Here is a 72,089-nt window from a genome sequence, read left to right on the forward strand (position 1 = left end):
AATAACTGATTATGATAATACCTAAATAACTAAGTGATAACACAAAATTATTGGCCAACTTTGTCTAGTATGCTAGATGGCAATTTGATTGAACTTTAATATTTTATGTTTTCTAAGTTTTTAGGATTGTGTTGGCATCCAGTTGACAGTGTTCCCAGTTTAGAGTCAGCCTCTTAAGAGCTCTCCTCTTAAGCTTCATTTGCACATCAGTGGGTATCTGCAATCCAGACAGACTGGCTCAAGAAAGCAGTGGAAAGCCCCTCAGTACCTTACCACAACAAACTTCAACAGAGTGTGTGGGAATAAAACAAAATCCAATCATCTGTACAGCCACTTTAAATGTGGCTTCAGATGTGAATGACTTTGATCCCATATTAGAGTCCAGCAACTCAAGGGCTAGAGTTTTGGGAAGAGAAAAGTCAGCACAATTTTGAGGTGTGAGAAACTGAAGCTAGAGAAATGGCTAACTGGATGACTGATGTCCCTAAACAGGGTGGCTGTTACTCAGCGCCTGACCAGGTCAAGTTGAAACTTGAGGCAAAAGGAAAACTATGCACCCCTATGTATTCTCACTTACCCAAATATCTACTCACATTGCCAATGAAGTAGAAACAGTAACTCAGCTCTAAATTAAAAACATAATTATTGTGGTAGTTTGAATGCAATTGTGCCCCTTAAGCTCATAGGGATTGGCACTACTAGGAGATGTGGTTTTGTTGCAATAGGGATGGCCTTGTTTGAGGATGTGTGTCACTGTGGGGGTGGGCTTTTAGGCCTCATATATATGCTCAAGCCATGCCCAGCATCTCAGTTCACTTCCTGTTACCTGTGAATCAAAAGTGTAGAATTCTCAGCTCCTTCTCCAGCATTGTGTTTGTTTGCATACTTCCATATCCCACTATGATGATAATGGACTGGTCTTCTGAACTTTAAGCCACCCAATTAAATGTTTTCCTTTATAAGAGTTGCCATGGTCATGGTGTCTCTTCACAGCAGTAGAAACCCTAACTAAGACAACTGTGTAGAAAACTCCATCTTCAATCTCTTGGCATCTTCTCCACTTTCCAACCTTTACAAACTCATTGTAGGAAAGCAGTGGCATCTTTGCAACCCACAGAGGCTGGAGACCAGTAGTCTGATGACACAGTAATGCGGGCCTGTGAAATTAACAGCACATCTTTAAACAGCAGGCTGTTTTCATCACGGATTCTTGCTATGGTTTTAACTACAGCATTTATATATTTCCAAAGCCCACTACCAAGCACTTTTGTACCATCTTAGATTATCCACTTTAGGCCAGTACCTCGTTCACCTCCTTGAATGCTGGTCCTGTTGCAATTTATGCAGAAATATTTACTCAGAGGGAATCACATTATATTTTCAAGTATTCTAAGAGAGTCATAATTAACTGAATAAAAAGATAGAAGGGAAAAGGTTTATTAAAGGGAGTGAGAAGGATGGATGAAAATTTTCAAAATAAAGCCAGTGGAGGTTGCATTTGGGAATTCAAAGTTACAACAGAATCCTCCAAAGAGTATTGATAGGGAAGGATTTACATCAGTGATTCTAAAGTGTCTTTTATACACTTCATTTCTGAAACAAAATTATCCTTAGAAAAGTTAGCGCATGTGACATGTGGAATTAGCCATGAGTAAAAGCCTTGGCCATGCCTTGCGACTCTGACCTGGATATGTCAGTCCCACAGTGTGAGCTGTGCAGAACTCACAGGGAGGAGGCAGAACAAGGACGCAGAGGCCATGTTCAACTATGTCTGTGCCCCTTAGGTCACCAACAGGACAACGAGGTAAACAGCAAAAACATGATGACATGCTTTATATAACCAGGAAACCACGGATTATTAAGTCTTAGTTGTAAGAGGCACAATCTGAAGTCTTTTTCTTCCTTTGAGAAATAGATGGTAGCCAGTATCTCACGATGCACTCCAACTGTGGATGTGGATACCTATCGGACAGAGTTATAGCATCCCAATGATTGGCCTATAAACAGACCACCAAGAAGCTGAATTGCATTAGGAAAGCAGCTGACTGGGAGAGAACTTGCCTCCCATGCACACAACTCAGCGTTCCATCCCCAGCACTTCATAAGGAGGACATTTATGGTGGCAGAGGCTGTTAACCCATCACCTATGGAGGAGAAGCCAAGAAAATCAGGAGTTCAAGGTTACCCTTGGCTTCTTAGTGAGTTTGAGACCAGCCTCAGTACATGAACCTCTATGACCTCTAAAAGATGAAGCCTAATGTGAGCACAAATTCAAAAACATACACACATATAAGCACTGCATCTTTTAGTAAGAGTCCAGTTTTCAAATTTTATTTTTATTGTTTTGAGACTTACTTCTTTAGTGGGTCAAATAACTGGCATATTATAAAGCATTCTAAGAAAAATATTTCTCAAAATAGCACATTCAGAATTTTGAAAATGCTCAACATGTCAATGCTTTAGTCTTAGTACTGTTCAAAGAATTAAATTTTTTTTGTGTGCAAGTGTGGTTAGAGAGCTGTTGTTGATCACTCTGAGCTGGCATCCTAATGCTTTCAGACAAGATCAGAAATGTAATTATTGGGGGGAATGAATAAGCATTCCTAGAAACACTCTGCGTGACAATATCTGATGATATTTCACTGTCCTCAGAGAAACCACATTTTATGCTCACTTCATCTGTGACCAGGCTGGAGGATAGGAAGAAAGAAGGTGCCAGAAGGTAGGTAGAATCTGAGAAGACAAAGGGGACCTCAGCGATGCGCATTTCAACCCTTTGAGGTGGGAGGCCTTACAAGGACTTTATTTGTGACCACAACTGTGCTACGCTGGCTGTGCTCTTCCTTTCCCAGTGGGAGTGTTGCATGGGTTTGGGTGTGAGAGTGTGGAGAAAATATTTGTTTTAGCTCATGCATTTCCAGATCAAGCTAAGTCCCTTGAGGGTTGTTGAAGAAGTCACCAAAGCATTTTCTAGACTTCTGAACTGGGTGTAGTGGATGGCCAGCATCTCTTTCAGAGAGGGTGGGGGGTGTCTTATGTGGAGGGAAAACAGGTAACAGAAAAGGAGTTGATGTAGTCACCTCTCTGCAAACAATAACCCCTGCCTAGGGTTCCTAGATTCCTCTGGCATTGGGTGGAGGTGTGGAGAAGTTCCTGAGCAGTAGACTTGGGAAACAGAAGATGATGGTTAAGGTGGTTACCAGTGTGCTGTACCACCTCTTCCATTCCCATGGACACTGGGGACTCCAGGAATGGGAGCCAAGGGATGCTAAGTACACACATTTGTGTGGCTGAAACAGTGTTCTTTGAAAGTTGTTAACAAGGACACACTCCTTTGCTTCCAAGTTTAAAGATAAATGCTTTAGCAAAAGGGAGTCCAGAACGCAGGGGACTAGACAAGAATTGGTCCGTTGATGGGAAGGGCAGACCCCCATCTCAATCTCATATTTTCTCATGCTCAGTGCATATTTTAAAATGAAAGTGGAAATGCATTCACAAAACATGAAAGTATGGAATAAAAAAAGGAAGATGAAAGTATGATGAAACAACCTGCTGTGTTCTGTCTACTTAATATAGCTTTGGACTGTCTCAGAATATAGGGATAAAAGAGAAATGTTTATTTTTGCTCTTTTGGGGGGGACACCACCCAGCTCCCAAATAAATCACACATGGAGGCTTATTCTTGATTATAAGTGCCTGGCCTTAGCTTGGCTTGTTTCTTGCCAGCTTTTCTTAACTTTAAATGATCCCATCTACCTTTTGCCTTTGGGCTTTTACCTTTCTCTATTTCTGTGTCCGTTCCTTTACTTCTTACTCCATAGCTTGCTGTGTAGCTGAGTAGCTGGTTCCTTGAGTCCTCCTCTCCTTGTTCTCTTGCTCTTCCTTCTTTTTCCCAAATTTCTCCTTCTATTTGTTCTCTGCTTGACAGCCCTGCCTATCCTTTCTCCTGCCTTGCTATTGGCCGTTCAGCTCTTTATTAGACCATCAGCTATTTTAGATAGGCAAAGTAACACAGCTTCACAGAGTTAAACAAATGCAACATAAACCAAAGTAACACACCTTAAAATAATATTCTACAACAGAGAAAAACTCATAATTGTGCTTTGTGTCAATGGAAAGGAGTACAAATGTATTCTCTGGTGTTCTACATCTGAATATAAGAGTGATTTTCAAGGGAAGAAAGAAAATAGCCTTGTAACTTACACACCTTACTCAAGATTATTATGTCTCTCAATTCACTACATTGTATGACAGTATGAATATGAAAAAAGTTTCTAACATTTTAAAGTAAAAATAAGCAAGAGGAAATAAACATAAATCTGATATTAAGACACTTTAAGTGTAGGTTGCATAGCAAACTATTGTCTTCTATCGAGAAGAGGGTTGTCTTTATGATCTGTGAAGACAGATCTGGCAAGTGTATAATTTTAGACTCATTTAGAACATGGACATTTACTTTCGTATTGCACATAATAAAGTTTAGTTGTTTAAAACTGAGCATAGTGAAGTGTGAAGATATTTCCTCAGGATTAAGCTAATCCTTTTCTCACACAGGGAAAGGGAGTTGCCAAGAAACTATTTTTAACAGCCACTTGAGAGAGACGGATGAGACTTATAAAAATCTCTTTCAAGAAGTTTTCCAGCGCAATGACAGTTTACGCCCAACACACACAGAAATACATTTCAAAAACTTTGTGTCTGCCAAGTTGCAAAGTCTGACTTGTCAGAATGACATCACATTTTTTAAAGCATGTTTAAAATGGAGCTTGCTGTATGTTAGACGCCAGTCCACCAAAAACTGTCATTTTGTTTCGAAACTTAAGGAGCTGCATTCCCTTTGGGTTTATAGGGAATTATATCAGTTTCAAAATTCCCCACATCCAAGGCTGAGGTGTCAGTGGTGAAGAGTAGCTGACAGTATGAGAGCCAGAGTTTTAATCTCCAGCACCTATGTTTATTCCAGCAGGTACCTAAACCCCAGGGCCAGGTACAGGGGATGGTGAGTGAGACAAGAGAGTCACAGGGACTTGCTGATTTCTAATTCTAAGTTCAGTGAAAAACCCTGTCTCAAATGGAGGATGATAGGTAGGATGCCTGACATCTTCCTCTGGTCTCTGCATGCTCATACTTGGTATACACACACACACACACACACACACACACACACACACACACACACACACTTCTTACACACAATTATGTCATAAACATGTGTCACACTCATGGACATACATTCACATAAAGAATAAGTAAATAAAAATAAGCAAACAGATAAAAATCTATAAATGGAATTAGAAACTATGGTTTTGTTACATTTGGGATAGATTACTTGTACTTATATTTTTGTCTCATGTACAAAGGCACTCTCATAACCTTTACTATGCCAGTTTTGGTATGCAAAGATACAAACTGCTACAGAGAAAACACATGGTAATGGAGCCCCTTCCACACATGCTGTTCATTCTGACTATAAAGGATGAGTTATGGCAAGAGTACCTAAATAAATGGTGAGAATGAATGATGAGAGACTCAACAACAGTGAAAGATCTATCTAAGAAGAATAGGGAGATGTCTTAGGAGGTAAAATGCTCTCTGTGCAAGTGTAAGGACCTGGGTTCAAATCTTCAGAACCCACATAAAGCATGGCATGGTAATGTGTATCTGTAATCCCAGAGATTGTATTGTGAAATGGATAGCAGAAATGAGAGTAACTTTGGGAGCTTATGGGCCAGGAAGACAGGCATTTGTAGCAGCAAATAAGAAAGGATACACCTTGTTTCAAAGCTAAGGTGAAAAGTGAGCAAGGACCAATACTTAAGGTTTTATTCTCAGGCACACACACACACACACACACACACACACACATACACGCACGCACGCACGCACGCACAAGCACCATGGTATGCATGCCCTCAACACACATGTACACATACCATAAACACTCACTTATACACAGACACACAAGATAATACAAATAGAGATCATTCTAGAAACATGTGATTTTGCTTATTTTCCTATTCCAAACCTCTAAGTATGATCTTGGGGTATGCTTCAACATTGCCCTGAGCCCATTTCTTTGTGTTGTTATAATCTCCCAACCATTTCCTTCATGAAAATATCATTATCTGTAATTAACTTCTAGGTGTGACTATTCAATTATCTGTTATCATTTCTATTAGAGTGAAAGCTTAATGAGTGTGGGTGCTGTCTGTGTAGCTCAGCATCTTGCTGACACTGTCTTTCATAATTCTAGCATTTTGTGGGCACTCAGATGAAGACTGTTGAGTGAATGGATGAATGACATTTTTGATACACCATCTTTACTGGAGGGTTTGTGTGACATCAGGATGTTCATGAACCTTTTTAAAGGTTTTTAAATTTGTTGTGAAAAAATATTTGTGTTGTATGTTTCTCAGTGTGTCTGTATGTTGGATGTGTGTCTAAGGAGGGCAGAGGAGGGCATCAGATATCCTTGGATCTGGAGTTAGTTGGTTGTGAGGCAACCTATATGGATGCTGAGCTTGAGTTCTTTGCAAGAATAGCAAGAGCTCTTTAACACAGAACCATCTCTCCACTCACTGTTGTTGGACTTGGGATCTGCCTGCCTCTCCTTCCCATGTCCTGGCATTATAGATATATACCACCATGCCTAGTTTTAAATAGCACTAGGGCAGGAGCCCATGTTTTTGTGTTTGTTAGACAAGGCTTTACCAGTGGGACTATAGTACCAGCTGGCATTAAGATGTTCTTATTGATTATGGTTGAGGGCTGATGAAGTGATCTTTCTCTAATGTGGTCTTTTCTGAAATCAGAGCACATCATTGCCTGACTTAAATCCTCAGCTCCTTTAAAGAGGTGTTAGCTATTGCCTTTTGTCTTAGTTAGAGTTTCAACTGCTGTGAAGAGACACCATGACTAGAGCAATTTTTATAAAGGGAATATTTAATTGGGGGTGGCTTACAGTTTCAGAGGTTTAGTCCATTTATCATGATGAGGCATCGTGTTGAAGGAGCTAAAAGTTGTACATCTTGTTCTTCAGGCAGCAGAAGGAGTCTGTCACACTGGGCATAGCTTGAGCAAATATAAGACCTATAAGCTCAAGGGCTGGAGAGATGGCTCAGAGGTTAAGAGCACTGCTTGCTCTTCCTAAAGGTCCTGAGTTCAATTCCCAGCAACCACATGGTGGCTCACAACCATCTGTAATGAGATCTGGTGTGCTCTTCTGGCCTGCAGGGATACGTGCAGACAGAACACTGTATACATAATAAATAAATCTTAAAAAAAAAGACCTATAAGCTCACCTCCACAGTGACATACTTCCTCCAACAAGGTCACACCTACCCAACAAGGCCAAACCTACCCAACAAGGCCATGCCTTTTCCATCATGGAAGTGGAGAGAGGAGGGTTTTTGTCTCTGTGGATCTCTCAGGTTTATTCCCTAATATTTACACTTGAGTTTTATTTTTTCAGGGTTTTTGTCTCTGTGGATCTCTCAGGTTTATTCCCTAATATTTACACTTGAGTTTTATTTTTTTAATAAAATGGTAAAAGAAATTGCAATATCTGGTGTTCAATGTGTGGTGAAATCACACAGTGGCAAAGCTGCCACTTCCCAGAGTGACTCCGTGCCACCACAGGTGAAGCCACCTGCCAGTGCGATAGCCTCCTGAGTCAGTCACTCATTGCTGGCACCACCCACCAGCTCTGCAGCCTCCTGAGACAGCCACCTGGTGCTCCCCCGCCCTACTCTGTGTCCTAGCCAAGTGGGATTCTCCTGCCTGTTTTCCCCTAGCACCTGCTTCCCAGGCTTCTCCCTCTCCATTCCTGCCTAGCCCGCACAAGCACCTGCGCAAAGCAGGGCAAGCCCACTGCTTCCTTTCCTGGCCAGTCCTGAGTGGCCAGCTAGTGCCAAGGCTAAGCAAAGCTAGTCCAGCTGCCTGGCTAACAACCCACAGTTACTGCCGTGGCCCCCACACAATGCTGCCCACGCTCAGGGATTCTGCCTTTGCTGTTGCCACTGCCAGCCAGGCACAGCCTGTGTCCTCTGCCCAATGATGTAGAGCACAAAGAGCTAGCTGTGCACCTCCCCAACCGAGTGCCACCTACACAGCTGGTTACCCCCATGCACAACTCTGCTTTCGCTGCTGATCAGCAGATCTGGTGAGAATCCTGGGAATTCTTCAAAGGGGAGATAAGGCTTAAAAATAAATGAATAAATATAAATAAATAAATTTTTAAAAGGAAAAATTTTTTCCATGTTAGGAATTGGAAATATCACAATTCAGGAAGTTAGGACCCAGCTTAGCGCTACTGTGGGTGGCTAAAACATGGAAAAGAAATGAGGGGATAAACAACTTAGCTGGGATTGGCATAATGTTGACCATAATTATCATCAGTTTGGTATTTTGTATTTTATCCTTAAAAAAGTGGTTTAATAACTGTGCCAAATATAATAATTTGACTGATAAGATGCAACCTTATAAAGATTTACTATTGATAAGATACAAGCTTTAGAAAGACTTCCTACTGAGAAGATACAATGCCTAGAAAGATTTACTAATGAAAATAAGAAAAAAGTTGATTGATAAGATACACGTCTTAGAAGGACTTACTATTGATAAGATACAAACTTTAAAAAGATTTACTACTGATAAGATACAAGTCTTAGAAAGGTCTACTAATGAAAATAAGAAAAAATACTCAGACATAGACAGAGGAATTTAGAGCAGAACCTACCCACCATTGCATTATGAAACTGAAGAGGAGTAGCTTAAGATTATTAGAAAAACAACCTTAGTTTATCCAATAACCATACAAGAATGACCACCAGATGATAGGTACCCCTAAAGCTATGTAGAAGTTAATTGGAATACTATAGAAATGTTAGATTTCTATGAAAATGGAAAGATTTAAGGGAATAGTCATTTCATATGGTATACATTTACCTTTATGAAGCAGGTGCTAAATTTGTGGACAACTTGGGAAAAGTTTCCACAAGATTGGAAAAATTTAGTTACAGCAATATTGGAAGCTTATCCTCACTTACAGTGGAAAACATGGTGGAGAGAGGAAGCTAGGGTAATAGAACAACAAAGTAAGGCCAGAGATATTGAAATTTCCCAAGACCAGCTCTCAATGAGGGCCAAAACACTGATTTGCAAAGACAGTCTACATTTGATCATCTCACCTTGGCCCTATACCATTCAGCAGCTTTAAATACTTGGGACAGGACTGAAGAATCACAAGAGATAGATAGATGAGTCACTTATTAAAGTTATACAAGGCCTAAAAAAAAGCCTTCACTGATTTTTTTATGAGTATTGACTTAGGCTGTAAATAGAAGGATATCAGACCCAGAAGTTAATTAGACACATATTAAGTGAGTTCTTGGCTTTTGAAAATGCTAATTCAGAAACCAAAAGGGTGATTAGGTCTTTAAAGGCAGGAACAGCACCCGTAGATGAATGGATCCAAAATACAGCTGATATTGGATCTCAGGCTTATAATACTGCTTTGGTAGGAGAAGTAATTTCTAGAAATGTTAAGAAAAATCAAAATATCAGCTGTTTTAATTGTGGTAAACAAGGTCATCTAAAAGGGGATTGCAGGCAACACATTCCTAGAAACAGTGTTTTTTTTTTCTAGAGATAATCCAAACAGACAACCCCAGCCTTCTGGAGTATGCAGAAGGTATGGCAAAAGCCAGCATTGAACTAATGAATGAAAATCAACAAGGAATAGGCAAGGTAACCCTTTGCCACTTGGAAATGCCTTGGAGGAGCCTCTTGCAGTTCCCCATGCCAAATTTGGTTCAATCATTCCTTGTCAACATAGGGGAAACTCTCCCACAGAGCAATTAAAGGACCTAATGCCTGTTGTTAAAAAACCATACTGAGCCGGGCGGTGGTGGCGCACGCCTTTAATCCCAGCACTCGGGAGGCAGAGCCAGGCGGATCTCTGTGAGTTCGAGGCCTGCCTGGGCTACCAAGTGAGTTCCAGGAAAGGTGCAAAGCTACACAGAGAAACCCTGTCTCGAAAAACTGAAAAAAAAAAAAAGAAAACAAAAAAACCAAAAAACCATACTGCTCTAGATGACAGAACACCTCCAATAGATAAAACAAAATTTTCAGGAGAGACCATAAAACAAATATTTTGGCTAAGTTCTATAAGTGATCAGAAACCAAAGCTAAAAATATATGTAAATGGCATTGAAATTGAGGGGTTGATAGACATAGGGACAGATGTAATAATTTCATCAGTTTCTTGGCATCCAAATTGGCCTCTACAGGAGGTAAATGTTCAACTTCTAGGGATTGGAACTTTATTCCAGGTAAAACAAAGTGAAAAATGGGTCAAGTGTATAGGTCCAGAAGGACAGATGGAAAATTGAAACCATATGTGGCTAACATAGCAATGAATTTATGAATTTTGTTGCAGCAATGGAAAACACAGATTAACATTCCTCCAATTTCAAAAACAAACTGCTTTTTGGGACTATGGCAGTCCAGCCCCTTTATGGTCTCCTCTCAGGGTCCGAGAAGAATCTACAACCAGCTGATAATTTAATCTTTGATGATATGAAATGAATCTACATACACGAAACTCCTTAGTCCATACACTTATTATTTTGTGTCAGTTCTCTCTCTTCATAGCTTCTATTCTGCTCTTGTGCCTAGCTCCTTTCTTACCTGATTTCTCTCTACATATATTTGCTATGCTCTCTAAGTTCTATCTTAATTCTCTCATATTAGTTTTGCCCCATCTAGGTTCTCATCCTTCTAGTTATTTCCCATTTTAGCTCTTCTCCCATCTCCTTCTTTATCATCTTGTTCTTCCACATCTGGTTCTCCTTTGTCTTCCATCTCATTCCTCTAGTACTCTCTTCTAGCCCTTCAATTTAGTTCCTCTCCAGTTCTTACCCACCTAGTTCTTCCATTCTCTTTTCTCTTTTCCATCTTGTCCTCAAGTCCTCTCCCTCAAATTCCTACTCTGAATCTCCTTATATCCCTTAGTTCTTCGTTCTCAAGTTCTCTAGAGTATTTAGTTATAAACCCAAGCAATAGCAATCCTCTGGCAGAGTAAGGACATCAGGCTTGAATTCCTATGGAGTTATAAAGGCAGGTAAGAATTTTCCTCAGGAAGTGACCATCAGGATTTCTTTTAAAACCTAAAAATGGAGTGGTAAAAGGAGGAGGGCAATTGAAAGCTAATGATCAGTTAGTATATCAAGAAGGGGATCTATATGCTCAGTCTACATTCCTAGAAGTAGTTAGGTAAGAAGTTAGGAGTCCATAATGTTCATAATAGAAAATGAGGGTCTCAGATTGCACCAGAAATAAAGCTATCTGCCTGACCTAGGAAACAGGTATCATTTCCACAAGGGTGTTACCTTAGTTCAGGAGATTGTTTGGCCTTGGATGCTTGATAGGTATTTTAGGTAAATACACTGTTAGGACTTCTTGTAAGCATGCATAGCATTACAAGAAAATTATTGTAGGAACCAGCTAATATGTATATACAAAAGCTAAAGTATCACCAAGACTTCTTAAGCCATGGCTTGACCTTCAGAAAAGTCCTTGACTTTTCCAAGCAGTAGCTTTTGTGATAGTAGCTGAATTCCATTACATTTTTTCTGTGGCTTTCAGCAAACTGTAAAATAAAAAATGCTTCTGAGAGAAATATTAAAAGGTATTATCAAGAACAGTCATAGACTGCTCAGGCTGTACATAAGCAGGGCATAACAGCTGCTGATCTTTCAAAGGTACCATAGCCCTACCTTTAAAATGGTTAAATGAAAATTACAGGAATTAGAACAGCTGTTATAGGAACAACTAAATGCTCAATATATTGAAAAATCAATCAATCCTTGGAATTCTCCTATATTTGTCATTTAAAAGAAATATGGAAAATGGAGAACGTGAACAGATTAAGAGCCATAAATAAGGTGATTCAGCCAATGGGCTCTTTACAGATTCAAATTCCCTTGCCTTTTCTCTTAAAGGACAGTCTATTATAGTGATTGATTTAAAAGACTACTTTTTTACTATACCTTTACAAGAACAGGATAGAGAAAAATTTGCCTCACAGTACCTACTTATAATTCTCAGCCCATTAAAAGGTATCAGTGGAAAGTTCTTCCAAAAAGGATGTTAACCAGCCCACCTTGTATCAATATTTTGTACAACAGCCATTGGAAATAATTAATAAACAGTTTTCTCAATCTATAATTTATCACTATATGGATGATACCTTACTAGCTGATTCAGATGCAAATAACTTAGAAAAAAATGTTTGAAGGAACAAAGAAAATTTGGCCTTATTGGGTATTACAAATTGCTCCTGAAAAAACACAAAGAGGAGATTCTATTAATTACCTAGGATATAAGATAGGTTTACAAAAGAGTCAACATCAGAAAGTACAAATCAAGAGATATCAACTATGGACTCTTTATGATTTTTGAAAAAAACTGAGATATAATTGTGGCTACAGCCCATATTTGGATTAACAACTCAAGAATTAAGTAATTTATTTCAAACCTTACAAGGTGATAAGAACTTAAATAGCCCAAGAAAATTATCAGCTGCTGATGAAAGAGAATTGGCTTTGGTAGAAAAGAAACTACAGGATGTACATGTGGATTTCTTGGATCCAGAGCTTGATTGTATCTGGTCATATTACCCTCTATGTATTCTCCTTCAGGTGTAGGTGGAAGTTATTCTTTAGCCATGAAAGAAAGTAAATTATGTACAAAATTTTGAACTCATCAAGAGAGGATAAATAATGGAGTATTTTCTATAAATTTGCCAAATACAAATGGACTGCACATTGTGAATGCAATTCTTACTTAATAATTGTTCTTGCTGTATATGGTTTCATTTTGTTAAAGTTAATACCTTTCTTTTCTATTTAGACAATACTTGATAATTGTTCTTTTTTATTTTTTATTATTTTTTAAATTTTATAATTTAATATAAATTTACATATCAGTCATGGATTCCCCTGTTCTTCCTCCTCCTGCCTCCCCCCTCCCCTAATCCTTCCCCCACATTCCCATCTCCTCCAGGGCAAGGACTCCCCTGGGGATTCAGCTTAGCCTGGTAGATTCAGTCAAGGCAGGTCCAGTCCCCTCTTCCCTTCACCCAGGCTGAGCAAAGTGTCCTAGCATAGGCCCCAGGCTCCAAAAAGCCAGCTCATGCACTAAGGACAGGTCCTGGTCCCACTGCCGAGGGGGGGGGGCCTCCCAAACAGTTCAAGCTAATTGACTGTCTCACTTATCCAGAGGGCCTGATCCAGTTGGGGGCTCCTCAGCTTTGGTTCATAGTTCATGTGTTTCCACTAGTTTGGCTATTTGTCCCTGTGCTTTTTCCAATCATGGTCTCAACATCTTTAGCTCATACAATCCCTCCTCTTTCTTGCCGATTGGATTCCCGGTGCTCTACCTGGGGCCTCGCCATGGATCTATGCATCTGCTTCCCTCAGTCATTGGATGAGAGTTCTACCATGACAGTTAGGGTGTTTGGCCATCCAATCACCAGAGTAGGTCAGTTCAGGCTTTCTTTTGACCATTACCAGTAGTCTATTGTGGAGGTATCTTTGTGGATTTCTGGGGACCTCTCTAGCACTTTGCTTCTTCCTATTCCCATGGGGTCTTCCAAGTAGGAAGTAGTCTTGAATGCATTGGCATCAGAGATCACTTCCTAAATATAACACCAGTAGCACAGACACTGAGAGAAACAATTAATCAATGGGACCTCTTGAAACTGAGAAGCTTTTGTAGAGCAAAGGACACGGTCAACAAAACAAAGCGACAGCCTACAGAATCAGAAAAGATCTTCACCAACCCCACATCTGACAGAAGGCTGATATCCAGAATATATAAAGAACTCAAGAAATTAGACATCAAAATGCCCAACAGTCTAATTAAGAAATGGGCTATAGAGCTAAACGAAGAATTCTCAACAGAGGAAGCTCAAATGGCTGAAAGACATTTAAGGAATTGATAATTGTTGTAATTGCATATAGTTTTACTATGTTAGAGTTAAAACCCATCCTTTTATTTAGAGAAAAAGGGGGGAATGTTAGGGGAGATTTGCTTGTGTTGATTGCTCTGAGACCACCAATAGAATCAAACCTCAGTTCAGAGGGCGAAGTCTACATTCAGCTGGCCAGAGTGGACTATAGAGTTCCCTGGCCAACTCACATGGAGATAGAAGGGCACATGGAGGAGGAAGAGGAGAAGCCAAGGTGTAGCATAGCCCTTTTGATTCATCTCTGTGTGGCTTCATGGTTACCTCAGGTTTATTCCCTAATATTTACTCTTGAGTTTTACTTTTTAATAAAATGATAAAAGAAATCGCAATACCAGACCCTAAATAATACTTCCCAATAGTGCCACTCCCTGAGGGCCAAGAATTCAAACACATGAGTCTATAGGAGCAATACCTATTCAAACCACCATAACATTCTTCTTACTCAGGAGCTAGGTAAGATCTTGTCATGGTGTTCATCCTACAGACTCATTAGTATATAATAATACACTGACCATCTAATTTTACTGGCCTGGAATTCATTTTATCTATTCAAGTAGTGTTTTCACATTGGATTCATAAATTCAAAATTTGCTCCTCAAGTTATATTTCCAAATTATTTAACAGATGTAAATAAGTGTTTCAATGCATCACCTTTGTTAAACAATAGTAGTGTATCACTGTCAATGTGGAATATGTATGTGTAAGAGTGAGTGAGTGTGTATAGTTGTGTGTCATGATGTACATGAGGAAGCCAGAGGACAACGTTTATTATAGGCATTTATGAATAAAGACAAACCAGCTAAGCATAATTAAGTGAAGTAAAAATATATTGTATTAGACCAGCACTTTGTGAATGATGAAGATATATGTATGATTTCCAGTCGGTTTGTTTTATAACAAGATGATTTTATATATCATGTCATGCTTCCTATCAGACACATCGGAAGTTTTGAGACCCTATAGTGCATGCTAGGCTAGTATTACCATTGCCATGAGAGTGACAGAAGCATTCCTAGACTAGTGACACAAGAATATCCTGAGAAATTCATTAACTGAGTCTTTCTCTTTCATTCTTACATCTCCTTTCCAATTCCTAATTTTAATTCCACACATGACATTTTTGGATAATGATATGTCATGTACATATGCTTCATTATCTCTAATCCTCCTTACATTGAGAAATATGTCTGAATGGATAACCTATATTGGTTATCTGATCAGTAAAATAAGATTGTTGGCCTTCCCTATTTCTGTTTTATTTCACAGGAGTCTTAAAATAGATGCAACCTAAGGGAACTTTAAATGCTCAAATTGCATAGTGAATACAACCCAAAGTTAACAATGTGGGGTTCAAAAATAGATTACTCTGAAATTGAAAAATATCTCTTTAGTTTTCAAAGAACTGTTAACTTTTTACGTAACTTTCCTGTAGTTGACAAAAAGTTTCCATTAAAAATTAAAACAATATTAAAAGAGTCACCACGTTGAGAGTTTAGATGATTTTGTAAGAAATTACATGAATGGTACAGCTTTGGTTTTATTACATGGAATTTCAGTTTTGTTTGTATGGAAATAACTGCCAAGTTATTAGCACTTTTATAAATAACTGTACACATAATTTTTTTTTTTTTAAATTTTCCAGAGCTGAGGACCAAACCCAGGGCCTTGTACTTGCTAGGCAAGCACTCTACCACTGAGTTAAATCCCCAACCCCTACACATAATTTTTAAAACAAATGAAAACTACTGTGGAAGTAGTTTTGTCAGTAGAATCCTGGTGCCTGTGGTGTTCGTTCACAAGAGTCCTCTGCAATAGCAGCAATTGTTCTTAATCACTGAGCCATCTCTTCAGCTCCACGTGAAAGCATGAGCCCAAAGCCCCATAACCTTTGCAAAAAACTGGGCATGGTGATACATACAAAATCCATCAGAGACAGGTGCATCTCTGGGGCTTTTTATCCAGCCAAGACAGTCTATACAGTAATCTCAAGGCTAGTGAGAAACCCTGTCTCAAAACAAAACTAATAAACAATGCATGAAGCTAAGATGGCACATGAAGATTGAGATCTGCAGTTGTCCTCTCATATACACACACGTGTATGTACACCACCAAAACACAAATGCCACTGTGTGCTTGCATGACAGCATGTGCACGCACACACACACACACACACACACTCACACTCATGCTTACACATTCTTAGGAGCTGATGCTGGGAGAAGAGAGTTGCTTGGATACATATATCACACCTGTTCCTGGTGCCTGTGGTGTTCGTTCACAAGAGTCCTCTGCAATAGCAGCAATTGTTCTTAATCACTGAGCCATCTCTTCAGCCCCATGTGGACTCAACATCTTGTTATTGTAACCAGCAGTTTGTTCTGATGACACTTACATAGCTGAATAGCACTTAGAAAATAGAAGTGAAGACTGTCAGTCCATCTAGTTCAATGTATATGTTGTTTTACTTAGCTTCAACTGTAAATACGACACCTCCTAGAGTCACTTGTGAATGGAGTCACAACTGAGAAGTTGTCCAGATCACGTTAGCCAGTGAGCACATCCTTGGGAGGTTGTCTTGATTGTTAATTGCTATAAGGGTACCCAGCCCACTGGTTGCACCATTCCCTGCGCTGGTGGCCCTGGAATGACTGTGAACAAGTCAGCAAACAATCTTCCTCCATGGCTTCTTCTTCAAGTTCCTGCCTTCACTTCCTTCAGTGTTGGTCGATCACCTGGGAAAGTAAATAAAATAAGTTCTGTCCTCCTCTAATTTTCTTTGGTCAATGGTTTGTGAGATCAACAGAAGGGAACTATCACATAGGCCACAGTTATGATTAGCCACTGCCAAATGACCTTCATATGCCTAAAGAAATGCATCTGTCTTCTCCTTCAATAAAAATGCTATCTGTGCAGTAAGGTTCACATGCAGATCAGACTTCCAGGTCTGTATCATTAGTTGCTGTGCACCATGTAACAATCTGGAAAGGTATTTTATTGTGCATATTTCTAGGGATAATCCATTGCTATTTATTGACCAGTAAACCAATGCTGTACATGACTTTAAGAAGACATTTATCTAGTTTTCATTCTTTCTGTTTTCCCTCTCCTCTCTTTAACTCTTTTCTCTTCTTTCTTGTTGATTTGCAATGGTGGTTTTGATATGTTACTGGGCTGGCCTTGAAGTCACAATCCTGCCTTAGCCCCCTGAGTTCTGGGATTACACGTATGAGCCACCATGCCTAGGTCTAAATGCAGAGGATTCAAAAGACTGCAGATTAGATGAAGGTTTAAGTCATTATTAGCCAAAAGTTAACAAAGATTTTGATGTCATTACATCTCCTTAGATCAGTGGTTCTCAACCTTCCTAAAGCTGCAACCCTATAATACAGTTCTCACGTTGTGGTGACCCCCAACCATAAAATTATTTTTGTTGCTACTTCATAACTGTAATGTTGCTAACTGTTATGAATTGCAATGTAAATATCTGTGTCTTCTGATGGTCCTAGTCGACCCTTGTAAAAGGGTCATTCAACCAACCCTCAAAGGCATCAAGACCCACAAGTTGAGAAAGAAAGTCTACAAAACCTGGATTTTCAAATAATAGAAAGCATTGTTTTATTCCCCATAACTATTGTTTGCTTTTTAAATCTCTGCTAGCTCTGCAGTTCACCGTAATGGTCTTTGGAATACACCTAAAGCAGAAAGGGTACATTTTCCCTGGGGTTAGTGCATGTTTACCATTGTTTGTTTTTTCAGATTTCATCTAGAACACACTGTCAAATACAGGGCAATGTCAAGTTGGAAACGTGAGAGGTTGGGTCATTCCTGCTAATATTTGGGATCCTGGTTCCAGGAAGTCTAGCTTTTGTCTGACAGATTAGCCACTCCAATAAAGACTTGGCCTCATACTTCACCCTTGCTCTGAAAATGCATATAAAAAGAAATCTTCTGAAAGTGGCATTTTTTTTTTTTTGAGAAACATCACTGTTCTTGTCTTTAAGGATTAGTTGATAGGAGGCAAACTTGTGCCCTTTAACCCCATCTTCATACTCTGAGGCTGGACCCATAAATTTTCTCTTTCCATAAAGATGTCTTAGCTGTCCCTTGGGCTAATTCATGATTCTGTCTTTAGGGCTAATTCATGATTCTGTCTTTATTTGACAGTTTACTTTTCTCATTTACCATGGCACACAAACAAAAACAGGTCTTCCAAGAGCCCTTCATGAGGCTTAGTTTGCAACAGTTCTTTTTTTTTTCTTGATTTTTTAAAAAATTTTTTTATTTTGCAATACAATTCAGTTCTACATATCAGCCATGGATTCCCTTGTTCTCCCCCCTCCCGTCCCCCTCACCTTCCCCCCAGCCTGCCCCCCATTCCCATCTCCTCCAGGGCAAAGCCTTCCCCGCAGACTGAGATCAACCTGGTAGACTCAGTCCAGGTAGGTCCAGTCCCCTCCTCCCAGGCCGAGCCAAGTGACCCTGCATAGGCCCCAGGTTTCAAACAGCCGACTCATGCAATGAGCACAGGACCCGGTCCCACTGCCTGGATGTCTCCCAGCAGATCAGGCCAATCAACTGTCTCACCCACTCAGAGGGCCTGATCCAGTTGGTGACCCCTCAGCCATTGGTTCATATTTCATGTGTTTCCGTTCGTTTGGCTATTTGTCCCTGTGCTTTATCCAACCTTGGTCTCAACAATTCTCGCTCATATAAACCCTCCTCATTCTCGCTAATTGGACTCCCAGAGATCCACCCGGGGCCTAGTCATCACCAGGGAGGCTACCTGGAAAACAGGACCCTAAGAAAGACACGGGGATCGCCCAATGACAGAGAAATGGAATGAGATCTACATGAACAGCCTGGACATGAGTGGGGGTAGTGAAGGGCGAGGGTCGAGGGAAAGAGAGCTTGGGGGAGCGGGAGATCCCAGCTGGATCAACAACAGAGAGGGAGAACAAGGAATAGGAGACCATGGTAAATGAAGACCACATGAGAATAGGAAGAAGCAAAGTGCTAGAGAGGCCCACAGAAATCCACAAAGATACCCCCACAACAGACTGCTGGCAATGGTCGAGAGACAGCCCGAACTGACCTACTCTGGTGATGGGATGGCCAAACACCCTAATTGTCGAGCTAGAAACCTCATCCAACTACTGAGGGATCTGGATGCAACAGTTCTTAAAGTGTGCATCACAGAACTGATCGGTTTGGAGCTTTCTTTTTTCTTTGGAAGGTGTTTCCATGGGTGTCTTCCTGCCATCGTCCAAAGCTCAGGCATTGCTCCTTTCTTTTTTTTTATTCAAGTGTTAAATATAAAAGGTGAAAATGTTACAGATCAAAAAAAGTCTTTATTAGATTTGGATTTCTAAAAGTAAATACTAGTGGCTATATATCCTTTAAAGGTCAAGATTATGATACTGTTTTACATAGAATTATTTTGAAATACAGAAAGTTATTGTTTCTAGGGGATGTTATTCAATTTCCATTTTATTTATTCATCATATTCCTGTTTCTATGCTTTAATGCTATAGTATTATTTTTTTTCTTGGTGTGTATAGGAAGCCACATCGAAGCGAAAAAATACCCATCAATGTTTTCTGAATATTAATATTGCTTTTGAATTAGACATAGTTAAAACATCTGAGAAACAAAACAGTGTTTATAATTTCCAATTTTCTGTGGCACAGATAAATATTGATAATTTATTAAGAAGAAAGTAAATAGATACTTTACCATTATAAACTATTTCAAACATGTGAAGAGGTAGCAGCAAGGCTCACCTCAGAGCTATTGTATTCTACTTCGCTACAGAATAATGCTGTCATTACATTATATTTATTCATTTATTTGGTCACACAGACAAAAGCAGGTACTCTACCAACTGAACTAGATCTGAATCTTCCTAGCACTAGATCTTATAAGTTATCTCGGTAGCCTGAGATTAGAGACTGATGGGTTAGTCAGTTTGTATGTGTAGAAAGAGGTGTCTTTAATTCTCTCTTCGGTCTGATTGAAATAGTGAAGGAAACCAGACCTTTAAAGGCCTAAGAATGGTTACAACCACCTAACAGGTCCAGTTGACTGTGGGAATCAAGGACTGAGGAACTAGAACTTGAATTTTCTACTTCCTAGGATACCCTCTTGGCCTCTACTTGATTTGAAAACTTGTGTTGTTAGTGTCAGTGGATGGTCTGCTGATTAACTTCTGACTTCAGGCCAATTGTGATACATCCTTCGGGGTCTCCTAACCAGAACCAGAGGGAAGGAAGGAGATGGGAGGGAAAGAAAAGGAAGCAAAAAGTAAGAGCAAGCAGGCACACAAGAGAAAAATCTGCTCTTTTTCAATAATCAAAGCAAAATTGCTTAAAATTCACTAGGTGAAGCCGGGCGGTAGTGGCACACGCCTTTAATCCCAGCACTCAGGAGGCAGAGCCAGGCAGATCTCTGTGAGTTTGAGGCCAGCCTGGGCTACCAAGTGAGTTCCAGGAAAGGCGCAAAGCTACACAGAGAAACCCTGTCTCGAAAACCCCCCCCCCCAAAAAAAAATTCACTGGGTGAATTGGTCATGGTGGACAGACTCTCAATCTCCAGTGTCCTATTTCTGATGTTTTTGAGTTTATGTGATCATCTTCCTTTGCATTTGGCCAACACTAACTTGCTTTTAATCTATATGGTAAGGTAAGGGCAAGAGTTCCACTAACACTTTCATCAATCACATTAGACAAGGTCTTGGACTGGTGTTGAAAAGCAAGCTTCAAGGAGTCTTGTAAAGACAAGTGAAGGAGTTTTACCAACAACCCCAGGGAAGCCAAAAGGGGGATCCTTTCCTAGTTGTGTCTGGTGATCACCAAACCATGACTGTCACCTTCATCATGGTCTTGTGCAGTCCTCAGCAGAGAACCCAGAGAAGCTGTACCTAGACTGCTAACTCACAAAAATAGGGACTGCAAATGCTAACTCAAAGCTGCATTGGTTTGTGGATAATTAGATGGTGTCCCATCTTTCTCACTAGTGTGTCATGTTGGAAAAAGAATATTTTGCACATAGAACCAAAACAAAGTGATCACAAGGGATCTTTAAAAAAATAATTGTGAGGCAGGCGGTGGTGGCGCACACCTTTAATCCCAGCATTCAGGAGGCAGCTCCAGGTGGACTTCTGTGAGTTCCAGGCCAGCCGGTCTAGAGAGTGAGATCCAGGACAGGCACCAAAAACTACACAGAGAAACCTTATCTAGAAAAAACAAAACAAACAAACAAACAAAAATTGTGAAAGGCTAAAGATACAACTCAAATGGAAATGCTATGTAATGCATTATCACTATTACATTTACCATTTTACATATACAGTGATGTGAATCACTATTACATTTATCATTTTATATTGTTGTTTAAACTTGAATTTAAGTCCACTTTACATTTTTCATACCTAGGTAATTAATTACTAAATAATATGACTTAAAGTCAGTTTCTGTGTTTTTATCCTGTGTCTTACTCACAGTTGTCTAATGATTTATTTGTCTTCTGGAACATTACTGCTTACCTATGAGTCTGCTTGAAGAACCTCACCTTAGTATGAACTAATATATCTATTTGTTGATCATTTTATCTATCCCAGTTCTGTTTCAAAATAAATCCTACTTTGACTTCTTTTTATTTTTATGTTTATTTTTATTTATTTGTGTGTGTGTGTGTGTGTGTGTGTGTGTGTGTGTGTGTGTGTGCATCTGTGTGATCTCCCTGTGCAGGTTTGGATGTGTGTGAACACGTGTGTATAGACCAGAGGTCTACCTTGGTTGTCATTCCTTAAGACAAGCAAGGTGAGGCAGGTTCTCTCACTGGCTTGTAGCTCTGGGGTTAGTCTAGGAAGGAGTCACTGGGCCCCAGGGATCTGCCTGTCTGCACATCCCCACCTCTAGGCTTTCAATCACACACTACCAACTCCAGTTTTTTATGGGGGTTTTGGGGATTGAACTCAGGTCCTTGTACTTACACACTAAACACTGTACTGGCTAAGCACACAGGCGGCCTTGTGAGTCTTTGGTTACAACTGGAGGGCTAGCTGTGTCTTTGCTCTTTAGTTTTTGTTCTTTTTGTTGTTGTTGTTTTTGTTTTTAAATGAATTAAAAAAAATCTTTGACTCTTCCAACAAGTACTGCTGTCAACATAGTTTAAATAACCATTGGAGATTTGAGGTGGTGCTTAAAATGAGCTTCAGCTATGATTTTTATAATATTAACTTTCAGAGGATGGTCCATTCATATTTGCTTTCTAAGATTCTGCTGAGTTAAAGCCATTCAGAAAACAGCCATTGGAAAAAGGAACCAATGGTGTTTTAAAATGCGGTGTAGTGTTTGGAATCAATGTCGAGGCAGGCTGCATGCAGATGGATGAGGTACTGTGCCTGGGTCTAAAGGGCTGAGTCTTCACAGACATTCTTAGGAAAAAAATCAAAAGCTTTCCCTTTTTTTGAGATTATAATGTAAATACAACATTTTTTTCCCTTCCCTTTCCTCCCTAACCTCACCATGTATTCTGTTATGGCCACTCTATTTTCTACCTAAGACAATTTGCTGCTCCACTCTGCTCCCCCCAAATCTTTTAATCACATGGAGCCTAATTTAGTTTGTAGCTGGAGTTTCCCTGGTCCTGTCCAGCTCCCGTAGCCCCACAGCCTCTCAGACCCAAGTAACACACACAGGCTTATATTAATTAAAACTGCTTGGCCAATAGCTCAGGCCTACCACTGATTAGCTCTTACACTTGAACTCAGCCCATTTCTGTTAATCTATATGTTGCTATGTGTTCCGTGGCTTTACCTGTGTGCCATTACATGCTGCTCCCTGGGCGGCTGACTGGCATCTCCTGACTCAGCCTTCCTGTTCCCAGAATTCTTCTGGTCTGCTTATTCTGCCTATACTTCCTGCCTGGCTACTGGCCAATCAGCATTTTATTTATCAACCAATCAGAGCAACACATTCATAGCATATAGAACCACATTCCCCCATCATTAGTTACAGAGTTGTAAAGAATAGTTGCAGAAATGGTGCCCCCATGGAGCATTTTGACAGTCTCTAGATGGACACTTAGCCGGTGTGATCCATAAATATCTAGATTAAATGGGGATAATTTAGATAATCCAAATATTTGGGGTCTGAATTTGAAACTGGGTCATATAATGCTGTTCTTTTTTTTGGTTTTTTTTTTTTTTTTTGGTTTTTCGAGACAGGGTTTCTCTGTGTAGCTTTGCGCCTTTCCTGGGACTCACTTGGTAGCCCAGGCTGTTCTTAACTAGACTAGAACTTACTTTCTCAATGCAGCTAGCCTTGAACTCAGGGTGGTTCTCTTACCACTCAGATCTCAATTTGGGCATAGAGTCACATGTCTGTAGTCCCAGTACATGTGACCCTATGCCCAGCTTGGAGTCTGAATCTGTAAAGCTCTTTTGTGTTTATGAAAGGCCTAAGCATGAAGTCACATAGTACAGAGAGCTAGTCACTTCTGAGTGCTGGGATGTGACCTTTACTCTCAGTGTTCAGAACACAAGCTCAGGGTTTGATTTTTTTTTTTTTTGTTTGTTTGTTTTTCAAGACAGGGTTTCTCTGTGTAGCTTTGCGCCTCTCCTGGAACTCATTTGGTAGCCCAGGCTGGCCTCGAACTCACAGAGATACGCCTGGCTCTGCCTCCTGAGTGCTGGGATTAAAGGCGTGCGCCACCACCGCCCCCTGATGTTTTGACAATAGATAAGCCATTTTTGAAAGTAACAATTTTGAAAATTTTGGTTGTACCCTCTATGTTCATAATGCCATTTAACTGTTTATTAATTTTGGAAATTTCCTAACATAGACTCATAGAGAACCTTGTGGCTTTTTTGCTTTCTCTTCTCAGATCTGTTTCTTAAATTTTTATTTTGAAATGATCATCATAATTGCTATATCCTCATAATTGAGTAAATCATGAAATTAATTTAATTAAACAATTCCAAAATATTCCACCTCCCCCCAACAGGAGGTGATGTAGCAGTGTGAAACAGGAAACCATAATGTCAGCATAAACTGATGAACTCATCCAGATCCCCAAAATGATCATCTTGTACTTAATTTTATGTTTCTTACTCCTTTGACTCACATACATAACACCAGTTCATCTGACTTTTTCTGCTGTCTCTTCTTTCTAGTGACACAAATACTAGAATTTTTTGCAACAAAAACAAGAGTTCAGTTATGTAAATATTGTAATTCTTTAAAGACATATCCAGGTTGAAATTAAGACAGCAAAATTTCCCCCATGATTGAATGGAGAACATCAGTGAATGTCTATGAGCCACGGAGTGAAGCCCATAGAGCCATGGAGTGGAGACCAGAGAGTTTTCTCAGCTTCATTTTTCTCCCCATTGTATTTTCTTTTGTGAAGTTTGTTCTTATAGGCAAATGAGAAAGAGGCAGACCATTGGGAAGCCATCATCAATTATTCACTCATTTGGAGACCGTTTCCTTAATGTTAAACAGATAGATCAACCACATGTTTAATAAACACCAATTGATAATACACACTTGTGAAGGTGCAGTGTACAAGAGAGTTGAAATCCTTGAATCTATGCAGGACCTTCCTGAGAGGCTTCTCTTCTTTACTTGCTCCACTCAAGGAACGTGTCTCAACTGTACAGTGTCAGGCACATCCTTACCACATGCAATCAGTGACATCAATAGATGTTTTCATTTGTAATGACCAATTCCTTGTACTTACCCGATCAATTGCTGGCATTTTAAATCACCATTTTACTGATGTTGAGTTGCAAAGCGAAGTGCTATGAGAAGGTCTGCCCAGGACAGTTCTCAAACTGCCCCTGGAAGCCATTTGTCTGAGACTTTAGTAGTTACTCCCAGAAAAAAAAAGTTCCATGAACAAGTAATCATGAAATTTATCTCTTACTATGAATATTAAATAAAGTAATTTTAACCATCTTTTATAGTTACATTAGAGAAATGTGTTTCAGTGATTTGTTGCATAGAGTGATGATTATGATAAGAATGCTATGTCCAGAAATATTGAGAGTAGATTTCAAGGATTTTTCTACATAAAAGGCCAGTGAGAGGCAATTGATTTGTTCATTTCTTTGGTTTAATCATTTTTCATTATAAACATCTATCAAAATATTATAATGACCCATGAGTATTTACCATTATTGCTTCTCAGTTAAAAATAAAATGAGTTAGCTGGGGATAGTGTTGCATCCCCATTGGGGGCGGGGGCAGAGGCAGGTGGATCTCTGAATTTGTGGCCAGTCTGGTCTACATAGCAAGTTTCAGGCCAGCCAGTGCTACAGAGACTCTGTCTCAATATAAAACTAAAATAAGAAAATGGACTTCATAGAATTTAGTAATAAACACTAACACATAGTTAAAGTAGCTGGAGAGCGCCTGTAGGTTAAATTAGATAAATTAAGGACAGAGAAAGCAGAAAAGATGAGACAGACCCGCCAAAAGAGTAAAGGAGCATAGTGCTGTCTTCTCTTCTCATCTGGATGTTCTTGGTCTGTACCAGCAACCTCATTCTCACAGCTCTGTCCCTAAAGCTCCTCTCTGAGAGGAAGAATGAGCAGCCAGATCTAGGGTCATTCGTTAACAGAACAAATCTGTACTGGGCTCCCGTGCCTGCCAGCCACTGTGGTTGACATTCAGTGTGTGATGATAAGCAAGGGTGTTGGCTCCTGAATGTCCTCTCTGAGAAGGAGTCTGTACAGACAGAAGTGAGAGATGCTGTGAAGTATGAAAAAGGTTCTAATCAGGAAAAGGCAAGGGGATTTTTTGAGATTATAATTACCATATTTCTCCCTTACTGTTCCTCCCTCAAGCCCTCCCATATACTTCTCCTTCAAATGTGTGGCCTCTTTTTTATAAAAAACTAATTATTATTCATGCATATCTGCATATACATGTATATATGTATATATTTCTACATATAACCTATTCACTACATATAATGCTACATGTATTATGTTTGCAGGGCTGACCCCTAGGTACTAGACAACTAATTGGCATCTTCTTCCCTGGGGAGGACCACCTCTCCTATGCCCAGCTTTTCTCAGTAGTCTGTACTTCTTTGCATAGGGAAGAGGAACACATACCTTGGCAGTTAGCAATAGCTCTCTAATTGGTCTTAAGACAGGCTCAGCATAAGGAGACCATCCCGGCACTGGAGACCTAGCCAAATAGTGTTAGTGAAGATAAGGCTTTTGGAGGAGAATCGAGAACACTAATTTTCTAAACCAGCACAATCCTTAACAGCAATTTATAAACATTTGTCCTTATACCCACAGATAAATGTAGTCTTCACCCCTCATCAAAGAAACATCTTGTCTTTTTGCCACAGAAGGAGACCACTATAGAAAACCACAACCAATGAAAATACAGAGTTGTGGAGCCCAGACCCAGTGGATATATCTAAAAAACACTCTGGCACCTAAGGCCCAATGTACATGAAAGGTTTTATGTAAGTAGGTCATGGATGAGTAATGGAAGACTGGGGTTGAGGGGAGCAGCGTGTGGAGGGTGCTTCCTGAAGGAAGTGATACTTGCACCGAATCAGAGGGATTGTTTGCTATTTACTACATGTGAAAATAAGAATCCTTTCAAGAAACACACTACTGGAAGTAGAGAAATTGGTTAAAATGTCTGTAGAGATTGGGGGGGGGTGCACGAGGAATCTTCTTTTCTTTGAAAGATGATTTTCGTCCTTTGGGTTTAATTTGCATATAGGTATTTTTCCTTCTAGACTATTTGTATGCCCATGCATCATTGATGTACTGATTAGTGTCGGAGCTAACACAGCTTCCTGGGCCCTCAGAAGTTCTCAAGGCACACCAGCTGCCCCACTGAGAACCTGCATCCACTGATTACTCTGTATGGTTCCTTCAGATTATTTATTTACTTGTTTATTTGATAATGTTTCTATTTCATCCTATGCTACTATGAAACTTTTATTTGATATATGTTTGTTTGAGCAGTTTGATCCTCACACCCACAAATATCAAAAGCAGAGGTGGAGAAATGTTGGTCGAGCTTTTGCTAGACTGAAGAGTGTGACATGATTCTCCTCCTGGCAGCCAGCTCTTTATAAGAAAATATTATGGCTCAGGCACGAGTTTTTTTTTTCAATTAAACTTTAAATGAATGCAGGAATCTGAGCACTTATTCCTTTTAAATGGTCTAAATTTAACAATACGTTTTGCATTGTGCTATAAAGAAGCAGCTGTAAGCGCAATGAATGTTTGTTTACGATGTCTCTGGTGGTAATTGTGTTTCCCAAAGCATGCAAAGAGCAGTTTTCTTCAAATGACTTATTGGAAATGTGAAAGGAGGGTGAGTCTCCTTTCTAGGCAAGCTTCCTTTCTTCAGCCCCAGTGATGGCATTAAGAATAAATTGCAGAACAGATTTAATACCAAGCATAAAAGACCCTTGTCCTGAATTCATGGGCATAACTTATAATTACTGTACTATGTAAAGTATGCTATTACTATTTGACTTACATTTGTTATAATTACTGAGTATTATTCTTCAAGTAGTTGGGAATAAATGATCATTAACAGATGATGTCCTTTGTGGGTCTGATATATGATAGCCAGGACGATTTTATTCTGGCCTCTGGGAGGTGAGGTGCTTAGCTTATAATAACAATTTAAGGATCTGGAGGAGTAGAAGGTAAGGACCTGCTTCCTGTCAGGTCCCCCAAAGTTCTGCCACTTCTATGAAATGCCCTCAGTGTATTTATTTTGCACCAGTGTGCTTATCTTTGGCTAACCAATATTTTTTTACTGAAACATCAGGATTCACCTGAATGGACTGTGTCCTAGCTGTGGTTCACGTCGTTTTTATTGCTGTAGGAAGACGTTCAAAGATGAGATGTCATTGTCATTAAGGTTGGAGATTTGGCACATGACAACGTAGAGGATGCTCCCCCCCCCCCCCCCCGTGACTGAAGTTTCACCTTCAAATCCCAGAAGGTCACTCAAAGGTAATGTTTTTCTTAAAACATGCCAATTACAGAGACCTAAGCCTTAACACAAACAAAATCTTTTATAATGCAGACACCTGAGAAAAAGAAAAATCTCAGGGTTTCAGTCCTGGCTCCAGCATTTGAATATGAAATGGGGAACAAAGGAAAATGAAATTCCTTTGAAACAAGACTTCTTATTTTAGAGAAGAAGCTGGGTGTTTTCTTTATTCCTCCCCTACAAATGCATTCTTAGCTGAAAATTTCTTTTTCTACTGAGAAAAACCGTGTCCATTGGCCAAAGATAAATAATGCCTCTTCTAACTTATTATGTAATACAGTTTCATGTGAGTACTTTTACTGTTTTGTTGATTAGGTTACTAAAGGAAAAAGAGGGGGAGGCAGGGATGGATGGAGGGAGAGAAATGAAAAGAAAAGAAAAACTCCAACAGCATTTCTTGACCTAGACGTTACTCTGCAGTATGATTGCAGGGATACTGGTCTGGGCCCAGTTCGTAGGTTTACTCTGTTTCTGAGAATGTAGAAATCAGACGACTATCTTTCAGCCCTTTTACTATGTATGTGTCTTGCATTTCCCTGACTCTGCAAGGTTCTCGCAGCCTCCTTTGAGCATGGATGCCAGGGCTGCTTGGCTCTGCAGCTCTTACCTCTGTTCCCCCAAACATGATGGGCATGAGCTATAAAGAGAGTGGCCTGATGTATTGTGCGTTACCTTAGAGACCGAATCTGTGAGTCTATGACCTGGATATGAAGGTGACTGAGCTAGAAGTTGTATTAATGGAGTTTCATCACTTGATATAATTCTGCTCATTGTTTCAAAAAGTGTGAGCTTTCTTTCCAAAGCAGGAACTAAAACTATAAGCATGTCTGGGAGACCCTTCCAACAGAAGAAAATAATCAATTCTTTCCTAATAATACTTGAAAGAAGGACAGCAAAATAAGTGAGAAAAGCTGACTGAATGTCTGCTATTTTATTACAGAGTTGTTTTCTTGTTATTAAAGTAAAACACATTTATTTTAGCAATCATAGAGATAGAAAGAGAAATAAATTTTAACAGAATGCTGCCATTAGAAAATAACCACATTAATTTGGATATAGAATATAGGTGTACTTTACAGTTAGCATACTCTCATATTTATTTTTAAAATTTGGGGTATAAATTAGGCAGAACCACTGAAAATTAATTTGCCCGTGTCTGTCCGCAATTCCCATCACTATTAAAGAAGTGTAAAATTGAGTGTGGGAAAACCATTTACCCTCATAAGTTGAATTTTTATTTTCTGTACACTACTACAAATATTTCCAGTGTTATTATTATACCTGAAACAATGTGCATCTGTGTGTGTGCGTGTGTGCCCATTAATTCTCTGGACATACATTTTATTTGAAGATTCTTTTATTGTTGGACATACCATTTTAAATCACGCTTACTCTTTTTCTTTCCTTTTTGTTTGGTCCCTTGTTATTTCTTTTCATTTTCCTGTCTTTAGGAACACTTGCAGATGTCATGAGGAACTTTCTGCTCATCTTTCTTTGTCTTGTCTCAACACACTGAGGCACATAGGGTGTGGGCTCTTTCGGACAGTTTTGAGTAAATACTTGGGTATTTCCCATGCATCTTTGCTGTTTCACTATGAAACATTGTAATACGAGGGATGGTCAAAGTGGATGAGCTTTGCTGAGGCTCCCCACAGACAGCAGCACTCCTGGATTTCCCTCTGGCATCAACACCCACAGCAAGAGCGGTTTACTTTTTCTGAACCAATTTATTAAGCAGAAGCATATACTTGGTGTATTGTAAACATGATTCCCAGATCCCTTATAAGATACTGACTATCCTTTCATCTTCACATTCCACATGTTAGATAAATACCAACTCTATTTTGCCTTCATAAAAACGAAGATATATTATTACCATTACTAATGAATTTAAGAGTTCAAGAAATAAAGGGTATTTCTAATTTATTATTTGGTTGTAATATTTATTCCTCTTCCTTGTGTTTTAATTTCAGTTCCTGGTTCATCTTTTCTGGAGTTTCATTTCCTTCCTTAACTAGATGGCCATTTATTGAGAACTAGAAACTGTAGGAATTTGGTACATAGTTTTTGGGGGTCCTTTGATATGAATTAAGTACTTGATGGCTCTGTAATTTTGTACAAGTGACTCAACTCTTAGTTGAGTCAACTCAGCCTTCAAATCTGCCCAAACGGCTAATAATGTTTCCTTCTCTTGATTGGTGTAGTGATCCAAAGAGAAAAATGTATCTCAAGTGCTTAGCTCAAAGGCAGGACAAATTAAGTTCCCAGTACATTTGATCATCTTGCAATTGTCTGGAAGATCACAGGTTCTTTCAAGATGGTTGCTTTTTTCTATGAACTAGAAATGTTATCTGTGGAAGGTTTTTACTGTTGTGCCATGGACCAAGCAGGGGGAAGAGGATTATGGGTTCTCTGGGATTTCTGGTTGTTGGGTTGTATGCTGCTGTCACCCAGACTTTGTGTCTTTCCAGGGCCATATTAATAATCTGCAGTATAATATCTGGGAGGTGGACGGGGACTTTGCAGTGGGTTCTCAAAGTATCTCTGGATGCACAACTCAAAACTCAGGATGGGAACAATTATTAAGGGTGAACTGAGAACACCCCTTTTTCATTGCAGGAAAACAGCCATTACAATTGTCTGACAATAGTTTAAGCCATTCTTACAACATCGATACTTATATTTCTAAGACTTGTTTTCCAAAGTCCTAATTAATAAAACAAGGGGACTCAGATTGTGGCTCATTTGCTTTCCATGTCATGGCTTGATTTCTAGAAAATACTTGTTTCAGGCTGTAAGCAAATGTTGAGAAGGATTCAGGGTAAGTGTCTTTTGACTGGTAGGAGACTTTCCAATAAATTCCAAATATGAAAAATAGAATGTTCACAACCAAAAACTTTACAATTGTAACTAAAGATAAAGTTTAAAGTAAAGAATCACGCAAGAGTAAAGATCAGAGGATTCTGTTGATTTTATATTTGATTTTAGAGCAAGAATAAGCAGTTCAAAGAACGGAAGGTAAAGTATCTGTATCCTCTATTGGTTTCTAGTTATTTTTCCAGGGAACAATTTGTGATACTTGTGTCCAGGTTTCAGATGACAAAATCGCTGCAACAATCTTAAGAGGTTTAAGTGAGTGAGGTGTGAGTGTTGGTAGGCATCTCTGAGAAAATCCCAAATCCCACCGAATCTTCCAGATCATTAGGGAGTGCCAGTGCTTGGCTGCACTTGTGCCACCCCACTCCTCTTCTGGGTTCTGTTTCTTTTTTTGAGAAATTGTCTCACAAAGGCAAACAATCCATAGTAATTTATTGGAAATAAAGGGTATATTAATTTGGGAACCATTTTGTCTGAGGGTACAGAGTATAGTATTGTAGAGGAAATGTTAACCTTATGATCTCTCTCTGTCTTTCTCCTTTGGTCTCCATTTCTGTCTGCCCCTCCTCTTCTCCCTCTTCTTCCCTCCTTCCCTCCCTCCTCTCTCTCTTTAATATAAGGGTGTTTTTATTGATAAAAGGCTCTTTTCTTGAGGGAGAAATAGCCTTTATAGAAATACATCATCCCAGGTAAACGAATCCTGAGAATTTTGCGATAAAGAGAACTTCTTGAAGAGACAGGGCTCAGGCCATGTGGGAGAAGACCTGGGCAGGCATGCTTGCCACATTCTTGAGCTGGACTTCCATACTTATGAACCCTCTTTTAAGGGACTTCTTCAAACAGCAGTGACCATAGACACTGTCCCTAACCTTCATTCATGGCATCATTTCAGATAAAATTACACAAAATACACCACATAGTGTTACTGGGAGTCACTTATGTAGAGAGTATGTGCTGTGGGCGGCATAGTGCTGTCTACTGCTTAGCCATTATATGGTGATTTGAATTTGATCTTGAAGCACTTCAGGTATATAACCAGCTGTTTCCCCAGTGAACTCAGCCTACGAGAGGCAAAATACCAACACTAAAAGCCAATACTACTTAGTGAGTCAGAATTTACCTAATTGTCCAGAAACCCATTTTTTTTAACTAGATGGCTCTCATATTTTCTCTGCCATTTATCTATTACATCTTTGACAAATCAGTTAATGATTTAAATATCTTTTCTTTTCTAAAGAAATCAAACTGTGGAAGAACTGCCTTAAAGAACAAATGAAACACTCTTGAGATGTACTTGAAGTACTTATCTTAGTGTCACTTGGGTAACAACACTAACTGTCCCTGATCTCATGTCCTCAGCATATAGAGGCAGGAGACACATTCTTGTTCCATTACTGTCATTATTGTTTTATTAACACTCAACATATTACCTGTTGTAAATATTAAGAAAATCCAACCTTGGCCATCAGAATTGACCACCATTTTCCTCCATTTTGAACATAAGGAGTTGATTCAGACATGAGCTTAAGGTGTTGACTGATGGCATGTTATGGATGTTAGATTAGAGACTGGACAAGTCTTATATGATAACAGCACTGTGACTGCTTTGCCTGGTGAGTCTACCTACGAAAAGGACTCTGTATAGCCACTGTGCGTGATCAGAAGACCTGAGAATCACACTTCACATTCATTGGAGAGTGTGTCAGTGTGCGACTAGTATGCACAGAGCCTTCCCTATGGTAAAATAAGTTTAAAATGATATTGGCTTGAGATAGGAAGAATAGTTTCTCACTCAAGTATCAGACAAAGTGTGAGAACCAGAAAGAGAGGAGCCCTGCAGCACACAAGACCCCAGGCCACTGCCATAGCTCTGCTGAGCTTTGGATCAGTGAAAGTTACTAAGTAGAACCTTGGCTTTTACTTTTTGTAATACACTTCTTAACTTTTTATTTCCACTGTAAAACTTAGTAAAAAGCAGCCTCTTGTTAGTTCCTTGTGTTTTGTAAATACAGAGGGTTTTTCCATACATTTAAAACACTGAGCCAGGCGGTGGTGGCATACGACTTTAATCTCAGCACTCGGGAGGCAGAGGCAGGAGGATCTCTGTGAGTTCGAGGTCAACCTGGACTACAGAGTGAGTTCCAGAAAAGGCTCAAAGCTACACAGAGAAATCCTGTCTCGAAGAAAAAACAAAACAAAACAAAACAAAAAAACCACTGAGTTAATTTCCCATTCTGTTGATAACACCTTCGATTTAGGCTTGTTAATCTTAGGCTTTTGTCACTGTAAACGTTCATAAAATTCACATTTTAAGTGAGTGGTTTCTATAAGCATCTGTTTAGTTTACAATCACAAATAAAGCTTATAAAAAATCTTTCTAATAGCTGCTATAATTTTTTTTTTTACTTTGTAGAATAATGTCACTTGAACTCATTGTGACATCAAGTCCATGGTACTCGTTTTCTCTGGAAGACAGGTGAAGGCAGAGCATGCTCTCTAGATCTGAGATTTACATTTACTTATGAGACTAAGTTCAAATCCCTTGTATGCTCTTTGTTCTATGGAACCCACCACGCCATCCTTTGTAACTTCAAGGATTCCTTTCAAGTTGTTAGAGTGTGTCTACACAGTTCACTCTGTTTATTTGCATGTATTTTATCTGTCCTTCCTTTCTTCCTCCCTCCTCCCTCATGCCTCCCCTTCCATATTTCTTCCTTTCCTTTCTCCTTTCTTCTCCTTTCCCTACCTCTCTTATTCCTATCATTTCCTTCCTCCTTTCTTCTCTCCCTCCCTCCTCTCTTCCCGTTCTCTCCCTATCTGAATTATTTGCTCATAGATTCTTATATAAGGTGGTATACTTCTTAAATCAGGAACTATGTCCTAAGTATTATCATAGTCTTAGAAAACAATCATAACATTCAATTCTTAGTATAGTTAGAAATTAGTGGCTGGGCAGTGGTGGTGCAGGCCTTTAATCCCAGCACTTGGGAGGCAGAGCCAGGCGGATCTCTGTGAGTTTGAGGCCAGCCTGGGCTACCAAATGAGTTCCACGAAAGGCACAAAGCTACACAGAGAAACCCTGTCTCGAAAAACCAAAAAAAAAAGTATCTGCTTAGCTAGTGAATTCTATAGTTCTGAATAAGTTGTAAGCCTATGATGGGTAGGTACTGACTAATACTCCTCTTTATGTTCCTAGTATCTAATGTTGTATCTGAAACATATACAATAAAAAAATCACATTTTTATTAGGTAAGTATGTTCACTATATATAAAAAGAAAAGGAAGCATTGAACTAATTATTGCAATTATTGCTGAAATTTTTTCACCGTTAAATTTGAAATTTACACGTGCGTGTGTGTGTGTGTGTGTGTGTGTGTGTGTGTGTGTGCATGTGCATATGCTACAGCACACATACAGAGGTTAGAGGACAACTTGCAGGAGTCAGTTCTTTTTTTGGGAAACTTTTATTCTTCTCTCATACATTGCATCCCTACCAGAGTTTCCCCGCCCTCTACTCCTCCTAGTCCCTCCCCCTACCTCTCTTTTCCCTGAGATCCACTCCTCCTCTACTTCCCTTCAAAATAAGAGCAGGCCTTCCAGGGATATCCACCAAACATGGCCTGATAAGATACAATAAGACTGGGCACCAAACCCTCATATCAAGGCTGGACAAGGCAACCCAGGAGGAGGGCAAAGGTCCTGAGCTCAGGTAAAAGAGTTGGGGACAGCCCCACTCCCACTATTGGGAGTCCCACAAGAACAGCAGGAGTCCGTTCTTTCCATCTACCACATGGGTTCTGGGATCAAACTTAGGTTTGCTGCAAGAGCCTTTTACAAATTGAGCCATATGCTTAGCCGAGCTTTCACACTGAGCCATATCCATAGCTGTGCTTTTACACTGAGCCATATCCATAGCCGAGCTTTTACATTTTTTTATATTGTTGGCTTCTTATTTAAACAGAGATTGTTTCAAATATTTTCTCTTCTTTTGTCCTGGTGATTATGTAGAGCATTCTGAGTGGTTTAGACTTGTTGACCAGTAACAGTCTACATATGTGAGGTGATAAAGAGAATGATATTTTGTTGGTGTTTGTCTAAAGGGAGAGGTTTGTTGTCTTTAAATAGTATCTGGAGAGACTGTGGGAATGATTTAGAAATGGGATACAGGCAGATCTAGTCTCTGTATGTGCTCTTATCAAAAACTGATTGCCTATTGATAGAAAGAGTAAAATTGGAAACAATTCTAATGCATTGATCTTTATGGCTCTTCTTGAGCCAGCGTTGTACTGTCTTGATTACTGCAGTTTTATAGTGATGGAACTGGGAATTCTTCAAGCCTGTTCTTTATTGAAGATATTTTATTTATTTTGTGATGCTGGGTTGCAAGAATTTACCCATGAACTTTAGAGTAAATGTATCAATTTTTGCATAAAAGCCAACATTTGACAAGGACTTTTGTTAATCTTTAGATCAATTAGAGGATCAAGACCGTTTTTACCAATATTATATCTTGATCTGTGCACAGGGGTTAATTTTCCATTTAATTAGGTATTATTTAATTTTTCAACAGTATTTCATATTTTATAAATCATGTACTTCTGTTACTAAACTCATCACATGCATTTATTTCATTTATATGCATTTTGATGTTATTTTGAATCAAATTTTATTCTTAAACTTCTTTTCTGCAGATGGTTCATTGTTAAATATAACTGACACTAAATATTTATGATTTCATTTTTTAACCTTGCTGAATCTATCTTATTATATTTAACAGCTTTTAGTGATGGGCTCCTCAGCATTTTCTCTGTATGAAAAGATGTCATTTGTGGATAAAGACATCTTTTCTTCTTCCTTTTTCATCTGCTTGCTTTACATTTCTTTTTCTTGTCTAATTGCTGGGGATAATTTTAAAATGTAGGTATGTACGCTTTGTTCTCTGAAAAGATTAGGCAACTTGTTTTCTCAGTTTTGAGGTGTAAGAATGTTATCTTAGTCCATACATTTTCCAGTAACAGGGAGAATGTGTTTTCTCGTGTCTTCATTCAACATTCATAGTGAATTTCTTGTTATACCAGTTATCTGAATGTGCTGTTCATGTTTTATCTAACTGTGCCTATACGTATATTAGTATGAATGTTTGACTATGAAATACATTATAAACGTATATAAATGTGTCAGAGTTTTTGCCCTTTGTTATACATAATCATGTTATCATATTTACATACAGCAATACATGAAGTCATTTGATTTTACTTACTTTTTATTCATTTTTATTTTGCTAGGGATCAAATTCTGGACCTCGCATTGCTAGGTGAGCATTCTATCACTCACCTGTTTTTCCTGCTCAGTAGCTGCCATTGTGTTTATGGTGCTGCCATTGTGTTAGGCTTGGGAATGTCTTTTTCTTCTCTGCCTCTAAAATTATATGTACCTATTTACCTTTTTCTTCCATACCCTTTTCTAGATGTTCATGGGAACATATATTTGACTACTAATAAAACTTTGGAGATAAAAGTACATATGTACAAATCTCTGCTGTGGGATGATTATGGGGTCCTTTGGGTATGTGCCAGGAGTGGTACAACTGGATCATATGGTAGTTTTGTCTTTAATCTTTTCATGGCATTGTTCAGAATAATAAGGAAGCAGAGTCAGTGTAGACATCCATCAATTAATAATGAAATTGTGGTATACATACACAATGGAGTTTTATTCAACCGTGAAGAAAAATAAAATCATAAAACTTGAGGGAGAATGAATAGAATATTAAACAAAGTAGCTTGGACTCAGAAAGGTAAAGGTCACACATTCTACTTCAAATGTGGAGACTAGCTCACATTGTCAGTGTGCGTGCATTCGAGTGGGTGTTACAGTGGGTACAGGTTGTGCAACTACAAAGAGCACAAGAGTAGAAGAAAAAGTACTGGGACACAGTGGGACACATGTGACATGGAAGCAGAAAGGTGGCTACTGAGGGTGGAAGGATCTACAGTCGGGCAGGAGCATGGGAGAGCAGGAGTAGAGATGCGGAATCAACAGAAACACATTTCCTTAAAAGATGACTTAATAAAACCTAATAGTTCTAGGCTGGTTAAAAAAAGAAAATAAACCCAAACAAGAACATTCTAGATATTCAAGTCTGAATGCCTTCATGGATAGCCCAATGGACTTCCATCATATAGGGAGGAGGTAACTGGGGTTCTCCATTTCCTCAGCCATCTTTCCCTCTGCCAATGTCTTCAGACATTGTCCCATTGGATCATCTGCCTCTTGTCCTGCAGGCAATTTCTTCAGAAAGAACATCACCTTTGCTGACTAATCACAAGTACAATCCAACTAAAAACTATTATGTGAATGTGAATAGAGTAGGAGACAAAACAAGACAGTGAAATGTTTCCATGAGGCCCCAAAGAGTCTATTTCATGGGCATAAAGAACCTCAGTAGGTAGGCTGCTGAACTGACAAGGGTGCATATAAAGAGGCTACTGATTAAAATCTGGTAGGGAGAGATATCAGTGTAAGAGGGGCTAGTTGATGGACTGTCAGATGATACCTTTGAATGTTTACTTTTGAACACTTTGGCTTCTGTCATACATTGCCACTGACAAAGACTCTCCCTTTCTGTAAAGCTCTAATAACGTTTATCCAGAAAACAAAACTGACATACAGTGTCCTGAAAATGGCATTTCTCTGTGCCCATAACAGTTTTTATATTTAATTAACAGCCTACAGAGGAAGTTCGAATCGCTGACAATGTTGATTCTGGGTTGGTGGTTGGTAGTGCACTTGCTTTGCAAACATGGGCATCTGGAGATCTCCAGAATTTACTCAAAGGCCAGGTTGTGACAACATGAGCAGGGTTGAGAGGAAGAGACAGGAGGTTCCCCAGGGCTTACTGGGCAGCCAGTCTAGCTGAGTCAATAGCTTCACTGAGAGACCTCACCTCAAAAAACAAGGTGGAGAGTAATTGTGGAAGACAGTTAATGTCTGAGCTTGACATCTACGTGAGTGTTCACACATATGCATTACATACCTGAACACATACACAAACGCAAACTAATTCCTTTCTCAGAGTTATCAAACTCAATGATTATTGTTCCTTTAGTGGTGTTTTCATCAACATTGAAGATGGAGCATGGAAGAGAAAGAGTGCAGAGGACAATCAACAGAAACAAATTTTGTTTCAAGATTTCATAATGAAACCATAGTTTTATGCTAGTTTAAAAAAAAAGAAAGGAAAAATAAATCCAAAGATCAGTGTATTAGAATTAAGTCTCCAAATTAATAGTGCAACTATATTATAAGTCAGGGTAGATATGGTTTCTGAAATGTCAAGACTTTTGTCTTTATTTGATGGGAATGATAATGTGTGTGTGTGTGTGTGTGTGTGTGTGTGTGTGTGTGTGTGTGTGTGTGTAATCAGGTTTTATGTTTGTAAGGAATCCAATATGTTAAAGTTTTGTGGATTGACCATTTTAGATCAGGAGGCCAGGGAGGAACTCTCTGAGACATACATATATAACTGAATCTGAGTGATGGTAGACACTCTGGTATGGATGTGCTGATGAATTTTTTTCAGTGTCTGAATAGTTTGCATAGTGACCTGAAGATGGATATAACAATTGAGTATTTCCTCTGAGTTTTGAGCATTATTTTGAATGTTTTTACAAGCTTATATCAGGTGCTTCTTTGCTATAATAGTTATTTCTTTGAAAATTTGTAGCCATACTGTGAAATGAGCATGTTTAACTCTATATTATAGATGAGAACATGGAGACACAGGGAATTTAAGTTCTTGTCCTAAGAATTCCCCACTGTATGCTACTGGACTCAAATTCGGATATCTCCTTTCCAATACTGTGATCTTAATCACTGTAATGCTTCCAGTTGTAACTATGTAGCTTAACTGGGACAGGAACATAACACTACTTTATGATACCCTGGATGTGTTGTGGATTCTTGATATCTCATTGTGAGCAGACACAGAATGCTTACTGATATGCCTTTATGGGGGAAATAAAACAATTTGAAGATACAATGGTTAATATTGATCATCAACTGGATTGGCTCTAGGATGATCCCAGAGACCAACCCCTGGTCTTGTGAGAGATTCTAGATGAGGTCAATTGACCCAAATGAAGGTAGCATCATTCCCTAGGCTGGAGCCCCAGAGTGCATAAAAAGATAAGCGTGAACTGAGCACTAGTTTTTATCTGTCTTTGCTTCCCAGCTATAGACTTCCTGTGACAATCTACCAAATGCTTCTGCTCTCATGCCTTCCCCACCATGATGGACTATACCCTCAAACTATGAGCCAAATAAACCATTCCTTGCTTAAGCTGCTTCTTATGGGTATTTTGTCAAAAGAATGAGAAAAGCAATTAATACAGGGGATGAACTGATATATATGAGAATAGGAGGAAAAATGAGCATTTGGCATGACTAGAGAGTTCTAGTATATTTCCGGTATGACTAGAGGGTTCTAGTATGTTTCCAGTATGACCAGAGGGTTCTAGTATGTTTCCGGTATGACTAGAGGGTTCTAGTATGTTTCCGGTATGACTAGAAGGTTCTAGTATGTTTCCGGTATGACTAGAAGGTTCTAGTATGTTTTTCAGCCTCCCTTGTGTCTACAGAGACTATGTGACTAATGTATAAATAGGCAAAGTTAGAAGGAATAGTATGCCTCTTCCAGTTCAGAACCATCCAAATCTCCATCTTGAAGATCCCTTATCATTTCTAGCCATAGTCTAATAAAAAGGAGTCTCTAGGGAAAAAGGGACTGGTTAGGGACAGGGTTAGCTTAAACCAGCAATGCCAGTCAAGGGGACAAGGTGAAGCACAGTAAGATTTCCTAAACCCATATGAGATAAATATAAAGTATCCTCTGTCAGATTATCATGTAATTTGTTTCTGAATCATAGATTGATTGAGATTGAGAAACACTTCTTGGTGATTGACAGATGAAAAGATAAAGAGACTTATTTTCAAAGGTGTTACTATAATTACATCCAAAAAGATTACCACCCATCCTTTCTCAAACTTTCATTAGGAATCTTATAGGTTCTGTAGCTTTTTCCCATCTTCATGGAGGCATAACTGAAAATGAGAATAGTATGTATTTAAGGTGTACAATATGATGACTTGGTAGATATACGGATGGTTAGAGTCAAATCAGTGAGTGCCTCTATGTCCTCAGTGAGTCCTTTTTTCTTTTGTTGAGAATCCTAAGGTCTAGAGTCTTTTTCACATTTCAGAATCTTTCTTTCTCTTTGCATTCATAGCTAGAGTCATCCCAGTGCTCATTAGATCCTGAGAATTCACTCCTTTTAAAATTGAAGGTTGTGTATTTCCACTACACCTTCCTGGTCTCTTTACACCTCAGTTCCAGGCAACCACCTGTACATTCTCTGTTTCACAGAGACAGACAGGATCAGACAGCTGTGTTTAAGATGCTGGTGTAGCTGAGCAGTTAGAGCAATGCAAGCATCTAAGAACTTGGGAGGAGGAGGTAGAGGAATCAAGAACTCAAGGTAAGGCTTGGCTACATGAAACTTCATCTCAAAACCAAACCAAACCAAAACAGACTATAATAAAAAGAAGCATAATGCCCTCCTGCACATGGACATAATGCCCCATGAGGATGGACATGCATACACCCCTTTGGGACATTGACTTTGTTTACTTTGGATATGTACCCAGAAGTGGGACTGCTGGATCAGATAGCAGTTCTGATATGTTCTGAGGAACCCTCATATCATTTTTCCAAAACGGCTGTAGGGATTTACATTCCCACCCACAGTGTGCAAGGGTTCTCTTCTTTCTATAACCTTGCCAACGCTTCTTATCTCTCACCTTTGATCCCAGCAGGTGTAAGGTGATGTCAGATTGTGATTTCAATTTGCATTTTCCTTATGATTATTGATCTTGTACCACATTTCGTGTACCCGTAGGTCATTTGTATAGCTTCTAGGTGAAGAATGTCTAGTCAGGCCCTTTAACCAGTTTTGTGTGAGCTTACAAACTTTGTGAATTTGTTTCTTGCACTTGCAGAGCCTGGGAAGGCCAAGTTTAGGATGCTGACAGGTTCAGCATCTGCTTCTAGATGATGCCTTATTGCTGTACTTTCTCTAGAGACAAACACTGAAACCTGAAATGGCTTGAGGGCAGGAAGCTTCTGAGTGAAACATCTCCTAGAAGGACCTGATGCTGTTCAAGAATCAGGAGTCCTCAGGACTTCATTATCTCTCAAGGGCAATACCTCTTAATATTGTATTGGAGGTTGACTTTCAACCGAAAGTTTGAAGAAAACACAAGTACTCAAACCATAGTATGTGTGATAACAACACCCCTCAAAGATGAGCAGTAGTAACTTCATATCTCAAGTCTTTGGTGACTGTCCCACCCTCCTCCATCTGCAGACATTGGCCCCTCACCTTTAGTAGCTATGTTTATTTTGCATGTTCTTGCCTAACTGATTGGTCCAGGATTTACAATCAATGTGCAGAAAATCCAAAATCCAACTCATTCTCATTCTCCCCGCTTCCCCTTTCTTTCTCTAAAGTAGCATATACAGTTAGGTTTCATTATAAAATTTTCAGAAAGAATTGTTAACTCTCCTTTTTTAATTATCTCCTACTTCCTGGTCCTCTCTATCCTTCTGCCCTCCCCCATAGCCTCCTTTCTTCTACCTCCATTGCTAGACTTCCCTTTCCCCCACTTGAGCTCTCCTGTCTAGTTTCTTAGCACAACTCTACACTCAGCCCCAGACATACAAGCACTGGATATTGGGGTCTGCATATGTATGAGGGAGTTTGAGTTTGATAAAGAACCAGTGGGACAATGAACATCCTTACTTTTAAATAGTTAACATTTTTAACACAATACCATCTGATTGTTCTTGGGATACTTGTCCAAGGTAAGTTAGATATATTAAGTGTGAGTTTACTTGGGTGCCTCTCTCTATTCTGTTCCCTTGGCCTTTCTGTCTTTTATGAAATTGCCACACTGTATTGGGTACCATAGCTTTATAAAATAGTTCAAAATCATGAAGTCTGAAATCCCTGGTTTTGTTCTTATTTTTGACTCCATAGGGTCATTTGTGCTTCAACAGAAATTTTGGGATGATGTTTTCTAATTCCATGAAAAACAATGCCACTAGAATTTGATAGATACTACATTAATTTATAGATGTTTTGGTTACAATGGGACTTTGAATGATATAGATTTTTCTGGTCCCATGAGTCTTAAGAGCCATCTACAGAAGTGCTAAGAAGGTTTGGATAAATAAGAGATCACATCCAGCTGACAGAGGTGATTGAAATGCACAGAAATACACCTTTGATAATGTATACTTTGAAGACTCTGGCAACATGGTGCACAGGGTAAAGAGATCATAAACGACCATGTCCCTGTCTGTCTGCACTATGGAAGTCTGGGAAATACTTCTTAATGCTTCTCTTTAACTTGATTACCATTGGCCTCCTGTTACCATTCTTTAACTTTTTAGTGGTAATGAAGGAATTGTGTCATTTGCACAACTTTTTGAGTATGCTTGCATATGTGGTATGTGGTATGTGTATATGCGTACATGTTCATATGTTTGAGTTTGAGTACTTATGAACTTATCTTTGCATGCATATGGAAGTCTAAACATCTGGTACTTGTCTCCATCTCTTTCTGCTTTACTTTTTTTTGAGACAGATTCTTTCACTGAACCTAGAACTTAGCCACTTGGCTATAGTGACTGGCCAATGAGCTCTAAGGATCCATCTGTCTCTGCCTCCCAGCAGAGGGAATATGGATAGGTACCACTGCAGTCCTTTTCATGGTTGCTGCTGATTCCAACTCAAGTCCTTATCCTTGGGTAAGCCATCTCCCCAGCCCTGTTTTCTGTTAATACTTTTCACTGATGGTGTTCTCAGGTACTGCACAAGCCTTATTCTGTGATGCTGGTTCATGATGTAGGTGCTACCTGTGAGCTTCTTTATGGCAATAAGATACTGAGTTCACAATAAACTACACCTTGAGGAAATATTACTGACAGAATCATATACACAGCCTGCTTTGTAAGGTCCTAAGAAGAATGTGAGGTAGGTTAAAAAAAAATACAGCTGCCTTTGACTCTACTAATCACATAATAACAGGGCATAGTAAATTTTAAGGGTGGAACAGGATACTTGCAAATTACTTCACAAAAGGCCAATTGTCTCCTTTGGGATTTGGGACACTGTTCTAACAAGTTGAAGTTGATCAGCATTCCTAGAGCCTTGCCACAGAGTGCTAATCCCACCGCATCACTGAGATGCACTTTAGTAATTTGTATCAAAATAAGAAGGCAGCATGTGCCTGTGGCTCTGCCAATTGAATAGGTGAATTTGTGGATTTCCTAGAAGAAGTTAGCGCGTGAAAAAACAAAACAAAACAAAAAGGAGAAAGCCACAAACTGCCAAGAAGTGTTGCAATCCATATGATGACAGGACAGAGAAAGAAACCTAAGCCATTTCAAGATTCTACTGAGTGATTCAGGCAGTGAATGAACACCCCAAAGCCACAGAAGTGTGATTGCTACCCACTGCATACCTGAAGAGGATCAACTACTGTTTGCATTAGTTCCGTCCTTTTAACCTTGGGTCCCATACTCTAGTGTGCTCAACTGTGTATTATTATTACTTTTAGTGTTTTCGTATAATGCAGAGCACCTACTGGAATCACAGCGCAGAAAGCATGGAGGAGGCAAGTATTGGCAATCTCTGGGTGGTTAAGCCTACAAGGCCCCAGGTGAGGGCACCTCTCTGTACACGTGACATTTTGGAATCTCTTCAAGGTCATATTTAAGTACAGATAACTAGAAGCCATTTTCCATGTCTTTTGGATCCTATGAGACCCCATACTTGTGTCTTGTCTATTGCTACACTCTACAGAGATAAGAGAGTCTCTTTGGTATATTTGTCTCCTCTATCACCTCTTCCTCCAAACGTCCTCCTGGGCAGGTAGACACTATGATATCATAATGTTCTCATGCCTTTAGGGAAGCTAATGTCTATGTCTACTGGGTTTTGAGGGGTGGGAGAGCAGGAGAGAAGAGAGAGCTTTTCCAGACACTGAGCTCAGTCTTTTGAGGTGATTTTCATCTCCTTGTATCATTGAATATATATTCTTTCCAAGACTGAAGGAATAACAGGCTCTTATGGCAGCTATGTTATTATTATTATTATGTATGATAGAAATAATAAATAATTTTATAATTAAAAACATTTATTGTCAAATTATTTCTATTGCCATATGTTGATGTGTACTTGTGTGTGCTTGTATGTGTGTGTTCATGTATGTCTGTATGTGTGTGTAGGTAGGCCAGAGAACAACTTCTGGTGTCATCCTCAGGAATAGCACTCACTTCTTTTAAGTTAGAGTTTCTCATTGACCAACAGTTCATCAATTAGGTTATACCGGCTGGTCAGTGTGACCAAGGGATCACTCTGACTTTAGCTCTACTGAGTTGGAATTACAAGTGAGTGTACACTACCTTGCCCAACATTCTTTACATGGGTTTTAGGATTGAACTCAGAGCCTTGTGCTTGCAAGTTAAGTGCCTTGCCAGCAGAGCCATTTCCTCAACCCACCATAAGGTTTTGAAAACCCAGTATAAAAGTTGAAAACTGATCCTATGCAAGAAACAGATAAACATACTTGTGTCTTTTCCCAATTTCAGATATAACTGAATAACAATAAATGTACAAGGCTTTGTGGTTTCCGTGAAGTATTTTGTCATAAAATCCTCCTACATTGGCAGATTGGCCTAGGGACATGTGAGATCTTTATTCTAATCTTAATTACTAATATTAACTCTTAGATCAGACATCATATAGTAGACAGAGGAAATGTACCTATACATGTATATGGATTACAGAATGAATGCAAGCTAAAGCCGCTGCAGCAGAGTTCAGGAGGCTTCAGAATGAGGCTGAGAAGGAGTCTGTGCAGATAAGCTAATGAGCCAGCACAGAGTTGGGAAGGAATGCCGCTGAAGTTCTTAGAATTCTGTTTGAGAGGAGAGCTGCAGAGCTCAGCTTCAGGGTGGAAAGGCTGAACCAGGTCCAGAGCAGGAGATGGATCAGAAGATGGTGCGTCAGGTCTAGGTCCAGAGAGCGAATGGGTGGGCAAGCTGTAGAGTGAGTACGCTGCATCAATAGTGTGTGTGTGTGTGTGGGGGGGGGGGGTTGAGGGCGACAAGCAGAGGCATCCTTGGTCCCTGATGAAACCACCTTGTATCAGATGGTTGGGGTGGGGCCATGCCATCATATGTAGACTATCCATCACATGATAGGGTCCAGGAGATACACCCTTCCCCAAATTTGGTGTATCTGAAAGGTTCTTTGGCTGATTTCCGAGACATTTTTAATATGTTCATGAGACCCTGTGGTTTCAATTCTCCCCAGTAAGTTTATAGCATGATTCACTTTCTATTATCTAGAAAATTCATTTGTCACCCTATGACAGATGGGTGGTGCATGACATGGTGTACAGTTAGGGTCCACAATGGGGCTTCAATCATCCCTCTACCTCAAAATGGAGTCAAAAGCTGCTTACAAAATGGAGTCTCCTAGGGCAAGGCACAGCCTGACACACCAGTGTTTTATACAACATGGAGTAACTTAGAGTTGTACATAGCTTCATCTCAACACTTTCTCTGTAGAAGAAAATCAGAAGTTCAACCCTAATGAACTCAACCCATAAACACACTGGTTAGCATTTTTTGAATCTTGTGTACTATATTGTTATACACAAATGTTTAAAATTATAAACTTACTTCTCCATAAAGAAGAATACAGTAATCTTAATGGGACATGTAGGAAAAGGGATGTAGACTAGGAATATTTAGGCTCTAAGTTAATCAAATGTTTTTTATTTATTTGTTTCTGTTTGAGACCTGCCTATACAGCTCAGGCTGCTCTTAAATTCAGTATGTAGCACCCACAGACTTTGAACTAATTCTGCCTCTGCTTCTACAGTGCAGCGTTTGAGGGTCAAGATTCCAGCTTCCCTTTCCTTAGACTTATCCATGAGAAAGACATTTCTTTATTCTTTTTTCATCATCTGCCTCACCCATGGCTCAGTAGAAGCAGATGTGAGATAAAACTCTTCCTTGGAAGCCATGTCATATGTGGCCAGTAACTTTTCTTAGGTATCTATTTCCCCTAATTTAGAATATAATTATGATGAAAGGACGAATGGATGGACAGACGGCATTTTGTTGCACTAAACTGGAAATGGAGAAGAGATCATATTTAGCTAAATACCTGAACTGGATTTCAAAAGGGAGAAGTATGTCATACTATTCTTGAGTCTAGATATGTCAAAGTCTAAAGCCATTTTTGCATATGATATTGTCTTATTTCACGTGAGAGATTGTACTGGGCTTAGTCATCATTAAACCTTACATTTGTTTGTTCTTTTTCAGTTGCATGGTGACTAAGCAAATGAGTCCACTCAGAGAATGTCAGCCCGGTCCCACACTTGTAGGGGTCAAGCTCTTCACATTGTGCCAAGTTCATGACCAAGCCTCAGCAAACTTCTCCATCAAAACCTTTTGAACTCATGAAGCTCATTCTTGAGAAATGTAAATGTTTTGTGAAATAGTTTTAGATTGGGTCATGGTTGTCAGTGGCTCACAAAATTCATCCAATATGGCTCTTTTATAACATCCCTGGTTTCACCTGTTTCTGACTAAAATGGTTTGTAATGCTGTCACAGAGAGACCTGAGACCTCTTAAGGCTGGGAAAACAATACCTTCTCTTAGACCTGAGTGTGTGACTAGAGGAGTTGAACTTTACATTCCTTCTGGGACTGAACACTTTATCTAGAGCTATGTCTTTTGGATATAAAACTGTTGGTGCTCTAAAAGAAATGATGGCTGTGTTCCGATGCTAAAGTATCAGCTAGGAAACATATTTGCCAAGTGTCTGTTTAAGTATTCACTTTATTTAACATCAAATGCTGAAATCTGGGAAGATATCTCTCTATATATCCACATCAGTATCTGTATCCCTAATCAACTTAAATTGCCTATAGACAAAGAATAACTTGGGTGGTTTAGGTCGAAGTTGAGGTGGTAAGTAGCAGATTCTTTAGAGCCAGGAAGATTTCAGGTGAAATAAAGCCTTCACACACTTAAATGCTGTCTCCCACCATATTTTTTCCTTTATCAGCTAAGTACATGATCACTGCCAGCAATAGTGTTTTGTGCTGCCAAGGTAAGTTCAACAAATATTCCTAGCTGGCTCATTCTTCTCATTCATTGGTGTTGAAATGTATGATGGTAACAGTTATTCTCCAGTCTTAAAACAGCCAGTTACCTATTTCTAAGATTAATATGTGTCCTTTCTTAAATGCAGAAAGCTTGGTTTACTATGTGTCACTGACATGGTCACAAAATCAATTACCAATGAAAATGCAGCCATGACAGTCCTTTACACCTGGACTTCTTTCTCTAGACATCGTTTCCCTTGGGCCATCTACATGTTGTAAACTTTTATCATTACAGTTATTCAGATTGATTTTTAAAGTCTCTAATGTCCCCTATACCATCTGTGAAGGATAGTAGAACAGAATTTTTCAAAATATCACATTATGTTTATGACTCTGAATTAATAAATCTTTTACCAATTTAATAGCAATCCATGCTCAAGAAAAAGGTTTCAAATAGTGTGATTCCAAGGAGCCATTGGTGGCTTTTCTCTCTCAGACTCCTCTGTCCCACTACACAGGGCTAGCCACGGTTAATCCATCTTGTGTTTCTTTGCACACATAATAGCTATTGTCTCCCTCTTTCTCCCCTTTCCTTACCTCTCTCTCTTACACAGAACATACATAAAAATAATAGGATTATATGCTTATAAGTCAAAAGCCATCTGACAAGTTGTCTCTATTTACAACTCTTCCAAATATCTCATACAGATTAGATGCTATATAACCACTCCAGGATTCTTCAACTGTGTTTTCACATACGATAGAATACGCTTAGTATACAGAAGTAGCATTGATCGGGAACTTACCCTTCAAGTTGACATGTTCTAGAACGATAGTTGTGAAACCACCCAAAGCACATCATGCATGTAGTTTATCTCTCAACACTCAGCCGTATTTTCTTGTTTACCTAATATTGTCGTCAATAATTTCCGTTGGTTAAAAATTCCAACCAATTCCAAAAAAGGGGCAATTTGTTTTCTTACTGTGATTAAATATTTCTAGCTTACTTTGAATAAAATGTAACCAAACATTTAATGACTCATTTACAAAAGAGTTCAACACAACTATAGAACTCTTGGGTTGATTCATAAGGAAATTCATTAAAGAATCAAACATTTTGGGAGTTTCATGGTGGTAGCAGCCATAAAAACCATGGGTTTACTGGCATGAAAAATTGTGTGATGTGGGGGTGAGAGAGGAGTTTATATGAGTTGAAGCAAGAGGGAACACAGATTGTGTGATGGCAGCCGTTGTAAAATTTAAGAAGTGTGGGCTATATTTCATTAGCAAAATGTTGCTGTTATTTTTAATTTAGAAGTATATCATTTTTAAAATACAGATTTATAAAGTAGTAAGGACACTACTTTGCTGTGATACTCCAGATCAGTAATATTTTCACTAATGTTTATAATTATAATAGCTCCTTAAAAATAAGTAGGTCCAGCCAGGCAGCGGTGGCACACATCTTTAATCTCAGCACTCGGGAGGCAGAGCCAGGTGGATCTCTGTGAGTTCAAGGCCAGTCTGGTCTATACAGTGAGATCCAGGACAGGCACCAAAACTACATGGAGAAACCCTGTCTTGAACACCCCCCCCCCCCAAAAAAAAAAGTAAGTAGGTACTTAGTTTTGATGTTTTAATCTGGATTTATGATACCATTTATACTGATACCTTATGCTTTACCATTCCTAAACAAAACAAATTTCCACACATACTTGGGATCAAAAATAGAACTCAGTTTGAAATTAATTCAGTTATTTTCTATATGCATTTGTGTGACGTGTGTGTGCATGTGTGTGCATGTGTGTGTGTGTGTGTGTGTGTGTGTGTGTGTGTTTGGGGGTGGTGAACATGTGTGTGCATGCACATATAGCAGCCCAAGATTTATATTAGATGGCTTCCTTGACCACTCTTATGAGCTGAGGCAGGGTCTTACTAAACCTGGAGCTTATCCTTTTAGGTAACCAGCGTGCACTGAGGTTCCTCAGTCACCTCTGCTCCATGTGAGCCACCAGGCCCCCCTGGCTTTAATGTGTGTTCTGGAAGTCTCAACTCCAATCCTTACATGTGCATGGTATACACTTCTCAGCCCACAATTGATTTCTGTTTGGTCATCCAATGACACTATGTAAAACATAGAGTAAAAGTGAATAATTACTGAACTTGCTCCTGTACAAGAATATTTGTAATGTGTAAACCAACTAACTTAGAAAATGAGTTTAGAATAATGATTATTTGCTCTAAATGAAAAACAATGATCAAAGGAATATGGTTACACACTCTTGAGGAGCTCTTAACATACTTCTGTCTTATACAGTCTTTTCTTTCCACATTTCCACCAATGTCTGAAACACCAGAAAATACTTGTTCATATGGTGGTGTTTCTGGTTTTTTTTTTTTTTTTTTTTTTTTTTTTTGGTCATTTCACAGTGATTTTCTGACAACCATAGGAGATACTAAGTTCATTAAAATGTGTGGCACCACTTATACAACCAACATCATGTTTGAAAAGAAAAATTTTAATCATTAATTTTTTTGTGAAATACATTTTTAGTCTTTTTATTTCCTATATATTTACTATACACTTAAAATATATTTATTTTTATGTGTATGTATATGTGTGGTTGCAGGAATACATTGTGTGTGTGTGTGTGTGTGTATGTGTGTGTGTCCTTGGACACCAAAAGAGTCAGATACCTGTAGCTGGAGTAACAGCTGATTGTGAGTAACCTGCCACAAATGCGGAGAAAAGCTTATGCAGATACCTAGAAGAGCAAGGAGAGTAGCTAATCCATTCTGGCACCTTTTACTTCAGTTATTAATATGTGTATGCATAAAATGAAGCAGCACTAGAGGCAAATGCTGACGCTGTTAGGACACTAACTCAATGGACGATCATTATTCTTACAGGAGACATCCTTGTTTACCTTTCCAGTACATGCATTTTGTCTGCTTTTCACAGTAGTGTCTAAAGTATTCCTTCACAAACCATAACCTTCCTCTCACAGCTCATGTGCTTTAGGTGGTAAACATACCAGTGCATGTTTTTAATGACAGACCCACAATCCAGCTGCTGGCTGGTTAACTCAGTGAATCCCTCAATCACAAAGAATGCTACAGAAACAGGAGCATGATTTTGGCCATGTCTATCAATGACCTGTGATAGGAAGTTGGTTGTTGTAAGGCCCTTTCTCAGATTCCAAGTGGCATGGAATCCTAGAACATTTGCAGGCCGTGCCCATAGTTCAGTGGGAAACATCTGCTCAGGAAAGCCAACACAAGACAAAAGGATTGCTGGGAGATGGAGGGACGAAAGACAAAGCAGATGACATTCATCCAATTCTGGATCACGTAGCCAGCTACTGACAAATTCTCTGCTGAATTACTCCAGTTACATTGTCAATAAACTCTTCTTTCTCCTTTAAAGATAATTGTAAATTGTATTTTTTTATTACTGAAAACCAAACTAACAAAACCCATGCTGTTCCTATAAAAATGATCAGGTCATAGACTTTGCATTTATGATGAAACTACCACATCACTGTCCCAGGAAGGAGGAGCTGGGAGGAAAAGACGATGTGTGCTTGGGGAGGAATGGTTGAAAGTCAGTAAATCCAATTATGCAAAAGAACTCTGAGTCACATCACGAGTAAGTTATTAACCTTGTTCTTTTCTTAAGAGGACTTTTACCCTCAAAGAACAGCAAAGCACCATGGCGCCATTAGCTAAAACCAAAACTGGGTTACTGCTCACACATTAAAGAGAATCAGTGACTGCACATTCTCCACTAAGGGAAAGATCATGTGGAAGATTGAATGGTGGTTTTCAACTAAGTTGTACTGAGGCCAACCCAGGTGGTAAATCTTTCCAGAGTCTTCTCTACCTGAGTTTGGTTTCTGGAGTATTTTAGGGACTGCCATAAAGAGAGATTCCTAGTGGGGAGAGAGCAACTCTCTCCAAAAACATAACAAATAAAAACGAAAACTTGCAGAAAGTAAGTTGTAAGAGGGGCAAATATTTTCTTTTCAAAATTTCTGATACTTAAAATGAGGAAATATGTAAAACAACATGGACATTGAAACCTAGATAAGAATACTAAAGTTTATCTTTTGAAAGAGAATAATTGGGTCCAAAGTATGTAAACATTCTTGATTTTCATAAGAAATAAACATGAATGTGTTGATACATTTCTGGAAGGTGAAATGGTCACAGAGCTTTGTTTTACTAATTAGAATGTTTTATATCTTCCAAATTTTCCAGAGTAGTAGAAACATAATTTTGAAAATTTATCTCATAAAGTCTTTTTTTTAATTGTTTATTTTAATTTTGAGATTATAATTATATAATTTTTCCTTCCCTTTCCTCCCTTTAAACTCTCTCAAGGACCCCTCTTGGCTTTTTTTTTCAAATTAATGACCTCTTTTTTTCTTGAATTATTGTTACATACGTGTATAAATATACATATATGTTCCTAATTACATAAAGAAAGCCAGCTCAGTCTAATGTTACTTGTATGTATGTTTTCATTTGTATGCATGTGACCATGTGGTATTGGATGAGAGACTGGGGGCTCTTCCCTAGGGAAGACTATTTCTCCTGTCCTCAGCATTCCTCAGTTGCCTGGAGCTCTTCGTGTAGGGTTGTGACCTCAGGGACTTCCCTTTCCTCTTCGGCAAGTGTCATCCTTGTGCCCATGTTTATGAAGTCCTACTTTGAACTGTCTCTGTAAAGACATTAAGTTTCCCTCTTTACAGCCCACTTTAAACACTTTCCGATACTTTGAGTCTATTAGTGAAGCAGCAACAAGGAATTCAGAAAATAATGTTGCCAATCAAGATGAGACTCAATGAACCCAAAATGGCTGTGCAGTTGCCTAGTTCTTCACTACTACTTGGTGTGGCTGAGAAACCTGCAGCCTTGGGTTCACTGGAGGCCTTTCAGACCTGCTCAAACTCTGATTCTGTCTTAGCCCTGTGGAATTAGAATCTGTGATTTAATCAGATCCCCTAAGTGATTGGTGAAACAGGCACCTGAAGACCGAGGAGATAGAACTCTGGACTTCAGGGAGTTTGTTTGTCCTGCTCATGCTGCCACAGGGGTTCCATTGTTGGACAAGGAAATCAAATTAGAGCTGTTTCATTTTTCCATATGTTTTAGATTTGCAATTGTGGGTGATCATGTCTCAAATGTTTCTCTGTACCATGAGTTATAATCTAATGCTCATAATTTCAGATTATACGTCTTGGAAGGTTGCTCAATAGAATCTCACGTGTAATCATTCTAAATCCACCTTTTCACTCTTTAGTTGCCCTGTTAAATGAAGACCTAAAGACAAGGTAAAGCAAAGGGACCTAACTCTAAGTGGAGTTGCCTCTAAACTACCACGCTGTTTAATCTCCCAGACCCAAACCCCTGTGATTCTCTCCCTGTATTTTTCTTATTCCAGGGTGATACCGCTCTGCTCTGTTGTGTTTTTCTTTGTTTTAGTCCCCACCTGAAAGTGAGGTCAGGGTCTATTGGCAACTCGCATAACGGGTAATTACAGCCCTATTTGGTCAAGGATGTGAGTTAAAGAATAAATCAGGGCCTTAAGGCTTCAGTTCGTACCACCCCTGGTTATTAGATGTGTGTCACTGAGCAAAGTTCTGATCAAAGCCATTGGGGAGACTGCGGGGACATGGAACGTGCTCTCAGCTAATTACTGGGCTGCGTAGTAAAGGAAGTTTGTAATAAAAGGCCGCTAACTACCAGCCTTTCCGATCAGTGAAGCAAGAATATGGAAAGATTATATTTATCAAGTGACAATTTGAAGGAAAAATAACCATTTTTTTCTCTTCTCTGTTGTTGATCAAACTCATTATGCACATGTATGTTACCTAAAACAATAAAACAGCAACAACAAAACAGAAGAGAGCAACCATGGGACATGCAGCTAGTCTAATTTTAAGTTAACGTAGAGTTAATAAACCAGTTATTTATTCATTGATTGATTTATTTACTTTTTGATTTTTTTTTTTTTTTGAGGCAAGGTCTCTCTGTATAACCTTGGTTGGCTTCAAATTTGTGACAGTTCTCCCTGCTGTCTCCTAAGTACTGGGATTAAAGACATGTGCCACCAAACCTGGTCAAAATTCATCCTCTGAAAACATCCAAATATGCTCCCCTAAAAGCTTTTGTATGACCTACCCAGTTTCTTTTAAATACAAATTTGTGAAGAAACTAAATGTTACTGTGCTCATCTTTAAATGTACTCATTCCCAATGAACTTAAACTTGGGAGTCAACTATCACCAACTGTCATATGACTTGGAAACATTTCTCCACAAGCTCTGCTCTGTTCACTGATGACCTTCCTTCTACTGAGAATATTCTGCTTTGATGCATCTCCAGCCCTTCAAAACTAGAGGAGAAAAGGAGATGGAAAGTTAGCTTTGTACTACACTGTGTTTCTTGTCTCACTTATACTGAAAGGCTACTGTAGATCTTCGCTTGCTACTCAGATCCACATGTAGAAGCAAGCTTTCGTGCACCAAACTGGTAATGGTGACTTGTACAGCAAAGCTGAATCCCAATGGTGACCGCCATTTTGCACTTCCATGTAAGCAAATAGTGGCCCCAGCTAGGATTGTCTCCTTGATTAACCTTATGAAGGAAATCATCAAAATTAAAATTGGTCTTTTCCATTTAAGGCTTACTTGTGAGTTATGGTGGGATTTGTATGGATTAGAATGATATATTTCTTTTATACAGACAAAAACACATCAAAGGCACACCAGACAGTGGTGGCACAGGCCTTTAATCCCAGCACTCGGGAGGCAGAGCCAGACGGATCTGTATGAGTTCAAGGCCAGCCTGGTCTACAGAGTGAGATTCAGGACAGGCACCAAAACTACACAGAGAAACCCTATCTCGAAAATACCAAATAAAATAAAATAAAATAAAATAAAATAAAATAAAAAGGCATATACATAGCCAGTTTTATTATTTGTTTTTATGGTCTGACCTAAAATTGTTATGGGAACTTCTAGGGGTCTATGAACAATGGATAAACCACCAATGAATTAGAGAGATCCAACTAGAATGGATTACCTCAAGCAACTACTCACAGATATGTTTATTCATATAGATCTACCATAAAAGGCTTGGTTTAAAAAATATTACCTTAAGCAGATAATCAAATAACAGTGATTTTAATCTAGCTGAACACTTGGTCCATTTCAGCACACAAGTTTGGAGTTTGATATGATTGCAATTATCAGCAACTGAAGTAAAAACATTGCATATGCTGAAATCCCAGTTTGACTTCACAAAATTTACTTATTGCAGGGCAATTAAAAGATGACATCAGTTTCTGGAAGACTGAAGCTGCAATTCGACACATGTAGCTGCACCATAGATGTCTGCACCTCTCAATTTTCCCTGCATTACTTGAACTGTTGTTTGTTTTGGGCATCTACAGGGCAGTGCGTGCTGTTGGACTTCATGGACAGTTCTTTTAAAACTCAGAAACAAGTTGCCACTTCTACCCACCATGGTGGGGGGGGGTGATGACAGGGAGGTAAGAACCTCACTACAACACAGCTACAATGGTACAAAATCATTAAACACACATATAAAAACTGATGTTTGAGTTACTTCAGAATATGCTCTCGTTTGTGATCCATCCAACGGATCCTGTGGATACCTCATCTCCTGCCTTGCTGTCCTGTTTCTCTCCTCTATTTGCCAGGATTGGTTTAAGAAGAAAGAGCAGGGCTGCCATGATGGCTCAGATGGTAAAGTTATATGCCCGGAAACCATGAAAGGTGGAAGGAGAGAGCCAAATCTACAGAGACGTTCTCGGACTCCTGCTCTGCGGCATGTGCTCCCACCATGCACACGTGCATGATAATAAATGAATGAATAACTAATAAAAAATGAGGAAAGATAATCGCAAATAAGAAAATGGTCTTTATAAGGTACTTCATTTCTTGCTTTGATGAAGTCAGTATCATTTTTGGTTGTGGACACTACCGTATTCTGTCTCAGGGCTCCATATTTTTGGTTTGCATCCACGGGTTCAACTCAGGAAGTAGAAAATATTTAGAAAATGAAAGCACAGCAATCGGAGGCTGAATAAGTGTTTTGGTGGTGAATAGAGTTCGTTGATCTTCTAGAGGACATGACTTTGTTTCCCATCAGCCCTATAACTCCACAGGATCCCAGGGATCCGAAACACTCTCATTGGTACTGGAACTTTACACAAGTGGTACACATACATTCACTCAGGCAAACACACACACACACACACACACACACACACACACACACACACACACACGCTAAATAACTAATTAAATCTTTAAAAAAGAAAAGTGTGTATTTACTGAACACATTATTTTTTGTCTTTTTTCCCTAAATGTTGCAGTATAATAACTATTTACATATTTGTATGCAATACATATTATAAGTAGTTTAGAGGCGATATAAACTTACAGGAAGTTGTGCAAAGATCACATGCAAACAATGTATTGATTTTTATAAGTCAATTGAGCATCTGTGGATTTGGGTGTGCCTGGGGTCTTGGAAGCAATTCCTCATCCACACAAAGGGGCAACTATCCATGTCTTGAAGAAAAGAACTTCATTCTTACATTGAAGAGAATAATTGCTGTCATTAATTCGTGACTACCAGGAACACATTTTCCTAGGCCACCAGAAGAATGTGGAATGTAGTTATGTTGTCAAGGGACTGGGCTAATGGTCAGCCAGTTGTTAGTCCTATGATCTTGAGCAAGATATTTCAGCTTGGTAAATCTGTCTTCCATCCGGGAGATGGAGATGAGTCACATTCCCTCCTTATAATGAGCGTGAGAATCAGCGAGTACTCATGGCTTAAAACATTACTCAGAATCAAATAACAGTAATCATTTCTGTTACCTTTACGTCTGGGGTTTAGATAGTATCCCTTTATAAGCTCAAGCAACACCTTCTTTGAAACCTGACGTATATAGGATCTGACATGTGCTCTTATGAAAGGCCTTTAACATAAAAAATACTTAAATATTAGAAATATATTTTTCCCCAGTTCATTTTTTTTCTATTTTGCTGGTTTTATTTTTATTTATTAAGCATTTTAAACTTTTTGATTTGAACTGTGTATGCTGTGGGATCAAAATACCCACTCTCTATTTTATGGACTGTAGGTAGGCTTATAGACAAATCAGAGTAGAAATAAAGATTACAATCTCTACGTTATTAACTCACAGGTGACTTGCAAGATTACATTATTGAGGAAACTAAGTAGAAGAAAATTTTTTCCTCATCCTGTTACTGAGGAGAAAAGATGGGGGATACTTAAATTGTGATTACTCCAAATACAGGCTTCCCCCACCATATATTTATGCTTCACAAACTTCATGTGTAATACAAGTCAGTGAAATCAAGTATATGATTTTATTTTGTATTGTTCAAACAGGGGTGTTTGTTCACATCCTAAAGAGCTAATTGCTGGTTTTAAAAGACACGTATTTCTTTGACATAAATGGTAAGCAGTCTTATGTGTAAAGCTGAAAAGTCAATTATGATGTCAGAATATTCTGTTTTAAATAAGAGGTAATTATAGAGATATTTCTCCATTTGCACAAATCAGTTTTAATGTAGGAATTTCTTTACATGTCTACTTGACATTTCTAGATATATGATACTGGTGTCATATTTCTGCATTTAACAATATTGAGTAGATTAAATTTTCCATGTTGTATCTCTAAGCACCAAGGGGCAGATTTGACCTCAGTGTCCAATATGTAAATCTCCATAGAATTTCTACTAGAAGAAAATATCCTGAAGCAATGTGAAGCTATGCTTCATGATAACATAAACAGGGCATCTTGGTTCTCTGAAAATGTCAGTGATAAAGACAAGTCATTCTGGTGGTTTTTTTTTTCCCCAGAGTTGAGGACCAAACCCAGGGCCTTGCGATTGCTAGGCAAGTCCTCTACCACTGAGCTAAAACCCCAACCCTGACAAGTCATTCTGAATCTCTATTCTTTGTAGACTATGTAACATTTCAGAAGAACTAGAATGAGTGGAAGTGAATGTCTTAATTTGGTCCATCATCAAAATCTACTCACTTGGGAAGTGGCAGGTAGGCTGTCATGAATTACTGAGAAGGTAAAATGAAAAGGGGAAATGATTTATTTTTAGATTGAATTTATAGGCTTAGCTTTGAGACAGCTGTTTTGCTTCATGGATCCTCAAATGAGAACAGCTAACGTGTATCGAATGACCAAATTACTATGAACCCACCGTAGATAGTCAGAATAAACAATTTAAATCTATTGATGAATAAAGAAATATCTTTCTACCATGAGTCTGCAATAACAGAGGAAAGAAAGAAGAAAGTTAGGAAACATGAAAGAAAGGGCTGAAGATGGGTCTGAATTTCATTGTTCGTTCATTAGGAGGCAGTGCATAGTACATGACACGAACACAGCAAAACATTTTAAAGAAAGAAATGACAACTAATGAGGGTTCATTTTACTGCCAGCTACATGTTAGCATTTATAATTTTCAAATAAACTATCATTCTCAAAACAGTAATTCCTTAAAATGAAAATTTATTTTAGAGCATGGATATTAAATTTCTCTTATATTTTATGTCTGAAAAACCTAAAATAACATAAATAGGTGTATTGGATATCACTGCAATTTACAATTACTATCCATAGCTATTATTTTCTGAACATTTACTGTAAAGATCTTTGTGTGTTTATTATGCATTTTGATGACTGTAGTTGTGGGTAAGGTGTGTTGTTGCTTAGATGGAAGTGAACACACAGAACTATACATTTTGATGACTGTAGTTGTGGGTAAGGTATGTTGTTGCTTAGATGGAAGTGAACACACAGAACTATACATTTTGATGACTATAGTTGTGGGTAAGGTCTATATGAACACATAGACCATGACAGACAACACTTAATTGAGGTTGAGGATTGATTTAACTTAGCTCTTGTGAAAAGAGATGTGAAGAGTTAAGAATAAGAAAAGACATGAGCTAAAGTAATAATAAAAAAAAAGAAGCCCAGGAGAAGGCAGGGGTTTTTAGAAACTGCAAACATATAAAAGAGTGAACCTGGGAAAGTTCTGGAAGGAGATAACTTGGTGGGTTATCTTCTCAGGTGCTGGAACTCTGGTGAGGATGAACTTTAGATTCACTGGAGACAGGTATTAAAACAACCAGTCACAATGAGAATGTGTGAGACCAGATCTATAGGAAAGCAGAAAACACTGAGAAGTTAGCTCAGGGCAGAAGAGAGCTAGACTAATGCAACATCGACAATGTACAGCACGGGTGTGTATCAAATTTTATTTTGTACATTGTAGAGACACATGTTGTTTTTCAGCTATCTCCTTAAGTATCCCTGTTGGCTTGTGTGTAGCCTGAAATTAATCACCCTGAAAATAGCTTTCGTATTCCTTTTTGTTGTGAAGTTGGTATCTTAACGTGGTGCATGGGATCAAGGGCCAAAGCCCAGTGGCTGAAGAGATGCCTTGTAGCCTGGCATCAGCAGAAGCAAATAGTGGTAAAAATCCTCTTTCCCTAGATGCTGTATTTCTTCTTATGCCACTAAATTCCTAGCCAGACCAAAGAGTCCTGCTGTGAGTTGTTCTCTCTTTGAGACTGTAATTTGATTATGACGTTTCTTCCTTCCCTTTCATCTCGCCAAGGTCTCCTATATACCAACCTCTCTTATCTCCTTACATTCATGGCCTCCTTTTCTTTTATAATTGTTGTTGCATGCATATCTGAATTAGAGACACACACGTTCCTATATATAACCTGTTGTCTTCATATAAAGCTACTTGTCTGTGATCAGGTGCTTGATAGGAAGCAGCCTAAGAGAAGAATGCAATTTGGATCACTATTTGAGGATATGCGAGTTTTATCATGGTAGGAAAGGCATGCTGGCAGGAACTTCAGGCTGCTGGTCATATTGAGTCCACAGTAAGGGAGCAGAGAGTCAACAGCAAGTGAAGCTAGGCTAGGAAGCATGAAGGTCTGCTCTCTAGTCTTCCATTTCTTCCTGTGCCTCTGTACCTTCAGAAACTTCCTTCCACAATCATCTAAAAGAGCAGCACCAGCCAAGGACCAAGTGTTCAAACACAAAAGTCTATGAGGGACATTTATACTCAAGACATGGCAGTTTCTTCTGGAGAATGAATGGTTTAATTTCCATTTTATGGCTACTGTTTTGGTGTTCTAATTTTGTGGTGCTTCTTTGTTTACTAGTAAATGAGGGGAGATATTTACAGTTGCCAAACATGAGACAGAACTTGGAGAATCCTATGGAAGAGGTGGAGGAAAGATCGTAGGAGCCAGAGGGGTCAAAGACACCACAAGAAAACCCACAGAATCAGCTGACCTGGGCTCATGTGGGCTCACAGAGACTGAACTGACAACCAGAGAGCCTGCAAGGGACTGACCTAGGCCCTCTGCATATATATTACAGTTCTGTAATGTGGTCTTCTTGCGAGACTCCTAACCGTGGGAGCAGGGGCTGTCTTTGACTCTGTTGCTTGTTTTTGGAACCTTTTCCTCCTACTGGATTGCCTCATCCAGTCTTAATAGAAGAGGAGGAGCTTAGTCTCTTTGCAACTTAGTACACCTTGGCTGGCTAATATCCGTGGAAGGCCCACCTATATCTGAAGGGGACAAGGAGTGGAGGAGGGGAGGGGTAAAGGGGAAGTGGGTGGGGAATTGGGAGGAAGGACACTTTGGTTGGAAGTAAAATAAAAAACAAAACTCTAATAACTTTGCTAAAGTAATTTTTTGAAATGAAAAATGACTTTACTAGTGCCACCTTGTAACTATTAGCACTTGAAGTAAGACCCTTAAGTTTTCTCAATCCCTTGGGTCCATCCATAGAAACTGAAAAATAATGTCACCTCCTTATGGAGTTAGTTCTCAGAATGACTGTGGTAATTTACATAGAGGTACAGCACCTGAATCCCAGGAAATAGTTACCAGGGTTTATTTTTACTGTGAGTAATTTATTCAATCTATTATAAAAAAACATAACTACTGGATCAGACTGACAAATATTTAGACTAAATCACTATTGCAAATATGTAAAGTATAAAATAATAAAATAAAGTATGTATTTCTTTGGATAAGAGTTACTTAAATTAATGAATGACAATCATTTTTTTTGTTGTTTTGTTTTTTAGACAAGGAGTTAGTTTTAGCTGTCAACTTGACACCACATAGAACCATCTGGAAGAGATTCTTAATGAGGACATGTATAGATCAGGTTGGCTTGCTGGTATGTCTTTGGGAAATTTTCCTGATCGTTAATTGATGTAGCAAGACTTAGAAGGCATTTTGGGTGGCACTGTTTCCTGAGCTGGCCAAGAACTGTGAAGAGTGAAGAAATCTAGCAATCTGCTTGTTTTCTCTCTTCTCTTCACTGTAGATATGATGTGACAGGCTGTTTGAGTTCCTGCCTTGATTTCCCAGAAATGATAGATTATAGCCTGGAAATATAAGTAAAAAAACAACAACAACAAAAAAAACTCTCTCTCCCCCCTAAGTTTGCTTTTGTTCAGGTATTTTATCACTAGCACAGAAGTGATGCTAGACCAGGGTCTTTTGTGGCTCTGAATGAGCCTGGGATTATAGAAGCAGCACAAGGGTTAGCTTCAGTTACTTCTGAAGATCCTGACTTGTAATGCACAGTTGAGGATTTTCACTGGATTTTAATGTGCTCAGTTGTGAAAAGAGGGTTTGAATTCAATAGTTATCAAAATGCCAATGTTGAGATTCAATACAATACTGACATTTTCATTAAAAAATCCTTGATGAAATTATTTTACAATGATATTCCTATTTTGTGAATTTATTACTTAAATTCACCCAAATATTCAAAGCACTAATTTATTGATTTCAAAAACAGATAAATAATTTATCTGGTAGGACACTGAAACATTTACTTCAGAAATACTTAAATACATTCTCATTTATCGTTGCAGGAAAAAAAATCTTGATTTTATTTCCATGGACTATGTCTTTTAACTGTACCATCATGCCTCTTTTATTACAGGGATAAGATAAAGCCAAGGTTATAAGATCCAATGAGAGAGCCGGGAACAGGGAGACACTAGAAGTCTTGCCAGAAAAATGACTGTGGTAGATCTGCAAGCTGATCTCTAGACTCGGGTTGTTCAGATGAAGGCAGATAAACTTCAGAGAAATGTCTACACTTTATAGCTTTATCTGAAACACCCCAAACATTGGCAGTCCTCCCATCCTGCTCTCTAGTTTTTCCCAGTGAGATACTAGGACGCATGCTCTTCATCACTACTGCAAACTTCTAGTTTTCAGTTGTGCAAGAATTACAGAAAACACATACTGCACAGTTCTGTGCCCATTAAAGTGAAAGACAAATGTGTCTGTATGTCCTTCCTCCGATTTTACCTCAAGTCACCCAGTAGATGCCCAAATCCAATATTAAATTGTTTTAAGTATAAAGTAATATTTTATTTAAATGTTGTAACAAATCACAGTTATATCTAATTATGTGTACAAAACAATGTTATGCTACAAGTATATAGCATGGAGTGGTTGAATCAAGGCACATAACATGCCCTCTCTTCATAAAAACATACCATTTATTCTTCTCATCTAAATTGACTTTTGTGTCCTTTGTTCCTGATCCCTTCATTCTTCCCTGTCTCTAGGCCCTTGCAAACATGTCCGCACGTTTTGATTCTATAAGTTTGCTTTATATTCCATGCATACATTAGAATATGCATTTATCTTTCAGTGCCTGGCTTATTGCATTTAGCAGAGTGCCCTCTAGGTCATCCACGTGATCATGGCTGATGGGATTTCCTCCTTGCCCTGTGGAGGTCAGAGGATAAGCTCAGGTGTCATTTTTATCTTCCGCCTCTTTTGAAAAAAATCTCTTCATTGTTTATTGTTGCATATGCCAAAGTAGCTTGCCCTTGAGCTTCCAAGGAATTCTCCTGTCTCTACCTTTTGAGCATTAACACTGGTATTGTCGATGCACTCTGCTTAGTCCAGATAATATGGGCCATGGGATACTAACTCATATCTTCACACTTGTAGCAAGTGCTTTATCCAGTGTGTTTATCTCCCTAGCCCTGGTTGTCTCCTTTTGAAAGGCTGAATAATAGTTCTTTATGTAAAAGATACCAATTATCTTTCCCTACACATCCTCTGATAGACAATAATTAATTAATTAATTAAATAAAAAAATAAAACCCCCAAAATCCACATCTATAATTCAGCTACTGTAGATGATACTGAAGTGAGCATGGTAGGGCAGACATCTCTTTAATGTGATAGGTTTGAACCTTTGGGATACATGTCTAGATGAAGGATTGCTGGTTTAAATTTGTTCTGACATCATTGTTCTCACACATTTCATTGTTCCTGATAGCCAGTGTTGTCTTTCGGTGCAATGAATAATAACCCCAGCTTGTTTAACCACAAGGTTGCTCCTAGTAGTGGCATCCTCAGAATCCACATAAAAAAAGCCTATTGTGATCATGTGCACTTGCAGTTTTAGCACTTGGGAGGCCAAGGCAGGTGGCTTCCTTGTCTCCTAGCCAGCTAGCTTAGTCTGTTTGGTGAGTTTGAAGCCAATGAGAAACCCTGTCTAAAACAGACATGTGTTGGACAATGCCGAAGGAATGGCACCTGGGGTTGTCTGTTGGCTTCTACCTACCCACACATATGCATACCTGTGTACCTGTACTCATATGCACCTGAACACATAGAAGTGCACATATGTACTTGTGTGTAGACATGCACACGCATGTGTGTGCACACACACAAACACACGTTTAAAAAAGTACAGCTAACAGAAAGGTAATTTTTGAAACAGTAAGGAAAGAGAGTGAAAATGTTTTCTAAGAGAACAAAATGTAGTTTATTAGAATAATGGTACGGGTTGAAAGGAAATGCAACTTTTTAAACTAGTGCATGTAATTGCAGATAAGTCTAGCATTAAAACCTATCTCTGTTCTGGATAAATAATGACCAAATGCAGTTAATGAGGATTAGGGCCCCGGCAATTGGACTCACATTTAAGAAAGTGCCCAGATTTGTCATTCATTAAGTTGAAATTATGACAGACACTTTCCCCCCTCTCTTTAGTGATGATTAAGGATGATGTGTGGCTCAGCTCTAGGAAGAAGAGCAGGTATGTTGTCTTATGATTAGCAGTTGAGAATAGGATCCGGCACGGAGGAGCCTAATTAGAAATTTTTATAAAGCACTTTGAAGATGAAAAGAACTTGGGTATTCTAAAGAATAGTAAAATTGCCAGAATTGCTCTTAGTTCTTCTGTTGAATGAGAGAGAGAAAGAGATAGAGGGAGAGAGAGAGAGAGAGAGAGAGAGAGAGAGAGAGAGAGAGAGAGAGAATATTGCTAATTATGAACCAAAAATGCAAGAGTATATGCTTCAGTTTGCTTGTTTTTAAGTTTAAGTTTTACTTCAAATATAATCTGATAAACAAACTAAAATAAAGATAGGACGATTTTAGCACCTAACAAAAATGCATCGGAGCAGGTTTGCACCTACAAGAGCGTTTATGTGGGAAAATCCAACTGCCCTCCCACCCTATTCCACCTTTTGTTGTTAGTTCTTTTTCCAGAGCTGGGTGTGGAACCCAGGGATGATCAACCACTGTGCCACACTCTTAGTTGGCTTCTCAACTTTTGCAAAAACATTCCTTAGTCTGAACTTCAAAGTTTAGTATCCTATAGGAACACAGCTAACCATTTATCATTTATTACAAGTGTGGACCAAAGCTGGTGAGACAGCTCAGCAGATAGAGGCACGTATCCCTAAGACTGGTACCTGAGATGCATGCCCAAGACCCATAAGATGGGAGGAGAGGACTGACTCCTGGAACTTGGCTTCTGACATCCATGAATATGTTATGGCATACACGTGCAGATATTCACGCACACACGCACATACACACACACTTACACACACACACATACACGTGCGTGTGTGTGCAAAATGAATAAATGTAAAAATATAAACTGATGAGCTATTGTTGTGATGCACATATTCCATGTACTCTGGAGAACTAACATTGTAGAGATGCTCTACCGTCAGTTGCCCAGTGTAAAACATTGGCCGTGTCTGCTCTGCTCTCAGTGGGTGTGAACTTGTCTTAATTAGCTTGAAGGGCAACTGAAGTTTTGATATTGGAGCACAAGCATTGTGTGGAGCAGCTACTTGTTATCCTCAAACGATGAAACAAAAAGACTTAAAAATGAGCATGGTTCTAGATAAAGGCCTTTTCCACTGCAATTTTCCAAGCAATTAAGAAAATGTTGGACCAGGGAGATGGCTCAGCAGGGAAAGGCATTTGCTGTCATTTCTGACAAGTTCAGTTTGATCCCTGGGACCCACAGTGTGGGAGGGGAGAACCAACTCCTGCAAGCTGTCCTCTGACCTCCTCCCGACTCAGTGTGGCTAGCAAACACACTAGTTAGTTAATTGTAATGAAATTCCACTTCATTTGCCCATGTTTCCAAACCATGTGATTTTCTTGGATGCTCTTCTGCTGGCCAAAAAAAAGAAAATATTAGTCATATAGCCTTTCCAACATATAAATGCACTTTGATGCTTTCTTACATGTTCTACTGTTGTCAATGCTCTAAATATGCTGAATTAGTAGGTCTGATGGCCTCATGTACCAGAGAAAACTCACCTTCAAATTCTAGCCAAATCTCTCAAAGATGACTTCGAGTTTTCAAAGCAGCAATCCAGAAGGTAATGCGGAAGATGCTTTCTTGTGGAAATCAACATTTCAAAGATCACACACAGCCTGCTCCTGGTAGGCCAGTAGCATCAGCCTATGAAGATCATAACTCACCAGCAAATGCAAACAGGTGAGCCAAGCATTTATCTTCATTGGTCGAAAACTCACTTTGAAACTGCAAGTAAAGATCTTCATTTCACAGACCTGCGTCTCTCTCGACAGAGCACCTGACACGGGAAATGAGAGGTGTGGAGTTCAGAGGCTGCACAGAGAACAGGTTTGCTTTCAGAGTTGGTGTCCTTGGTGACTGGAAGAAACCGAGTACATGAGCTGTAATCTTTCCAAGTGCAGGATTTAGGTATCAAAGATGCTTCAGCAAAGCTGGCAATTGGGGTGGTCTTTCAAGGAACAGAGGCAGTAATTAACCCTTAGAAACAAACTACAGGGAAGCCCTGCTTGGTGGCTGCAGTCTTTGCTTGAGCGTCAGAGGTGAGCACACGGAGAACCAGAGCTTGCAGCAGTGAGTCTGCCGGGCAGTATGAAGTGCAATGAGAAAGTAAGGGGCTTAGTGAGAGCATGTGTGCGTCTTTCCCGGTGTGTGAAATGTTCACACAAAACATCATACATACTGTGATAGACCAAGGTCATAGGGCTTAAAGAAACACCTCCTATTTTTCTTGTGTGAATGTATCAGTATTTGTGCTGTTTGCATAAAAAGTATTGGTGTAAGGAGGAAGCTAAAGAGAGGAATGTTTGGTGATGAGGTGACAGATTTTGTTACAGATGGATAGCAAGATGTCAATAAGCATGATGCATACAGAACTTAGCAAATGTCTGTAGTGCAGAGTGGGAATACTGGCAGAGTGGTAAGATAGGAGAGAAATTAAGCAAAGGAAAACATTCTAATAGGAAATGCATCCTATCACCTCAGCTTCTTGGGGACAGGTGATAACAAAGCACAACAAAATATAGCGTTATTCTTCCATGAAGTGATTCTAATTTGATAAGATGCTTTCCTAAACCCTTGACAGGGGCCGAATGTTTTCAGAAAGCAAACTGCATGGGATGCAATCAACACAAATGACTTTCTAACTTGGTAACTGATTAGAAAAGCTACTCAGTAGATGGAAACAACTTCGTATGTCATTTGCTATTTCTTAACGTTTGCTCTTCTCAAGCATAAAAATATCATCTAAATTCCTGCTGTTATAGTGAGTTGCCTTCTTTTCTGGAATTTGATCAGAAGGAGACATTAACTAAGGCATAATAGTTTTATTTTGGGTGCTTCATCTTTGAGCTTGGGAGGTAACACAAGCCAGTGTATTTTTTTTAGACTTCTGTTTTTGACCATAGCTGTAAATCCCAGTAAGAGACCCTAATGGACATCTGTCTTTTATCTGCATATGGATATTTGAGAATAGTTCGCTCCTTGTAGTCATTCCACTGTCATGTTCAGTTAAATGAAAACAAACATAAATTTACTTGAAAAGTGTAAAAAAAAAAGTCATTTTATATTCAGTGGAGGGTCCAGAGATCACACATATTTTATCTAAGCAGTATTAGATGTAATGGTCATTCAAGTTATATGATACAACTTTGGGATAGTATAATTTATATTGTGGAAATATTAATTTGGGATTCATCTTCATTGAATATTTAAATAAAGAAGTATATTCTAACACTCCATTCATTTTTTCATTTCAAACTAATAGGGTAATTTAATAAAAGTGTTTTTAAAGATTTATTTTTAATGCATTTAAAATTTGTATTTCTCTGTGTGTGTGTGTCTGTAGAAGCCAGAAGACATCACTGAACCCCTCAAGAAGGACTTAGAGGTGGATATGTGCCCTTGATGTGGGTGCTGGAAATGAAACACAGGTCCTCTGCAAGGGCAGTGTGTGCTCTTAGCTGTGGAACCAACTCTCCAGTCCCATTATGAGACTGTCTGATTGCCTTACTTGGCTAATCTGTCTTTCTCAAATGGTTGAATTTTGGAGTTCTGGGAATGTGTGTCTGAAGCATGTGTATTTTTACAGAATCCACTCTGTCTTCTAGGGCTAGTTCACTGTAGGATTGATGTTTATTCTCAAGAGAGAATATGTGACTTTACTTATGCCAGGACTGGGCTCAAAATAATAGCTATAGAGACACAACTGCAGTGGATTAAATAGCATTCAGATTTATTATTTTCTACACAATGAAAGTCCAGAAAGGATAATGATATAAGTTTACTCTGACAATAGAAGATAACTCAAAATTTCATAAAAAAGAAAAACAACTGTTTTCAAGGTTTTGAAAAGAAACTGAAAGCAGGCAAATAGAGAATACCGAGTCACTAAAAGAGGGATTCACACTGGAATATAAACATATTTATACCATTTACCCTAAGAGAACTCTCCAGTCTTCAAGCTGACCATCTTGAACTCAACGAGACAGTTCAATTTGTTCAAGGTGCCCAAAGAATAAAATTCAGGACAACAATGAGATTGGGAAATGAAAGGGAGAAATCTTAAGCAGAACAAGAGAACAGAGGAGAGTCACTTCATCATTTGCATAGAAGGTTTAACAGATCTTTGGGGAGTGGGTTTCACTCCTGGGAAAACATAAGGAGAGGAGTGGGAAGCAGCAGCTGTTTTGTCTCTGGTTCAAATGTTGAGATGATTGCCATGTTTTTAACTTCAGCACCACAGCACAAGTGTCAAGAACTGTTCATTAAAAGGGAGGTTAAGTTTAGAGTCTGTCTCCTGTCAAATTTGAATGGCTTGGTAAACACTTTAGAAACTCAATGAAAACCCAGAAGTATTCTTTCTAAGGAGTAAGGTATTTGTCTCAGGATTAAGGAACTTATTTTAGAATGGGAGTAAAGTCAACACGAACTACATGAGCAAAGTTAAAACTATCTTCAAGTACATAGAGATCAGCCAGAAATTTAATTCCCGCTGGACTAAAACCTTACACTCTTATGAAGATTCTACAGTTTCCACAATCTGAAATTCCTAAAGGATTTGTCTACAATTTAAAGTAGAAACTAAAAATCATTTGTCATGTGAATAAAAGGAAAGTGTTCTCTATATTCAGGGGAAAAATAAATCAATCGAGGTAGACTTTAAGGAGCAGGATGTTAGAATCAGTAGATAAATCTTTTAAAGAACTAAAGGAAACAAAGTCATCATAACAAATGAACATTCGAGGACCCCTGAAAATTCAAATACACAATAAGAAAAAAATGACCATGACTTCATTTCTTCTCTGGTACAATTGCTTTCATAGTCAAGATTTGAGAACCAAGTCAGAGTCAGGCCTGTAACCCCACGGGTTTTATATTACTGAAGTACTTGGGGTTCTCTATGCTATATAACCTGGTACTTTATGGACTACAATTAAATGGTTTCATGAAACTCCCTTCACTAGATTTGATTCAAAATTTTTTCATAAATTATAAAATTGTATCTTTTTTGCAAATTATATTGTATTTCTTTTGAATTTTTAGCTAGCTGCTTGAGTAATCTTTCTTTTAATTGAAAATATATTCTTTCCTATAATATATTCTGATTATGCTTTTTTCCCCCCAAATCTTTCCCATCTCCCCACCCCATCAAAATTCATATCCTTTCTTTCTCTCTGTCATTAGAAAACAGACATCTAAAAAGAAATAGGATAAAATAAAAACAAACAAATCTGAATGGGAGAAAACAAAAGATTGTAAAAACAATGATCCAAAGAATAAGCACATGAAATACAGGGAGACTTAGACACACATTAACACACAGAGAAATCCCTAAAAACACAAAATCATGTACTATAATATATAAGCAAAAGTTCTATAGGGTAAAGAAAAGAAAAAATGCCCAGATAAAGCATTCTGAGACAAAACAAAAACAACAACAACAACAACAACAACAACAAAAACCCAACCCTTCAAAAATACCATTGAGTTCATTCTGCTATCTACTATTAGGCATGGGGCCTTGCCTCAAGAGTTCTCTGTCAGTTACCCAGTGACACTTCACTAGAGAAAACTAATTTTGCATTTCCAAATTGTTAATTAGAAACAGATTCTGGATTAGGGATAGGGCCATGTGTTCACTTTTCCTTTCAGTTCTAGGACCCCAACTGGTGCAGACCCTTGAAGGCCCTGTGTATACTGCCACAGTCTCTGTGGGTTTTTCTGTACTCCAGCCCTATTATGTTCAGAAGATCTTGTTTTCATAGTGTTCTCCACCCCCTCTGACTCTTACAATCTTTCCCCCTCCTTCTCTGTAGGCTCGAGGGGAGGGATTTAAGGAGACACCCTCTTTAAGACTGATGTTCCAAAGCATCTCATTCTCTTCAAACCGTCCAACTGTGGGTCTCTGTGTTGGTTCTCATCTACTGCAAAAGGAAGGTTCTCTGATGATGGCTGGGCAAACACTGATCTATGATTAAAGCAGTATGTCATTAGGAATCATTTTATTGCTAAGTTCCCTTAGTAGAATAGGAGTGTTTGGTTTTCCCCTAGGTCCCTGGTCTACCTAGTCTCAGGTTCTTATCCACTTCAGCAGTGTCAGAGAAGGCTTCCAGCTCATCGAGTGGGGCTTAAATCTAAACAGACATTAGTTGGTTACACCCACAAACTTTGTGCCACTATTGCGTCAGCACATTTTTGCAGGGAAGTCACCATTGTCGATCTAAGGGTTTGTACCTGGATCAATGTTTACCTTTACCCTTTAGTAGGATGTAGAATACCTTCAAGAACCAGGAACACTAGTCAGTGGCAGTGAAAGCTACTTTCTGTACCACCTATGGAACTTAGTTTGTTAAGAGAAAACCAACATTAACTATCGTTATATGAATGTCACCATAACATTTGCTGACATATATTCAAACTTTGCAAATTTTTAAAATATTTATTTAGTAGTTTAAGGTATACAGAATTAATCTGAATAATCCTACTAACCCAGAAATACTATGTTTAAGCTGAGTCTAAGAACATGGCAGCTTGTTAGAGTCAAATTTCTAAACTCTTGCAGAAGAACACAGTGGGAGACAGACCATTATAAAATATTTTTACATATGATTTTTCAAAATGGAAAATTTCTGGCTATTTTCAAAATGTATTGAAGTCTTCCCTGTTGAAATACAGTGCTTTCCCTTAGACATAACATGGCCATCACATTATGGAGCAGAGATAACCTTGGCCCCATAGCCACAGCATTTAAATAAGAAAACACATTGATATCTGGGTCAATAGAAATGGTAACATGAGTATAGTGATAGTATCTTCATCTGGAATTCCAAGCATCATTTTTATTTTTCTTTTCTTCAAGCTACAAGTTGTCATGGGGAAAGGGTTGCTAGAAAATAGAGGAGGTAGAAGTTTAATTGAAGGCTTTGTGATACAAGGTGAGACCTCTTAGTGATTCATTTGATTTCAAGTGACACACACTTCTGTAAATCACCTCTTACTCATTTTCCTGACCACTAAGTCTCATATAAACTCACTGGTTCACCAAATTGAACTACAGTGGAATAACCTTTTAGTTTATCCTTGGTGACCTATCTAGGGTAAATAGACATTTGTTCCCTTCTACCTAAGAAAAGGAACTCAACACTGTGTTCTGAAGAACTGACGTATGATTATTAAGAAGGGGAATAGGTCTCAGTTTCAGAAACAGTGTACAACTTTTTATTTACAAATATTACTAACAGTGCAGGTTATTGAAAATATGAAAGAAAATATTTTGATCCTTAGTTATAACACTGATGACATATTTGTATTGAAGCTAGAAACAAGGACAATCATCTTAAGAGTTGAATTAGCAACAAAATACATTGTTCCCAAGAATGACTAGAAAAGACACAAAAGTTTCATAATTTAATGTCTTTGAAAATAAGAAAATAAAGAGGAGAACAAGGTAATCATGAACTTGAATTATAATTTCAGGTTTATTCTTTACTAACTTCATCCCCAGAGTAGGACACTTACCCTCCTTGTGTTTCTCTCCCTCTCTGTAAAATGAAGGGAAGGATTTTTAAATTCTGTGACTCTATGAATTACTAAAAGAACCCCAATTTTCCTGAGTTGATTTCTGGATAAGGGTTAGTGCATCCCTTCTCCATGATTTACAAGAGAGCCTTTAGTAAGATTTTTTGAGTGACTATTAATGACAGTTTTGGCTCATTTCTGTCCATGCCATGCACTGCCTGTCAGCTAACAAAGCAAGCAGTGGAGTTAGATGCTGAGCCCTCAGCCAGTGTAGAACCTAACCTGAGCTCAATGCAAAAAACATTGATCCTCATACTTCCCTTCCAGTCTCATGCTGCTTCTCTCTGTGGAAAATGTTCAACAATAAGAGCAGATCTAAACAATTGCTTAGTAAAATGGTGCAGTTTTGAGCAGGAAGCTGCAGAATTACTTACGAGCACTAAGCATCTAAACACTGAGTTCTAATTCGAGCCGTGACTACCTTTTGCTAATTTGCAAGAGGAGGCACTTGAATCAACGCATCTTTAAGGACCTTTGGTTCTGACATTATCAGACATGCAGTCCAGTTAAATATGAGTCGTCATCGTGGCAATGGTTTCTTCATTGAAATGGAAAATAAAGGACCATATTCAAATATCAGTTATCAAATATCAAGCGCTGGATAAATAGATTCAATCTCAAGAATGAAAAAGTTGGAGCAGTGTTACAGAAAGAGTGGGATAGCTTCCTCCAAAAGGAAATTGAGCAAGCAAAAATGTGTTTTTACACTATCATTTGTGCACTAAATTATTATATTTACATTATCAGCAACATCAGCTAAAGTACTAGTACTAATGCTTAAAGTAAACACTTAATTTCTGGTTTATGAGACACTTTTTGTCATGTTTATGGCTATGATATTTCTTTATAAGCTGTACACATTCTAAACAAACAAGTTAATTAAAATGTATTTTGCACAATCATATTTTGAGGAGGCTTATGGGTGTTATTCAAAAAGAGAGCTTGTTATAAATTAATAAGTTATATTGGATAATTTTGCAGGATCTTTGTTAAGTGCGGTCAAGAAGTGACACCTCACAAAAGCTGAGGAACCTTGCGTGATATAGACACAGAGAGGAAAAAC

This window comes from Peromyscus eremicus, chromosome 5, assembly GCF_949786415.1.
Source record: "Peromyscus eremicus chromosome 5, PerEre_H2_v1, whole genome shotgun sequence".
NCBI lineage: Eukaryota > Metazoa > Chordata > Mammalia > Rodentia > Cricetidae > Peromyscus > Peromyscus eremicus.